The sequence below is a fragment of the Typha angustifolia genome, chromosome 2 (assembly GCF_048772165.1).
Source record: "Typha angustifolia cultivar Huaian chromosome 2, ASM4877216v1, whole genome shotgun sequence".
NCBI lineage: Eukaryota > Viridiplantae > Streptophyta > Magnoliopsida > Poales > Typhaceae > Typha > Typha angustifolia.
This window is the reverse complement of record NC_133240.1, coordinates 5,295,377-5,349,221: the sequence shown is the minus strand read 5'-3', so window position 1 is coordinate 5,349,221 and position 53,845 is coordinate 5,295,377. Positions and strand designations below refer to the sequence as shown.

General features: G+C 36.7%; 4 protein-coding genes across 4 annotated transcripts in view; 2 read left to right on the top strand and 2 right to left on the bottom strand.

Moving 5' to 3' along the window:
* Positions 1 to 558: 558 nt before the first annotated feature.
* LOC140772871 (SNARE-interacting protein KEULE-like) lies at positions 559 to 32,420 on the bottom strand. Its single transcript, XM_073115100.1, has 21 exons — positions 32,254 to 32,420; positions 27,367 to 27,425; positions 24,948 to 25,029; positions 24,695 to 24,773; positions 17,821 to 17,871; positions 17,605 to 17,701; positions 17,431 to 17,463; positions 17,146 to 17,274; positions 16,488 to 16,679; positions 15,888 to 15,971; positions 15,711 to 15,809; positions 15,554 to 15,630; positions 9,362 to 9,458; positions 7,705 to 7,830; positions 7,514 to 7,609; positions 3,099 to 3,215; positions 2,947 to 3,024; positions 1,711 to 1,907; positions 1,453 to 1,543; positions 1,288 to 1,377; positions 559 to 884 (listed from the first exon to the last, which is right to left on the bottom strand). Exons 1-21 carry the CDS (start codon positions 32,327 to 32,329, stop codon positions 831 to 833), a joined length of 2,004 nt encoding a protein of 667 aa, XP_072971201.1. The 5' UTR covers positions 32,330 to 32,420; the 3' UTR covers positions 559 to 830.
* Positions 32,421 to 42,291: 9,871 nt separating this feature from the next.
* Positions 42,292 to 44,827, top strand: LOC140771700 (uncharacterized). Its single transcript, XM_073113318.1, has 2 exons — positions 42,292 to 44,397; positions 44,504 to 44,827. The coding sequence occupies exon 1, from the start codon at positions 42,615 to 42,617 to the stop codon at positions 44,271 to 44,273; it is 1,659 nt and encodes a 552-aa protein (XP_072969419.1). The 5' UTR covers positions 42,292 to 42,614; the 3' UTR covers positions 44,274 to 44,397; positions 44,504 to 44,827.
* A 3,327-nt stretch (positions 44,828 to 48,154) lies between these two features.
* Positions 48,155 to 48,940, top strand: LOC140770123 (uncharacterized protein At4g22758-like). Its single transcript, XM_073111136.1, has 2 exons — positions 48,155 to 48,601; positions 48,705 to 48,940. The coding sequence occupies exons 1-2, from the start codon at positions 48,319 to 48,321 to the stop codon at positions 48,776 to 48,778; spliced, it is 357 nt and encodes a 118-aa protein (XP_072967237.1). The 5' UTR covers positions 48,155 to 48,318; the 3' UTR covers positions 48,779 to 48,940.
* A 752-nt stretch (positions 48,941 to 49,692) lies between these two features.
* The window catches only part of LOC140770115 (enolase-like), a 6,023-nt gene continuing 1,870 nt past the window's right edge, over positions 49,693 to 53,845 (bottom strand). Inside the window, exons 3-17 of the mRNA XM_073111122.1 lie at positions 53,737 to 53,801; positions 53,084 to 53,131; positions 52,876 to 52,962; positions 52,703 to 52,783; positions 52,513 to 52,614; positions 52,352 to 52,432; positions 52,187 to 52,261; positions 51,506 to 51,568; positions 51,336 to 51,416; positions 51,019 to 51,213; positions 50,890 to 50,940; positions 50,668 to 50,756; positions 50,546 to 50,597; positions 50,344 to 50,400; positions 49,693 to 50,005 (exon numbers count right to left, since the gene is read on the bottom strand). Of these exons, the coding sequence (XP_072967223.1) occupies positions 49,925 to 50,005; positions 50,344 to 50,400; positions 50,546 to 50,597; positions 50,668 to 50,756; positions 50,890 to 50,940; positions 51,019 to 51,213; positions 51,336 to 51,416; positions 51,506 to 51,568; positions 52,187 to 52,261; positions 52,352 to 52,432; positions 52,513 to 52,614; positions 52,703 to 52,783; positions 52,876 to 52,962; positions 53,084 to 53,131; positions 53,737 to 53,801 (1,208 nt within the window). The 3' untranslated portion in view covers positions 49,693 to 49,924. The remainder of the gene's footprint in view (positions 50,006 to 50,343; positions 50,401 to 50,545; positions 50,598 to 50,667; positions 50,757 to 50,889; positions 50,941 to 51,018; positions 51,214 to 51,335; positions 51,417 to 51,505; positions 51,569 to 52,186; positions 52,262 to 52,351; positions 52,433 to 52,512; positions 52,615 to 52,702; positions 52,784 to 52,875; positions 52,963 to 53,083; positions 53,132 to 53,736; positions 53,802 to 53,845) is intronic.

Here is a 53,845-nt window from a genome sequence, read left to right as displayed (position 1 = left end):
CTTTTACATTCAATATATTAATTCTTAAATATGAGAATTAAGATTCCACCTTAGACATGCCTTACATATCTATTCTTACATATTGACTAGAATATAAGGGTGTTAATGTTTATGAAAAATAATAGCATATATGCTTCAATATATGTGAAAAATATGAGATGAAAAATTATGTATATTAAAGAGCATGATATACACATTGTAGCATGCGGAATACTTTTCTTACTCTAGTTAATACAGTCATCTTAACTATTCAAGTGAACAAAGCTCGATTCAATCTAAATCAGAATATGAGATGAAAAATTATGTATATTAAAGAGCATGATATACACATTGTAGCATGTGAAATACTTTTCTTTCTATAGTTAATACAGTCATCTTGACTATTCAAGTGAACAAAGCTCGATTCAATCTAAATCAGAATATTGTACTAGAACTAATCAATGATGTTGAGTGCATCAGAACATGTAAAAAAAGGAAGAAGAATGTTTCAGTGAGTTTAAGGTACATTAAACTTCATGGACATGATACTGTCACTATACCTTACTGCCAATCAGAATTTACCGGAAACCTGCACTTCTGTAACATGTATTCAGAAGATAAATGATTTGCATGGCATTTCTTGTGGACAATGTTTACAATATTAACAATTGACAATAATTAAAGCTACACACTTGATGCTAATGATGCACAAAGCTTAGTTTACCTAATACCTCAACTTTCAATCAAGTAGCTCCAATTACAGAAAAATCTTAAGAAACTAGAATGATTAACATGGCCGACCTGTAATGAAAACCAACAGGTGACAATCGTTTCTTCAATGCGGTGAAAAATTAAATATGAAGTTTATCCACTGAAAGTTCCTTAGAAGCCAGCATCTTCAGTTTCTGCACATGCATCAGTGATTAAAAACTGTTAGGCAAAATTCTTCCACGAGATCCCTTCCAATTTTCATACTTCAAATGATTACATATAAAGGTGGGGCTTGATTTTATGGACAAAAATTAAGCAATGATCCCTTGTTAAAGTTACTCAAGAAGTTTCAGCTTACAGAATATCTGGACAGAAGTTTGAGAATATTGACAACACACACACACACACAACCACACACACACTGCAAAGTTTAATTCAACTATATGTCTAGAAGGCTAAAATAGACAACTACTATAAATTACTGAAGAGGAATTGAGTTATCAATATCAGAAGACTAGTGATCAGTCATAAACCCTTAACATGAATTACATTTCCGATGAGAAATTGATATTGTTCACAAGTGAATTTTGCACTCACTGTGATATACTGCGGAGGATCATCAAGGCTTGAAGATCCTAGGATGACTTCCCTCTTTAGTTTTGATGTCAGCTTGTGCACCACACGTAACTGATCAAATCACAAGAAAACTCCATAGATAAACTGAATAGAGAATGGCACTTAAATAGCATGAACATTCTCTACCTCAGATCGAGTTGCTCCACCAATCATAAACACAAAAATACGCTGGCCCATCCTTTTGAAATCGCTAGATGCATGTCGCAATACGGAATCACTGTAGAAGTGTCATAAATCAGCATTAAAAATTAGAATACCACGGAAAGAGCATTGAACACTTTTGAAAACTTGGGAGGAAATATGTTCTTGCAGTCTAAGTCAAAGAGAGAAATGCTATCATCAAGGATGGAAATGCTATCATATAAGATATATATCCCCTAGTACCTTGAATAACCATCGTCAGATCTCTGAGCCTTAGCCCAGGTGGCAGTCCTCCTGGATCTCATCGAGTGGGCATGCTGACCTTGAGTTGCCCTGGATGGTGCACTCTGTGAGGTTCCATGAACTGTAGGACTTGGGTCATTCATGCATGGGTACTCTTGTTGTGATAGTTCACCTTTACTGAGTTTCTCAACCAGCTCCTGCAATCAAACAAGAATCAACTACTGAGTAATTTCAAGAGCTTAGCTACAAAGATTATTGTGTATGAAACTTGATTGCAGAAATCTTCCATACTGTACTGCAAACATCATAGGCAATCTCATAATCCATGTAATCCAGTTCCCATGTTAAGGAAACTCTCTAGTTTTTCTACATATTTTGTACGCATAGATAACTAAACCATCATAGTTGGTGATTTATACAGCTGAAAAAGATACTGAGTAATCCCCTTTATAGCTTTTGCAAAGTATATCAATTGGAGTATGATATACTTTGCAAAACATTCATAGAGGATGAGTAGACTTTCCATAGAGTACAAAATATTAAGGGATGCCATCTATAGCTCACAAGTGGAAGATTTAAATTTTACTTGCAAAAATGACTTGGTGCGGTTCAAACTGACCTCCTAACAAATACCATTTTAGGTCACAAATCACTCTAAAATCTTAAGCTGATAGAAAACAGTGGTTTAAATCTTTCTTACTCTAACAGTTATAAAACTCTACTAGAAAAACCACATGGAGTTAGTCTACAAGATAATAAGTTGTTATAAAAAAATATGACAAATGGATATTATGCTTGTTGACAAATATGAGAAATACAAAGGTTGGATATTTGTATATAAGAACAACAAAGAGAATATCAAAGAGGTCATATAGGGAAGCACATGGAATAGTAGGTATAAAACTTGCTCTAGAAAGCAAGATAGATACTTCATACAAGTTTTGCCAAAAAGATCATTGACCACAATAAAGAGATACTTTGGCGGATAAGGATGTTATCGTTAAAGAAAGAAAATATTTCATAAGCAAACTATTAAAAGATTTTGTGCAGGTTGCTATCGGGGAGTGGGTAGTAATCTTGGTTTTGCTAGTTTCGTAATGAAGCTGAGCCTTCGAGCTACTGTTCAAGAAAAAACAGGAACGGAAGCATATACAAAGGGAAGAATAAATAAACAACTTGAAGCAATTTTTCATCAATATGATTAGATATTATATTCTAGTGCAAGCAATAGCATACCTCTATAATGGGATAAAAACGTGATAATGCCCACGTCTCCTCCTCATTGTTTCGTTCCTTTCTAGCTGCATGTTTCTTCTGATAGAATTATTACAAAAAGTCAGCTCAAATCAAGAAAAGGAAGAAAATCTAGGCAAATCATTATTATTTACCTTCTGAGAATCAAATTTCAAAGAGAAACCGCTTCCTGATGTCTTCTTTCCATCTAAGCCTCCTAAGTATCTCATGTTATTTACTGCATTCATATCATCAGGAGATAGTTTTGCCAGCTGGAAAGCAAAATGACTAGTCATTCATACTTTTTTACAAGTTATGGGTGCACAATTAGGAATGATAAACAACGTTTGTTCAATCTGAACCCTAAATTAGATATGATTATACTGATTTATCCTTACCACGTGCCAATATTGAATTCTAAGAAAATAAAAGATCTCATGAACATTATAATAATAAATATCAACTTTTGAAGTGGCAATAGCTATTCAATTAAAATACAAATCACCTTAGAATACAAATATTAACTTTTTTATTTGTCTGCAAATTTCCTGATTATTGAGCATGACATTAGTCCGCCTCGTCAAAAGTATGCTCAATTGTTCGCGGATCCTGAACTGTGTTGTTAATATATCTGTAAAGGCTTATTTATCTTTCTTATTGAACTCATCCTAGGACCTCTGTATTGTAAATTTATGGAATAAATCTTAACAAAATTCTCAAGAAAGCTTGTCTTACACCAAAACATACTGATTTCCTTGCAGCATATATCTCTGTCTAGGTCATCTTTTAAAAGGACTTCAATATTTTTTAGAATTTCAAAGTAAATCACAGGTACCATTTTGAGGGAAAATTTTATTTTAAAGTGTTTTCAGAAGGTATGTGTAAGAACCAAATAAAAAAATAAAAATAAAATAAAAATCTCTTGAAGCGCACGTGCGCTCCCTTCTCTCTCTCCCTTACTAGCACACAATGGAGCAGCCGCAAGTTTTTCGGCCGAATCCAAATCTGTTTTGGATTCGGATTCTTCTCTATAAATCAACCCGAAAATCCTCTCTGGGGGAGGAACCACAGCCCCCTTCTTCCTTCTTTCCACCTCCATCTCCTTCTTTCTTCTTTGCTGTCAAGGTCATGATGTGGGATTAAACCGCCGGAGCAATTGTAGACCACCACGCAACTCGTCGGTAACCCCTCTCTTATCCCTCATAATTAATTTAAGTTTAATAAGTTAGAATAAAAATACCTATTTCTGTGGCGAAGCGACTTCAGGTCGCTACCGCTCATGTGCCGGAGTGTCGTGCTGTTGGCCTCGTGTCGTAGGCATGCTTCCTTGGAGCCCTCGTGGCTCAGATCACCACCGCTCATGAGTTAGGAGCGTTGGTCGTTGGCAGCGGCCTCTCCACCTTGTGTGGTTGCCATAGCCACGATCGTGGTGGGGAGCTTAGGGTGTGGCCAGTGACCGCCGATGGCGGCGATCACCGATGGACTCTCTCTTCCTTATTGATCCTCTCGAGGAAGAAGGGTGGGATGGGGCTCGAGTTAGACCGAGCCAACCCCTCCCCTTTCTTATTTTTAGTTGCGGGCTAACCCGCAGCCCAGTCCATTATTAAAGTTTTGTTAGGCCTTGGCCTAGCTCATTTAATCGAAACCTTGTGGGCTATGGGCCAGCCGTAGCCCAGCCTAATCTGATGGGCTTAAACCAACCTATTTTAGCTATTTAATTAGCTTTAAATTTTAGAAATCATGATATTAGTTAAATTAAAATATGTTATTTATTTATTATTAAATATGGTGATTTTTCTTAACCCATGGACTAGAGATTTTAGTCGGTTCAGTTAGACACGAGTGAGTAGGTTCACTTAAGTATTTATTTTATTTATTCGTCTTGTATTTTGTGCTTTTTTATTATCAGATCATGTATAAATCATTGTGCAAATACATTATTATATTTTTTTGTACATTATTATCTTTTGTGTGCAAAATATAAGACCCACTGCATTGCTTTACTTAGTGCATATAGTCATTTATATAATCGATAATATTAATGGAAAAATATATTTAATACGTGGTAGGATTTTGAGAATAGGCACATGCTAGATATTTTTCGTGCATCTCCCTGTGGTGACTCAAGACTAACTTGAAGTCTAAGGGATAGTCCTATATAGTCCCAGACTAGATTCGAAATCTCCTTGAGGTGACTCTAATATTTCTTTATGGTTAGTGAAAAAGACAGGGCCAGTTTATCACACAGTGACACCCCATGGTGACACTAACTGGATTACTATAAAGAAAAGACTCGAGTGCATATTGAGGTGACTTATAATTGATATGGATCCTTAGGAACAGTCCCAAGTTGAGATATATTACATTATTATTAATATCGAAAGAAATTCAGCATATGGACATGAACCATGTTATGAGATATGATTTGCTCTGTCATTACTTGTACTGTTATTACTATTGTTATCATAAGCAAGCTTAGTAAGATTCTTATTTTATAATATTGGATTTGTATTTATTTAAAGTTGTGTTATGGATTCGGATTTATTTAGTTTTTGAGTGAATTTCACTCACTGTGCTATATTTGTTGGCTCATGGGTTCCCTCTTCTAATATTTCAGGTGCTGATCCATATGGTGACCAAGTGAGATGTACCGAGACCTCACCTCCACTTAGAATTTTACTATTTTATCAATTGATTGCATTAGGCATTTTATTCTAAACCATCTGTTATTTTGTTTGATTGGTGACATATTATTGATGACATTGGTGTTTCTTTATTATTGGGTTATAATTATTGGAGTTAGTTGTTCATAATTTAAAATCTTATTATTTTGAGACTTCAAAAAATATTAGTTAAGGCTTCGTATATCTCAAGTACATTGAGGTACATGACCGATCATAATTCCAATATTGGGTCGTGACAGTATGCATGCTATTTAGTGCTCAAAATTTGGATACATTTAAAGAGTCCATAGATAGAAAAGTGAAAATTGGTTTCATGTCAATCTCTGACTAAAGGGTGTGCTCTGCTATCTAGAGCAAAATCATTTTTCATTCATGAAGGCTCTTCCATTTCTGCTGCAAGCTTCAATGAATTGACACTGATCTGAATGACCCTGGAGTGTAAACCATACACTACTAGCCGGCTTGACCGTAATTTCAAACCAAGCATTCTCTTTCAAGATTTTTTCATGGCTAAATATAGGAAGCTCAGAAGTACTTCCACGGGGTCGATGCCAGGATATATGATTAGTCATAAATGCACAGCGATTCTATCACGAGGCTTTATCCAATTAAGGTGTGCTCTAGTGATTTCGTGTTGGGAAAAGTCTGATGATGGTCTTTGGACAGAAGTGATGACAAAATGCAGAACATTTCACATGCAATGCATAACCATCTGTCACTTACCAGCTACCAGAATATAAGCACACAAATTGGAGATGAATACTTTATCAACATTCAGTAAAGCATAATTACAGTCATATTTAAAAGTAAAGCAATCAGCATAAAACTAAACAAGGAAACAACAAATATATGCTCAAAATTGTATACGATTCAAACAACAACTAGCCACAGTCACATATATAAAACTAAACCAATCAGAAGAAAACAAAACAAGAAAACAACAAATATATGATTCAAAGAACGAATATGTTGATTGATTCTCTAGTACAACATAACTATTTCAAATAATTGGAACTATTAGAAAGATCTTGACATGAAATCTGGCTTGTGATCTGTTGATTATTCAAAGAAAGTTTTCAGTTTCCAGTGATGTTCTCATCTAGTAAAGTTGCATTTCTGGTTCAGGTGTGCTTCAATTTGTGACTTCATATATTGAAATGATTGAATTGTTTCATATATGTTAAACTTATTGTAAATTTATTCATTATCTGTAGGTCTAAGTGTCTAACTTGCAGAGAGTCAACTCCAACAAGAAGTCCATACTTCCATACTTTTCTTCTAGAAGACTCTCAGAATAAGGATGCTACTTGTTTAAAATATATGCTTTTAATGCTTAAAATTGTAAATTGTGAGATGTAAAGTTCTTTAAAGTCGATAAGAAAACCATTTCTGGGAGTTTGTTACTATAGAGTTTATGAAGCAATTAAGAACTAAAAGATAAAACAAGGAACCCAGCATCTGAAGTATAATAAATTAAATAAATAATTCAAGTTCTTTCAATTGGTGATAATAGACAGGCTCAATGGAACTCAACTATACCCAAAGCTTAAGCTTTTAGATAATTGACCAATAATGAATATCTTGCCTTAATCGTATGTGGACAAGATGTGTGGCCCCTCCGAATCATCCAAGTGCAGATAATGGAAAAAACCAAAATCTTAAGCTATTAAGTAATGGACAAATAATGTATATCATGCCTTAATGCTGTCTATAAGCATATATGATGCAAAATGTCACCACAATATAAGTTACAAGAATATATATTTTAAGTATATTCGTCGTTAATATTTGCATAGGAATCAATATGAACAAAATAATAAATTTCTGATTCTAACAGCACTTCTAATCACAATATTCACAATTAGATATCCTATACTGCTACCTACCTGCATCAACTTTTCCCCTTTGTCACTTTCAAATTTCTCTGGATATATTAATGAATAGATCATCAGTAACCTCAATTTATTTTCTGGACTGGCATCCTGTGCACAAAGTGAATGAAAAATATAATAACATTAATGATATGCAATTAATAGCAACGAGTATCACTACATATTTCATTAAGTCTTCACATAACCTGCTTTGTCCTAAGGAAATTGATAACTTCTTTTGCTCCTGCATCACCAAAAACAAGATCTTGCTCCAGCTGTCCAATATTACGAAGTCCTGTTTCTCTAATTATATTGTTAACTTTTCCTGCAATCTGTATGAATGTTTGCTCATTAGAGAGAAAATTTTCTGCGCATGCATATTCTTCTTTGAGGTACAATCTTGTTGGATGGAAATTTCATCGATGGATTTTAGTAAAGCTAGAAGCATGATAACTATAAGTGCTATGTGAGCTTACACATAGAACCTTCTTCTTCGGTGTTGGAAAGAATAAATGCAGGTTAAGCACTACCATGTTGCCTGAATTCTTAATCAGCATAATCAATTTTACAGGTTTGAAGGATTTACTTTTTGTGGCACAACTGTATGTGCATGCTGATGAGAAGTCTTCAAAAAATATTTAGTATTTACTTAGAATGATTGGATTCATAAGAAAGGGGCTTAGGATTTAGGAACATATGCATTTTACTCACACTTTAAGAATGTAATACCTGGAAGAAGAATGCCATCATTTTAAATCCCTAAAGCTAGATTTGACAGAAAATATCTAAGATCACATATATGTATTTACATATCTGTCGTATTGGCTATATCAACTGCTTGTGTCAAATTAGGCTATTTTTTTATTAAATAAAATTTAAATATTATTTTAAAAAATAGAAATTTTTTTCTAAAGATTCAGAAAAAATGACAAGAAAATAAAAAAATAAAATTACTCACATATAAAACCTAAAAATTTAAAAAAATGTATTAACTTAAAAGAATAAAACTCTATCTCTCTTCCTCCCCCCTCTCTTTTATTGCCACAAGCCAAATTTTCTTTTTTTTATTTATGATTTTACGTTTTTTTCTTATTTCTCTCTCCCTTCTCTTCCCCCTCTCTTCTTCCCTTTCCCTCTTACTGTCTCTTCCTATAATTTTTTTCCTCTATTTCTTCTCTCTCCCTTCTCTTCCCCTCTCTCTCTCTCTCTTGCCTTCTCTACTTCCTTTTCCCTCTTACTATCACAGCCCACCTCACTCTCTTTTTTTTAACTCAATTAATTCTCTTTCCTTCTCTTTCCTTCTCTCTTTATCTCCTTCTCTACTTCCCTCTCCCTCTTACTACCACAAGACACCTCTCTCTCCTTTTTTCAACTCCATTTCTTCTCTCTCTTCCTTCTCTTCCCCTCTCTCTTCTTCCCTCTCTCTCTTACTACCACAGCCCACCTCTCTCTCTCTTTCTTCCTCTCTCTTTCCCTTCTGCACTCGTATTGAAAAAATCGGCTGATACAGCTGATCCCGACCCGATACAGATCAGATATCGGCCAATTTGGCCAAAACTGGGTTCCATGTTATACTTTTACATTTACGGTCCATAAATTTATGAGAAAGGGGCTTAGGAACATATAAATTTTATGCATGCAAATGACAAATTTCTAGTATGAAATAAAAAAGGAAGAAAAGAGAAAGGCTGGGAAGTTAGTCAGAATAGGTACAAGAAGATATTTACATGTACAATTGTAACAACAACCATATTTCCTCACATCATTGAGGCCAACATTTGGCTGTAGTCAATGGCTTCTTGATTAAAAAAAAGAAGCAATAATAACATACAAGAATGAAATTAACAGAAATCACAAACTAACCTCTACATGGAGAGAAAGCTTCTCAACTTGGTCACTATATTGTGGTAATGCTTGAACCACTTTTTGCAAATCCCTTGTTGAGATCTCATTACCATCTCTTAAGAAGAAACAAAAATAAATAAATAAATACATAAAAAGAGCATATAAGAGGGTTCTTTGTTTATTTTTCACATAGTAAAGACTGATAGTGCACTTAAGCATTTTATGTATGAAATATAATAACAATACTATGAAAGTATGCAACTAATTAAGATCTAGGACCTTCTATCAGAAAAAAAAAATCAAGATATAGAACCAACAGAAAAATTGTTGCATTCTATGCCCTAGAGTGCAGAACACACTATTACTATATTGGCACACTATTATGTAGGTATCTAGGAATTTTTACATCTTAAAATATGCTTTAATTACTAAATGAAAGGCTTTTTATGTATAGAAAGAGGAATGAGTCATGGAAGGCAGGAAAGTGTAGTGAAGCGAAACGTACATTCATGTTTGAACCAAATTAGAGGATAAAATTGTGAAATTCGAGGTAGATCAATACCTAGAAGGCAGATCCACTTGAAGTCATACGACAATTAGAATTTACTTTGATGATTTTCTTCAGTTCATTTTTCAAATTTGTTTTTTATATAGGAGCAAGGTTTGGGAAAATTCCTAATTTTGTATTTATGGCCGCAGTTTCAACCAATAAATTACAATGATGGGAAACAACCCATGTAGAGTAGATATACTTGGATTCTAGTTTAGACTCTAATTTGATGATTATCCTACTTTCCATACTTAGAATCAGGGTAGAAGATTTGAAAAAAATCCTAGTTTTGTATATATTAGTGAAGTTCCAACCTATACATGCAATTGCATTAACAACAATTTCTATGTAGATCTACTTAGTATTACAATAATAAACCCGATTTTATGCTTTTTCTACTTTTGCCTTAATTTTGCAGTGGCATTGGGAGGTATCTTCGGCAATCTCCATGAGAAACAGCAAGCAATCCTTGATTTAATTGTGATTTTACATGTGGACTCATCTGCCCTATATACAGGCTTACAGCATCATGAACAACAAATAGTAAATAAAATAGATGTTGCAGCACAATTAAGGAACTAAACTACTGATGTGTTGGGTAGTGAACACAAAAGTTTGTAAAATCAACAAACAACCAAAAAAGATAAATAAAATGAAAACGGTACCCTTGTTATGAAGATCTTGTTGGATATTTTATAATAATAAAATAATTATGAAAGGGTGCTTCGTGTAATGTCCTTTCGTTTAAAATGGAGGAATGTTATCATCTACAACTTTGTTGGTGAAACTCATACAATGAAAATGTGTGATGCCCTTTCATTTGAAACAGAGATATGCCTTTGGTGGAAAATACAGGCATGTGAGTAAATGCATACTTTGTTCTAAAAGTGCTTAGGTGCCCCTCCATCTTCTATAAAAAGAGTGTCATAAATGAACTATAAAATAGGAAATGTGGTGAATACGTTTCTTAATAGTTGATTTTTTTTTTGTTATTTGGTTTCTATTGTGGGTTGAGAGACTTCGTTCTGAAGTGCATCCATTTAAAATGTTGAATGTGTTGGGAGCTCTATCTAGAGATAGGATAGCCACAAGTCCATTTGCACCCACAGTAGGAAATTCACTCTCTTAAAAGAAGCTTTTAGCATCTTACCGAACCAGCTACTAATAATTCGTTTCTGTATCTATCTTATTCCTTATCTCCTTTCAGTTTCATACAAAATCTCCCCAACAACTCTAAGATAGTGATTCTTTCTCATGGAGTCTAGTTGATGATAAAGTACTCTCGCTGATATTGAGAAGATGATGGTAAAGGCAACAAGTCTCGAGAATCCAAAAAGGTAGAAGGTAGAGAAATCTGCATCACTAATTTGGGTAACATCTGACTTTGCTTTACATTGATGCATGCAGTGAAATATTGCATAGTATAATAATAATGCCTAACTTTAACATGGTGCATATTCTTTTGTGCTTAATGCTGTACTGACCTATAATATCTCTTGACCTTATTATTTAATATGAAAATCTAGAAGAGTATGATATAAACATATCACTATTATATCTTAGAAGTATTGGCATTGACCATTGACAACTGCTCCTTTTACTGTTGGACTTTACTGAATTACAACTGTTAGACTGGATCTTGAGTGCTTTTTAAATCATAGAGTAATAGAGTACATCCCATCAAGAAATTAATAGTTTCAATGAACTTCTACACTTGTCTATTGATTGTTTCAACATACTCTTGTCTGTATCCTTGACAAATGTCATAAGGATAAGAAGTATTGCACTACTTCCAATAGAAGTAATTACGTGGTGTATTACTCTTGCTCGCTGTGGCAAACCAAGGTGTAGTTCTTAAGTTGTATAGACTTTAGAGTCAAGGATGGCCGTGCCGACCGGCACTTGCCGTGCCAATAGAGACACAACACTTGGCACAGGGTGTGCTAGTGGCACACCCCCAGCCGAGCCGTGCTGATCAGCACGTGTGCTGTGCCGATCTGTGCCGGTCCAACACGGCCACGTGTTGGTCATGTGCCAATGTAGAGATACTTTTTTAAAAAAATTTCTATTTTCATCAATCTTTATCAAATTAACTTTACTTATTTTCTTAACAAACATGATATTTATCAAATCAACTTTACTTATTTTCTTAACAAACATGATATGGCATGTGGAACCTATTTTTTTAATTTTTTCTTATTTCCATCAATTAACTTTTGTCATTTGTCATTTTTGAAATGATAATTTATTTGTCATTTTTTAAGATTAAAATGACAACTCATTTGCCAGACCTAGACAACCATAAAACCGAATTTATCAGAGACAGAAAAAAGGAAAGGGACCATCTCAAGCTCAATATAATTACAGTCAAATGAGGGAAGGACTTGAGTCTATAGATAGTAGGACATCAGGAAAGGTGCGCCCACAGGATGATATAAGTTCATCATCATTACCATCATATCAATCATACCTACCAGAGTCACAACACATTTATTATACTCTATATTTACAATCTGCATATGCTTATGGTGTGCCTGTGCCGGTGCCCGTCGTTCCCGTGCATATTCAATATTCATATCATATCATCGAAGAATTATAAAATTCTTCTTTGTATGAAGATTATGTGAGACGTTATAACGAGCAATATTATCAGTAGATGAGTTTTGAAGAATATCGACAGTATTTAACGCAACATTTTCGTGTTATTCTTGTGCTACCAAATGAAGCCTTTGATCGTCCTCATCATTCTACGTTCAACTAGTTTTAATTATTGAACTATTATCAATTATATATTGAATGATCAATTATGTATTGAATGTTATTATATGTTCAATTATATTATGGAGTATTCAATCATATTATGGAGTGTTTAATCATTAATATTAATTTTAATGAATGTATTCAATTATATTATGTGTTGAATAATATTTATATTCAACTGTTATTTTATCTTTAATAAAATAGGTTATTTACAAAAATAATCTAAAGATAAAACATTGTAATGTAGATTTTAAATTTTAATACATATATTTAGACAAAAAAATCAAATATTGACATACCAAAGACTAAAAAATATCTCTAAATATTCTAAATAATTTATTAAAAGCATTACAAATGTGTGCCACTGGCACAGGGGGCGTGCCAATCGGCACGCCCTGTGCCGTGCCGATAGTGGCATGGCAAGGCACGTGCCACTGGCACGACCATCACTGGTTTAGACTTTGGATGTTTGCCACTAGTTGGTTGAATTTATCCGTATGCTAATGACTGCATTAATAAAGATTAAAGTTGTGATTTCTTATATAATAACAAGAGAAGTTGACCCACCCAGAAAGCTAGGTTTTCTTAGTATAAGAAGAATCCAATAATGGAGTGGATGCAGATTGCTAAAAATCAAAAAGGCCCAATGCCTAATGAGGAGGGAGATTCTCCTCACTCTTATAAATTTATTACTAAAGAGACTGGAGTAATAGATATTGAAAGATGGGCTATAAAGCACACAAGAGGGTTTCAAGGCTATTGGAGAATTGGAGAAGACAATGTAGACATAGATTGAATACCAAGAGGACTCAAATCAGGAATTTGATCATCTCATGTTAAGTCAAGCTCATCAAAGCTAGAGAGGAGTCAAACCTCTAGGGGAGCTAGTGAAGGTCATTTGGGTATTGGATGGGCTAATGGTCAAGCTAGATCACCTTCATGATCGATTACTAGTCGTTGAGCTAGATCATCTTCACGACTAGTTACTAGTCGAGCAAGTTCATTTTCATGACCATTTACTAGTCAAGCTAAATCATCTTCATGACCATTTACTGGTCGAGGTGGATCATCTTCACAACCGGTTGATCCCTTAGAGGGCATAGATACAACTAATGATGATGAGATTAGAGATAGTAATGATGGTAATGGTGGTGGTGGTGTTGAACTGTTGATGATGATGATACTTAATCTGAGGTTGGTGGCGATGATGATGGGAATAATAGGGTGAGACATGTGTCTCTATGAAAAAACCTTCTCAGATAGGCATTGTTTGACGTTATTTTTATAGAGGAGGAAAACTTCACAAATGCTACCTATGATCAAAATTATGGGGCTAGACTTAGAAAAACATGAAGAGACTTTATCAGAGGCAAAAGAAAGAAAAAGAATTATCTCAAACTCAACATAAGGAAGAACTTGAATCTATAGTTAGTAGGATATTAGGAGATGTGCACTCCGAAGAAAATAAATTAATCATCATCATCATTGTTGTTATATCAATCATACCCATCAGAGCCACAATATTATTATTATGCTCTATATCTATAACCTGCATATGGCTATGTTGTGCTTGCGCCAATTATTCTTATGCATGTTCAATATGCATATAATGTCATGTGGGAATTGAAAACTCCATATTTGTATGAAGAGCATATGAGATATTACAACGAGTAATACTATTAGTAGATGAGGTTTAAGGATTATCGACAATATTTGATGCAATAACTTTATGTTATTTTTTGTGCCGACAAATGAAGTATTTGATCATCCTATTGTTCTAAGTTCAACTATGTTTTGGTTTAAATTTGAACTATTGTCAACTAATAAATGTATTTAATTATATTATGTGTTGAATAATCTTTCTACCTGACTATTTATATTGTTACTAAAATAGGTTATTTACAAAAAATAATCTAAGGATAAAATACTCTAATGCATGCTTTAATACATACCCTATAATATATTTTATAGGTGTGTCAATGTGTGCCGATCTATCTACATGTTGACCGGAATGCCCGTGCCGGTCTGTCTACATGTCATCAACTTTTAAACCTTTCATCACGGCAATCCTTGCTTCATACTGTTTAGAAGTTGATGGCTAATAGGATTTAGAGGGTTCATCTTGGGGGTTTATATAGGAAATCAATTATGATCTATAAGAATTTTAGAATAATAATGAAAAGAGAAAAAGTAATTCAACTTAAATTTTGGGTCCACTTGATGGCTGCCTAGGATTCTTCAAAATTTTGTAGAACTCTTCATTTTTAGAAGAAAAATAAACTAGATGGATAAATTATATTAATTCACCACTACTCTAAAAGTAAATAGAGAAGGACGATTTTTACATTTTGTATTCTAATATTTTTCCTTACTTTTGGGCATATGGTATTTAATGGGCTAAAGAAGTAGACTTGACTTAAATAGACAAAGGTTTTCTTTATATATTTCAAATGATGGATAGGCCTAATAAGATTTGAACTAAGGATCTCTACTCTGATAATATATTAACTTACCAATTGTTATAGAAACTTAAGCTAATAGAGAATGACATTTTTTTCTAACAATCAATAAACTATAAGTCCTCCGGAAGGTATAAGAAAAACAATGGAGAGTATTTTTTTCTAAACAAGTAACAATTGATCTAAGGCATGAACTAAGAGTGCAAAAATAGTAGAAGAAACTTGTAAAACACTATTTCTCTAGGTTAATAAATTAAATATAAGGATCATAAACCAAGTTAATTCTTTAATTTTCAATCTCAAGGATCATATCATCAAGAAACCACATAAAAGAAATACACACTATTTGTACCTTTGATTTGTCAAAGTGCATGAAACATCCGTCTGGTATGTGCATATGATGAATTTATTGAAAAAATATATATATTATCCACCACCTACCTTGACATATGATGAATTTGTGCTGCTTTATTCTTTGAAATAAAGTTGGTCATCTTCTCATGTAACCTTTCACTGGCCTGCCGTTCCAATCAACTATTAAGTAGCATTTATAGAAGTCATGTACTTAAGAAAATTAAAATTAGATCATGAAACTCACATCAGCTATATGTGCATGCCGAAGCTCTAACCAAATGGGATCATGATCTTCCAGAAGGGCCTCCTTTGTTTCAGTTGCTGATCCTGATAGGCTTGGCACCTTCAGATTAGGTAGATAATTTAAGAACTTTTGCACCACCTCAAAAGGGAAAGTATGTATGAAGAAAATTAGATATACCTGATGTACATACTTGTTTCCGTCCATGTTTAGTAAGTCATGGCACATGGCATCATATGTCCATTCATGAATGACAGGTGCAATCTCTCAACAAAACAAAAAAGTTGGGAGACTATTGTCAAGTGACACAAGAATAAGTTTTATAAAAAGACAAGTAGCTCGAGCTATGAGTTTTTGACCAATCAACTATCCTTAGTTAAAAAAAGACTATTTTTCTATGATTTTCAAAAAACTTACCAATGTACTATAGTTATTGCCATGTGAGTGCCACATCAATGAGGTAAAATTGTTGTCTTAGAAAATGATTTAAGAAATCACTTTCCAATACAACTAGTATATATTTTAAAATAGAGTTGCTTTTGATGAAAGCATTTTATTGTTGTAAAGAAGTTCTCCTAAATTAATAGAAGTCATTGATGGAGGGAGCAACTTCATACACCGGTTTCTCCAATGAAAGAAATTCTATATAGCTGCTACATGGCAAAACTGTAATACTTTGGAAAATAATTTGAAGACTATAGTAGAACGGTAATAATTTTGGGAGGATTAGAAAATTGATCAGAAAAGCTCTCGAACTTATATCATGATATGAAATTTTACCTGGTCTACTGATCGGTCCACGATGAGTAATTCACATGTTTCTTTCTGGGGAAAGTCAGGAATTGTAGACTTGTACTTGGAAAGACAATGCCAAACACAAGCAGCAAGCTTTGTAGGAACTAAGTCACGCAGAGTGGTCACTGAGGATGAATCAAAAGTTTTGGCAGCATGATAGCGTACATAAGGAAATTCCTGAAAAGCATGCAGATTGATTCAGATGATAACAACATATATATATATATATATATATATATAAGTCCAAGTTGGTGAAATATCAAGACTAGCGCATTGCATGCCAGACTTCTTCAATATCAGGTGCGAATGCAATATGAATGCAAAGATAGTGGTCCACATTTTTTTTATTACAAGGGAATGAGAGGTACGGTGAACAACATATAATCCCAACTAGTTGTGTTTGAATACAAAATATAAAATTACCAAGACATTCAGTATCACATATTTAACAATTATGAGGTCCATATAGATTTCAGAGAATAATTATGCATATGATGCATATATATTGTATCCTTAAAATATACCTACAGCTACTATTTTCCAGAAAGGCAAATGAATTGTTATGCAGATGACTGATCTGTATCTGAGAACAACTATTGCTGGCTGCATATATAGTCCAGTATAAATAAGATCTAACAAGTACCTTAAGGGAAGCAAATGCAGTAGCAACGCGAGTAGCCATTGTGTTCAAACACTCATTGAACTTCCGAGAATTTTCCACATTCTCTCCATATAATTCTTCCAAGGCCATTTCATGGTCAGTGACGAAGCCCTATGTATTCGATGCACAGTAGGAAGAACATAAACATTAAAATCACAGCTGGAATCTCGAATAGTAAATGATGAACATCCAATTATTACGTGACAGTCTGCAGTAATTGCATCATTTTGCTTTGCATACAACTATTGTCAGAAATGTTTGAAATACCTGATTGTCAATAGCAAAGAATTCCAAATTCATCTGCAATATGTTAGACAAAAGGAAGTAATAAAAAGAGTGACCACAGATAGAAGAAAATCAAGTGGCAAACTTATCTTTGAAAATTAAACATAAGTTATGATACCTAAATGCTGCAAATTAAGAAAGAATGAGATAATTAACCTCACTTAATGCACCTATACGAGGTACAACACTAGTATCATTCTTTATGTAAGCCACTAGTTCCTTGGGTATTGGTGAACTGAAAAATACGTATGCCCTGCGACAATACATTATAGATGGAACAAAGTATATAAAGAGAGATAGATAATACCTAAATGGATGGAAGCATCTACCAATGATTATTGTATGATGGACATGAAAATTGAAGAAACATACTTCCTATATAAAGGGCATCTTCCGGACATGTCAGATAGGAACATTATGACACTGCAGGTTACCACAATTGTGTCAGAAGTCTATTGAAGAATCAAGACAATAACACAGTAACACATATCAATTGTCTTATATATGTTGCAAATTGCAATGCAATGGCCAATCCAGTCTTTCAATGAATAGACTTCTGTAGAAAAGACAATAGAATTATGCTGCTCAAGACAGTCAGTGACACATAACGAAGCAGGATGTTTACCATGTAAATGCACTTCTACTACATTAAATATCATTTATTTGGAGCCAACTAATCTGAAGAGATGTCAACAAACTAAGGCAAGGAAAGAATAAGGAAAACTCTACTTTCATGGATAACTTTTCACTGTCATTATTTTGTTATCGTTTCAAAAGCATAAAAAATGCCAGGTGTCCATTCATTTTCTGGAGAAGCCTTGTTCAGTTACTCTTCATTTTAGTATAATCTGAACTTCTGAAGTTCTGAACCTCAGTCACCATGAAATTAGGTCCCTTTGGATATCAGACCAGAACCTAACCTTTTAATCAGACTTATAATTTGAAGTTTTGAACCTCATAGTCTCTCCCTAGTTCACATCCTACAGTTGCATTTAATGAATAAAAAGTTTATCTAGGCAAATTATAATCGAGCTAAACCATGGGCATTATTGGAGTTATTTGATTTGATTTATCTATTTAGATATATGGTGACTTTGTATAAATAGGGCTAATGCCCCTTTATCATTCAATGAGAAATATTAGAGTTAATAGAATTTCTATCATTTAAATTTATCTTATTTTATTGTGAACTTGTGTAAATAGGGCTGAGCCCTCTCTTTTAAATGGATGAAACATTTCACCAAAATTCTCTTTTCTTCTCCTCTCTCCAAATCCATTCTAGGTTTAGATTTCTTATTGTTTCATGGTATCAGAGCTCTCCGATCACTAAATTTTTTTTTTCAACTGCCCTTGGACTTTACCACTCCAATTGAGCATCAAAATCTTTTTTTTTCTTCCTCACCAGAGACTCCATTTCATCACTGCCCATCGTCGCTGCCCGCCGTCGTTGCCCATCGCACCTTCCAGTCGAGGGGGTCACTGCTCGTTGCGCCTCCCTCCTGGTCGAGGGCGTCACTGTTGGAGGGCAGCTCCTTTTTCACCAGTCGCCTTCCTCGAGCTCGGGATCGACCAATTTTTTTTTCGCTACCACCAGTGAGCTCTCTCAGCCGCCTTCTTCCTTTGGTCGAGGGCGTCGCTGTTAGAGGTTGTTGCCCGTCGCATCTTCCTTCCAGTCGAGGGCGTCGCCGTTGGAGGGTCACCGGTTGCTTTTCTCGAGCTCGGTTTCGACCAAATTTTTTTTTTTTTTTTTTTGCTGCCAAGTCTGATTTTGTAGCTCAAGCTCTCCTATCGGAGAGAAGGTGGTCTTCACTAGTCACCCTCCTCGAGCTCGGCTTCGACCAACAGCTGTAGCTGTCGTGAAGCCATCCTTCAACGGCAAGGTTACGGCTCCTCGTTCGGCCATCTCCTCTCACTCACTCCAGCTCAGTGAAGGCCACACAGTGAAGGCCATACTTGCTTCCTTTCATCCAAACAGTGAAATAAGGAAATCGTTTGATCAAAATTGAAGTTAATTTCTCCGCACTCCAAATGTTCGACGAAAGGCCTGAGTGAGAAAATTGTGAATCGCCCTCAAGTGTTTGACAATTTTTTCGTCCTTTTCAATGGCATCTTATGTCCCAGTCGGTCATGAGAGTGTATCACTAGTCGGATTTCTTCTTGTCACTCAACAAGACTGGATCACATGGGCCTCTTCTATTGAGATCGTCCTTCGCGGGCGACGTCTTCTTGGGCATATTGATGGCATGTCTACGGGGTGCGCTCCCCCTCGCACTATCATCCAGACTACTTCTGTAGCTTCTTCTGAGTCTACCACACTCAAGACTGTTCAGACAGAAGTTCCGTCTCCAGAGTATGATGAGTGGGCCTTGCGTGATATAGAGGTCTGCACCTACCTCATTCTACAGGTTGATCGATCATTTCGGTCTCAGCTCCAGACCTTGCCCTCTGCGCAGGCCATCTGGACCCATCTTAATTGTCGATTCGTGCAATCGAGTCTGATGCGTCGCTTTCAACTCCATCGCGACGCTCACGAGGCCAAATAGGGTCAGCTCACTATCCAGGATTTTTATGCCCATATGACTGACATTTGGCGTGAGCTCACGTCAATGGAGCCTACTTTTTGCCCTACTGACTCAGTGGCTGTTCAGCGACATCATGATGAGGATCACTTGATGGAGTTCCTGTCTGCCCTTCGTCCGGAATTTGGAGATCTCACTCGTCATTTGTTGCACCGCTCCACTCTCCCCAGTCTGGACAGTGCCATAGCTGAGCTACAAGCTGAGGAGCTTAGGCAGCATCTCTTGCCCTCTCAACATATTATACCTACACAGCCTTCTGTCACCATAGAGAGTGTGCTTGGTGCTACACCTGCCCCTATATCAGTCTAGCTTGACATTTCTACTGCTGCTTGTGTCACTCATGTGTCCGGACGAGAGCATCACTCATCGCGACCTATGTGCACTCATTGTGGCCGTCCTGGTCATCTTGCCGCTCGCTGCTATCGACTTCATCCTGAGCTTGTTCCCCGTTCTGCCAAAGAGGGATCAAATAAGGACAAGAGTTGTCACTTGTCTTCCTCGACTGCTGGTCCAAGCACCAGTCCATCTCTTCACTCCACTGATCCCATCTTCAGTAGTGCACAGCTTCAGCAGATCCAACAGCTCATTCATGGAGCTTTCAACTTCACTGGCGCCTCCACTTCTGTCTCTGCTGCCTCTAGTATGACTAAACCCTGGATTTTGACTCAGGTGCCTCACATCATATGACCGGTGACTCCTCTATTTTTACTAGCCTCACATCTGCCCCACTTGCTCTTCCTCATGTTCACACAGCTAATGAGATCCGTTATCCTATCTCTCACATTAGTCACATCACCCCATCCACGGATACTACTGGCCGTCTTACCTTATCTGATGTTTGGCTTGTTCCCGATCTAGCCATGAGTCTCATTTCTATGACTCAACTTTCTGACTCTGGTTACACTAGTTGCTCGGGGCTTCACTCAAGAATACGGGATAGACTATGAGGAGACCTTTGCTCCAGTGGCCCGGATAACTTATGTCCGCACTCTTCTTACCGTTGCTTCCAGTCGCCAGTGGCCTTTATATCAGATGGATGTGAAGAATGCGTTTCTTCATGGTCTTCTTGACGAGAGGGTATATATGGACCCTCCACCTGGTTTCCCTCTTCCTCCAGGTCACATTTGTCGTCTGCGACGAGCTATCTATGGGCTTAAGCAAGCCCCTCATGCTGTACTTATATGCATTCTTCGGTATCTACGTGGCACCATCACTTGCTCTCTTTTTATGCCATCGACTTCCATCTTGGCTCTGCGAGCTTATTCCGAAGCAGATTATGCTGGCGACAAATTTGATCGGAAGTCTACTACAGGCTTCTACATTTTCTTAGGAGACTCCCTGATTTCTTGGCGTAGCAAGAAGCAGAATGTGGTGTCTCTCTCCAGTACTAAGTTAGAGTATCGTACCATGTGTGCGACTACTAAGGAGGTTGTTTGGCTTCGTCGTCTCCTTAGTAATATGGGTGTTTCTTTACACCTTCAACCCCTCTTCATGTCGACAATGATAGTGCTAAAAAAGTTAGCTGAAAATCCTATATTCCATGAGAGGACAAAGCACATTAAAGTCGACATTCACTATACTCACCAGGAGTACAGAGCTGGCATCATTTCGCTCCATCGCCTCAGAACTGGGGAGCAGATTGCCGACTTCTTCACAAAGCCTCTTTCCCTTCCACGCTTTGAACATTTAGTTAGCAAACTCTTGGTTTATGATCCACCTTGAGTTTGAGGGAGGGTATTAGAGTTATTAGAATTTCTATCATTTAAATTTATCTTATTTTATTGTGAACTTGTGTAAATAGGGCTGAGCCCTCTCTTTCAAATGGATGAAACATTTCACCAAAATTCTCTTTTCTTCTCCTCTCTCCAAACCCATTCTAGGTTTGAATTTCTTATTGTTTCAAGAAACACATTCACTAAAATCCTCTCTTCTCCTCTTCTCCTCTTCTCCTTTCTCTTCTCTCCAAACCTATTTTAGGTTTGAATCTTATATTGTTACATGGTATTAGAGCCTCCCGATCATTAGGGACATTTATTAAGATTGGATCTCTCTGCCAATAATCTCTCTCTATCTCACTGCTAAAAAAAATCTCTCTTTGGATTTTTTTTTCTTTCCTTCACCCTCTTCAAGCTCGACAGTTTTGCAGCAGCCTCTCCCTCTCGCTTCGCCATCTTGTCTACAGCAGCCACCACTGTTGCTGCAGCAGTAGCCACCACAGTCAGCGGCAGCAGCAGCAGTCAGCCACAACTGTGCTTCTCCCTTTGCGCGAGCTCCTCTCCTTACCATCACCACAATCGCAGTCTCTTCCAGCAGCACTATTTTCAGCGAGCGCCCACCAAGTGTTCGACGAAAGTTAGAGTGTCCACGACCCTCTTTTTTTGCACAGCAACCCATTTTTCAACTAGTGTCTATCAAGTGTTCAACGGAAGTTCACTTGTCCTCAGCTCTTTCATTCAGCAGCACTATTCAAAGTTTCTGCTCACTAGGTGTTCGACAAAAGTTTAGTGTGTTAAATGCAACAGCAGCACAGTAGCAGAATTGGTTTCCAGCAAGTGTCCACATAATGTTCGATGAAATGTCAGTGTGTCGAGCTCTTATTCTTTAGCAGTTCTGTTTTCAGCAATTGCTCACCAAATGTTCGACGAAAGTCCACTATGTCGAGCCCTCAAGTTTTCAGCAGACTTGTCCAAATTTGATATCTATTTGGTAGCGTGTCAAGGTTAACAGCACTGTTCACCGGGTGTTTGACGAAGGCCTAAGTCAGAAAAAAAATTTCGAAACACCCTCAAGGTGTTTGATAGGTTGTTTCTTTTAATGGCACCTTGTGTTTTGGTCAGCCGTGAGAGCCTTAGCTTCACTGGTGCCTCTATTTGTGCCTCTACGTTTTGTAGTATGACAAAATCATATTACTGGTGAGTCGCTCATTTTCACTAGTCTCACCCCTACCCTCATCGCTCTTCCACATGTTCATACTACTGATAAGACTCATTAACCCATCTCTCACATTGGTTATATCACCCTGACCACGGATCCTACTAGTTGTTTTATTTTATTTGATGTTTAGCTTGTTCCTGGTTTTTCAATGAGCCTTATTTCTGTTACTCAACTTTTTAACTCTGGTTACATTGTGTCCTTCTCTTCTACTTCGTGTGTTGTGCAGGACATGTCAATAGGCCAAAGGATTGGGAACGGTAGTCGAATTCATGGGCTCTACTATCTAAACCAACTTCATCTTTCTTCACCTAGTCCCAGTGTTTGTCCTGTCACTCCCTTATCTCCTTCAGATCTGTGGCATCGACGTCTAGGTCATGTATCAAGTCAATATCTCAAGACATTATCCAAGTTTGAATTCTTAGGCAGTAATCATTTTTCTTGTTTGTCTCCTTGTACTAGCTATAGATTGGCAAAACATCGGGCTCTTTCTTTTCCTCTTAGTGAGAGTATCTCTGATTCACCTTTTGATCTTGTGCACTCTGATATTTGAGATCCTGCTCCCCTTTCTTCTGATCTTGGCTTTTTCTATTATGTATGTTTTACTAATAATTTCTCTCGTTTCATCTGGATTTACCTTATGTGTCAGCGTTCTGAGGTATGCCAAATTTATCATGATTTTTCTTCTATGGTTTGTACTCAGTTCGGTTGATCTATTAAGATCTTCTGATCTGATGGTACTCGGGAGTACCTTTTCTCTGAGTTTAGTTATATTCATGCTTCTATCGGCATTCTACCTTAGCAGTCGTGTCCCTATACCCTTCCTCAAAATGGTGTTGCCGAACAAAAGCATCGTCATCTTCTTGAGACCACTCGTGCTCTTCTCTTTGAAGCTTTTGTTCCTTGTTCTTATTGGGCTGAGACCCTTCTTACTGCTCTCGATCTAATCAATCGAACTGCATCTTCAGTTTTTTGTGGTGTGATCCTGTACGGGAGTCTCTATAGTACTTCACCATTTTATGGTCATCTTCGTGTCTTTGAGTACACCTGTTTTGTTCTTCTTCCTCTGGGTGAACGCAACAAGTTGTCCCCTCGTGTAGCTAAATGTGTCTTTCTAGGATATAGTCCTAAGTATAAAGGCTATCGTTGTTATGACACTTATGCTCATCGTTTAAGGATATCACACTATGTCACTTTTCTAGAATAGATACCTTTTCAACTCCGATATTTTGGCTCCCTCAGACTTATCTTTTCTAGATCTTCCTACATCTATCCTATCTTCCGTCCCCTCAGATGTCTCTGTCTCAGCCACACCATCTGCCTCCCACTTGCTTGATACTCTTCTACCCATTGACACTTACAGGCATAAACTATAATTTACCCTTTTACTAATACGTAGGGCTGCCTAGAATCAGCAATATATCCAGTTAATGTCCTGGACAGTTCAGTAAGCATTGGAACTAAACTTGTGCATGATAGAGAATCAGAAAACTTTGCTAGCTACACTCATACCAGTAATAAAGAACCATATTTTCTGAAAACTACATGGAAGGATGAATTCCTTCCAATAAGTCAGATTTATTGAGTGTAGTAACAATTAATTTTAATGTGTTAAATACTTCTAAAGGAACCTAATTTCTTGAATAATCAGATGGACATCAAGAAAAAGGAAAGCATACTTCCAAGCAAATAAAAGTTAACCAGCTATGAGGATCTCAATATAAACAAAGCTTTACTTTTCTTTCAGTGGTTGAAGAAAGTAAATTGCGTCCATTGAAGGTAGCGGCTGCCTTCTCTTGTAAAGATCTTCTACCACTGTAAGCAAAATATGGAACTAGCTCAACCACAATTAATATGAAGAAAATCACAATAGCTAAGGTCTCAAAAGCTTTCCTGTAAATGCTCTAAACTGAGAAATGCAGCTAGATTTCTGTTTAATGGCGGAAGAGCAACAACGTACTAAAGAAGATCAACTTTAGGCAAACTTACGTGAAACTCCTTCTTCAGTAATATCTGCCATCTTGCAAGAGCAAGACATGATTTTAACAGTAAACTTGTCCATGATGAGTACCTGCAGGCAAGAAGAATAATAAAAATTCCTTTGGAAAACTGAAAATTTGAAGATATTTTCTATAATTATTATGGACAAGACCTATAGGTGCCGAATTAAGACAGTGTCAGAACATTAATGATATCAAAAGGTATGATTGTTCAGTATCCCACTACTGATGCTCTAGAATATTTCTGTAGGAATTTGAACAAGTAGCTAAAAACTGTATTATAGGATTGTTTAATTACATTGCCAAAATAATGTTCTATCTAGGTCAAAGTATAAAATAAGTTGCATATGTAAATTGGAAAATGATGGAAACAAAAAATCCATAAGGTCCAGGATATAAACATTCAAATGTAAATACTTTCATGTAGTTATGTTGAAGATCAAGCTGCCCACTTAAAATTTCATAAGTATCATTCTCCTCCTCACAAAAAATCCCACTACTGATGCTCCAGAATATTTCTGTAGGAATTTGAACAAGTAGCTAAAAACTGTATTATAGGATTGTTTAATTACACTGCCATAATAATGTTCTATCTAGGTCAAAGTATAAAATAAGTTGTATATGTAAATTGGAAAATGATGGAAACAGAAAATCCATAAGGTCCAGGATATAAACATTCAAGGGTAAATACTTTCATGTAGTTATGTCGAAGATCAAGCTGCCCACTTAAAATTTCATTAGTATCATTCTCCTCACACAACTCCCCCCACCCCCACCCCCATCCCCACCCCCATGCTCCCAAGTCATGCAAATGAATGATGGTTGTGCAAATCCCGGACTGGTATGGGGCATGTTGACTGGCACGCCTTTGACACACAATGGCATTCCTCTGACACATTTTTAATATAATTTTTAAAGTATTTAAAATGTTTTTATGTCTTCGGCATGTCAATTTTTTATTTTTGATTTAAATATATGTATTAAAATCTATATTAGAGTCTTTATCTTTAAAATATTTTTGTAAATGACTTATTTTATTAAAATTATAGCAATTGTCAAATAAATAAAATTACTCAACACATAATACGATTGAATATATCCATTAAAACTAATATTAATGATTGATACTCCATACTATAATTGAAATAGAAAAAAGTTAAAAAAAATAGGTTTCACGTGACATATCATATTTGTCACATGATAAAAAAAAGGCTCCATAGAATAATTAGATTTACCACTCTAAAGGATTCATTTCTGATAAATAAATGATGGGTTATGTAGGTTATTATTAAATGAAATATTAAAGACAAAGACAACCTAATTATTAAACGGGTTACATAGGTCACTTATGTAACCTTTTAATAAATGATCATGTTAGGAGATCTGTTTTGATAATCTGTTAAGAGGCTCTTCATCCATGATAATCTGTTTTGAGATACATACTTCAAAGAGACATTTTCATTAGGAGTGTCAATCAGGTCAAGACTCATGATGGGTCAGATTCAACCTTGGTCAAGTCAGTTTAGGCCAAAGATAAGCCAACAAATATACAATCCATTTATTAAATGAATATTAAACACAAAGACAGCCTAGTTATTAAATGAGTTATGTAGGTTATTATTAAATGAAATATTAAAGACAAAGACAACCTAATTATTAAACGGGTTACATGGGTCACTTATGTAACCTTTTAATAAATGATCATGTTAGGAGATCAATATTTAACGGGCTAGATGGGTCAGATTTACACAAGTTAAATGGGTTATAATTAAGAGTTACATGGTTAAATAAGTACATGGGTTATTCGAGTCATAAACGTGTTGAGCCATAAAGTGGTTTAACACGACATAACCTGTTTAACTTTAACGATTGGGTTAAGTGGGTGGAAAATACAAACACGAATACAACTCGCTTAGTAATTAGGTTAGGCAAATCAATCCATCTACATTTGGTTAGGCTAAACCTAAACTCATTCAAAACCTTTGGGCTTATTAAGTTATTGTCATTCTAATTGTATATATGAGAATATTATATATGAAATCTGTTAAAGATATGAAAATAATTGCCAGTAAAATATCAAATTAAAATAATTTCTCATATATATTCTTCAGTATATCATGTTTATCTTTATATACATTGTGAACCTCTCACTCATGCTACTGAAAAATTACAAACCATCGTATTTATCCTTGCGTTCTACAAAATATTATCTTGACCAACAAAATATCGGGTGATCTATCAAAAATATTATTATAGAGATAGAAAATATCACATTTTATTTCTAAAAATGTCGTAAAACTTTGTCCGAAAATGAGCATAATTTTATAATAGTCTAAGAAAAAAAAGAACAAGAATAGAAACACCAAAAGGAAAAAGGAATGAAAATGCAACAATATTACAAGTCTTACCTTCCATATTGCTTTTGAGTCTTTAGATTTGGCTGACCGTAGCATTTCATGTAACAACCCTGAAAAATTCATTCAAAGAAGATACCAATTATGCAAGTAAATGCCACAAAGACTAGAGAGAATCAATTAATCAAAACACCACTAATCTAAAGAGAACAGGGATTACTACTGTCGTACAATAAAAATAAAACTAACTTAGCTTTCTTACATGTAATGGAACATAATATAATCAGGCCTTGTTAGGGTTTATACCATTGACATGTTTGACTCAACTTGACTCATTTTAATTAAACACGTTAGATAAAGCCGGGTAGGGTTGGCGGGTTGACCCGTTAACTCTTATATATACAAGACATAACTCTTAATCTCCCATTTATCCCACTAAAACTTTCTAAATCCCTAACTCTAGTTGTCTCCATTCTGTCGCACCCTCTTGTCTCTTCTTCCATTCCTCACACCGTCTCATGGTGGCTCCGCCGACTAGCCCTCCTCATGCATTGTGCTCCTTCTCACGCGTCAACTATTGGCTTGCATTATCATCCTTAGGTCGTGCTCTTTCTCACACTAATATCCTTAATCTTAGCTTTTTCTCTTCTATTTAGATCCATCACAACCCTCTACTATGCAATGACGGTCATCAACACCTTCCCTTGCACGACTACACTAGCATACATAGGTAGAACCCACTCCAACCTCATCCTAGCTCAAGATGGCACCATAGATTCCACTGCAATAGCAACTCTTCCCTCATTGATACTACTATACCTCCAAGGTGATCTCTTGACTATGCATTAGGGGGATATTCTCTCTCTAATGTTGTGTTTGGTAATGATGGTGGTGGTGGAGCACATCATTTTTCTTCAACGCATAGGGCCTCTTATGATGAAATCCCACATAGATCATTTGGTAGTGTGCGCTGCCACAAGTGTGGTGAGCAGTTTAGTAAAAGAGAGGTATTAGAATAGCACCATCTCTCCAAGCATGCAAGTATATAAGCTGTCCAGTCTTTTATATGTTAAGGATCTAGACTAGTATCGCTCTCTTAGCTATTTCTTTGCTAAAGATAAAATTTAGGGGAAGTGGTTAGGCCTAAATTCACTTCGCTCGTCCCCTCCATAATTTTATTTGTATGATTATCATCATATTTAACCATACTACAAGTCAAATTTAAAGATATTTATTAGACATAAGGTTGTAGAGGATTGGATAAGCTTCCAATGCATCTAAAATAATATCAATCATATTTATTATATTTAATCATAGCATAAATTAAATTTGAAGATACTCATTAAAAATAAAGTAATAAAAGATTAGATAAACTTTTCAATGCATCTAAAATAATATTGATAGAATTTCAAATGAAAAAGATATGTTAAAAACATACATCTATTCAAAATATTTGTCATATTTTGATAATCTAAAATATGATAGTATTGTTTTAAATGAGTTGGAAAGGTTATTTAATTTTCTACAACTTTATCTCTAATGAGGATTTTCAATTTGACCAGTAGGTTATTTAATTTATTACAAAATATAACAATTGTACTTTAATCTAGACCACCAAAGGATAAATTGATATAAATAAAACTATAGGGGGATGAAGTAAATTTTAGACCTAACCACAAGGGGTAAAATTTAATTTCCCCTTAAGTATATTTTAGTAATAGTTTTGTCTTTTTGTTAATCATACAATAATTTCTCTTTTAAGTATATATAATTTCCCCTTAAGTATATCTAAAATAATATCAATCTCTCTAAGCCATATGAATTGCTTTGATGAAATAATTTGGTATAATAATGTTCTTAAGTTTAATTTTCTCCTCATATGCTCTGTCAAACTAATAAATTTTGACATTAGACTGGCATAAATTATTTTCATCTTTTTTGACAACACAAATTTAGTCTGATTGGATAGAGCTTGAAGAAGACTTCAAAAGTTGGCAAATGTTGATTACGGTTGTATTTTGTTAACTAATTTGTTAGATTTGGGACATACAATGCTCCTTACTTTTGTAGTACAAAAATATTCAATATGTATGTTGATTAGTGTTCGCTTCGTTGGGTGCCCTAGCCCGAGAGAGGAAATAGAGAGAGAGAGAGAGGGGAAGGCGACGTCATAGGCGTAGGCGTAGGCGAGCAGCGAGTGATAGCAACGGCAACTACGAAGGTAAAGGTGAGTATCCCTTACCTTTTCTCTCCTCTTATGGCATGTGCTGTGCCGGCTGATAGTCGATACGGTTTGTGCCTGTGGTACGGCCATCGTTGGAAAGGACTATCTACAATATATTCTCTTCTATGACAATTTTAGTGGATCTATCATCAAACCAAGTGTGTATTCTACTCCATGATTCAGTTGCTCAATCGAGTCCATAAAAAAAATTCAATAGTGCAAAATGCTGCCTCTCAACCAACTATGTCAAAGAATTCAACAATGTATCGCCGAAACTGACTCAAAACAAAACTAGGCAGAACAACCCATATATCGCTACAAATCCTATAAAGTATTATCATTGTGGAGTAGTAGGACACTATTAAAGTCAATGTCCTAAGCGACAACTGGTCAATCTCACTATCTGTAATGGTTTGATTAAAGAAGAGCAATATGAAAATAGTCAAGAAGACAAAAATAAGGGTCATTTAACATATGAGTAATTATTATATACTCCATAGCAAGATCCTCCCAAGTAATGTCATAACAATTTCAAGACAAGATGTACTATCTAAAATAGGTTTGTGACATTATCATTGGTAGGGTAGCAGAGAAAATCTTGTCTCACAATATGGTTAACAAACTGAAACAATCCCCTCAAGATCATATAAATCCTTATTCTATTCGATAGATTAATAGCATCAGCAAAGAAAAACTAATGAAACAATGTCTTATCATTTTCTCTATCAGCCAACTATACAAGGATCAAGTTCTCTTTGATGCGGTCGACATGGATGTTGGTCATACACTCTTTGGTCGCCCTTGGTCATGTGATATCTAAGGTTCCAAGTATCGACTGTTTGAAAAAAATGATACATATCAGCTGTATCGGTAGTATCAGCCATCTATATCGGCCTGTATTTTAAAATAATTTTTAAATATAGAAAAATTATAAATTTTTTTGAAAAAATAATTATAAGATATGGATATAAACTATTCATATATAAAATCTAAAAACTAAAAAATAAATACTATTTTCAATTTCTACCTCTCCCTCTTTCTACCACTCACTCTCTCTCCTTCTCTCACACAAATAAAAAAAATTCTTACCTTCTCTCTCACTAATTCTCTCTCTTATCAAACTCTCTCTCTTACCAAACTCTCCCACTAACTCTCTAGCTTATTAAATCTCTCTTTTTCTCAAAAAAAAAAAAAAAAAAACTCTCTCCCTCTCCCTCACTGACTACTTCCTCTCTTCATCTCCAATTCCCTCCTCTCTCTCTCCCCCCTAAGCCGATGCTTCTCCAACATAATTCTGGCCTCCATCAACGTCTGGCAAAATCTTTCGATGCAGATCCGGCTCCATCAACCTCCATCTCTCTCTCTCTCTCTCTCTCTCTCTCTCTCTCTCTCTCTCTCTCTCTCTCTCTCCAACGAACTTTCCTTTTCTTTCTCTCTCTCTCTCTCTCTCAATCTCCTCTCTTTCTCCCTTTCTTTCTCCCAATTTCAGGTTGGGATCGAATGATACCCAAAACAGAACAGGTATTAGCCGATCTAGTCAATACCAAACCAAAACTAGTCATTGAATTGATCCCAATCCATTTTGGACAATCTCACTCAGGATTAGCAGAAACTAGCTTCCATGGTGATATTAACTCCATGCACACAGGTTCTGATAATACTTTTACTTTTTATGAAGATGGAGAGAAAATTATTCTTACATTTATGCACAAGAAGGAACACACACTAATCATGCACAAAGTGATGGAAGTTTCCTTTTAGTTAATGACACAGAGCATGAGTTGCAAGAGAGAAGTCTTAACTATGATGGATGAAAAAGTTGGCTCAATTTCAACATAAGAACTACTTGCGATAATTCCATTACTCAATAAAGTTACCTATGGAGCAAGGCAAACAAGATAATCTTGATCTTATTATTGGTGCAAGTTCACCAAATCTACCAAAATAATAGGATATATTCCTTGCCCAAGCTGAGTCTTCATACATAAACATGAAGAGCAGATCAATGAGAGTCTTTGGGCAGTCACCAAATCATCCAATGGATATTATTCCTTTACTACCAGGCGCAGGTAAATATCAGACTGAAAGTTTTCAAAGAAGGTGACTTCGTGATGGCACGTACCCGAAAAGAACAAATTCCAATAAAAAGCTACAAGAAGTTGAATCCTAAAAAGATTGGACTCTTTCACATTTTGCACAAGATCAATGATAATTCCTACGAAATTAACCTTCCAGACAGCTATAGAATTTCAAAGAAATTCAACGGGCTTGACTTATTTGTGTATTACAAGTATCTCAAACGAGACAATATAAAGGGTAAATGGTCAAATACTTGACAGCTTTAATAAAGAAAACTATGGTTAATTTTAATGGAAAACTATTAAAATTAAAAATTCAGAGAGAACTTTGGAATATGATCTGACTGACCTAACTATAAGGGGTAAGATGTATTATACCTTTTCTTTTTTTCTCAATCCGCCAGGGATTTCAGAATGTAGTACTAAATAATCCGTCAATACTAAATTGATCCGATCAATGCTTTATCTACCAGTAGCTCCTCAAATTCCTCCATAAGAAAAGAAGAACAAGAAGAATAGCGGAATGAACAAAACAACAAGCATCTTAAACCTAATTTCCACTCCTTTCTCGATTGACATCACGAAATCTTAGCGTCGAAAAGACAAAGAGAAGAGAGAAGGGAAGAAGGAAGAACTCACGGTCACGACTGATCTGGCGGAAAGTTTTGTACTCGTCGCCGCCACCAAAAGAGAAATCCGAGCCCGAACCCGACATTGCGCTGCGCGATGCCAAGCTTTTTTCCTTCGGTTCTTCTCTTGGGAGAAGGTTTGATGCGGCTTCTTGGGACGGTGGATTAGAGAGCGGGACGAAGCTATTTTTATTTTATTTTTATTTCTTCTCTTATGAGAATTTCTTTTCGCTTTTCTGGCTTTTGGGCTGCAAAGCAGAGCGAGACAATAGGGGGAAATGGACACGTGTGGGGCCGACGGGATGAAATGACCGGTATTTGCCACCCGTTTCCAACGGTTTTAAGGAAAGGGGAAATGACAGAAATACCCATCGTCGCATTTGTATTAATATCAGAAGCCTGTTTTGTTTTGCATGTACACCCCTTGAAATCTCTTATTTATTTGCATATCCTCTAAAGGTTTTTTTTTTCCTTTTTAGTTAATTGTACTTTATTCTGACGTGATTTAGCTCGATTCTACAAAATAGTCACAACCGCTATCTTTTTCATCATATTTAATCAAACACTGAACGAATTTAAAAATTCACATTAGTTATGTAAACGATAAACCTCTAGAAACATATGATTTTTTGTACATAACCCTTTAAATGCCTTTTAACAATCAATGGCCAACCAGAGTATAATAGAAGTGATTTAAATTGAAACTGTTATTTCACATGTTCAAAAGTTAAAAGGCATTTAAATGCCTTTTAATTGAAACTGTTTTAACAATCAAATGCCTTTAAATGCCCATTCCCGACTCCGAGCCCCAATAGCCGTCGCCCTCATCTTTCCAGTCCCCACTCTTTCATTATGCATTTGCTTGCGTAACTTTGTTCTAATTCTAATAAGTTTTTACTGTTTAGGGTGAGAGAACTTTTGTCGATCATTTCAGTGGGAGAACTTTTCTTTAATATTGGTTATGGCATCACTTAAAAACTTTGATAAAATGTTCTAAACAGAATTGGTTTTGATCTTCATCCATCAAAGAGCAAAAGAGCTTTTTACCATAAAAGTTACCTCAACATCTAAGTGAAAGCTTCAAATGAATTGAAATATTTTTTCGTAATATTAAACAGGTTAAACAGGTCGTGTTAACGTATCGTGTTAATCCGATCCATTTATTAAACGGGTTAGGTGAGTCGTGTCATGTTACCCATTCAATAATCGGGAGTGTTCGGGTCAAGGTGAACCCGACCCAACCTGAATCCGCATTTTTAGATCCCGAACCCCTTTATGTGAGACTCTATAGACCCTGTCGATGAGTTGACGTTTGATTGATAGATGTGAGAGATACGTGGTTTATCTTTTATGATCAGACTGTGAGTAGTCTTATCTCCTAGACGCCTTTTTCAAATTAGGATATATTATATATTTATGTATATGCATGTTTGGCCTCCAATATGATAATATGACTTTATCTAGAAATGATTACAGCCGAGCATAATTTATCATGCATGTAATTAGGCTGATCTTGGATATGAGTATAATGATAATAATAGAGATGATTAAAGATAACTATACTGTTATAATTGTATGTCCAGTCGATCTGTAGTATGAGTATGCATGTGATAGATTAGCATGGGCATGCATGTGTTGACTACATGGTTGGAAACTATATTGCATCATTTTTCTATTAATTCCTGTTCCACCTAAATTTCTATTATACATTGACTTGTTATCGTACTGAATATATGTATATGATTTGTTATTCAAAAGAAAAGCATGAAATGTGATTAATAGGATAGTTGATAAAAAGCGTAAGGATACCTAAGTGAGCATGAGAGTTAGGACGCGCTTGGTGGATGATTGATCACTCGACATAGTCTCGATCGTGAGCCTTACATCCAAGATCATTAGTCTGTGTCCGCAGCAAACATTTAGACATATGCCGTTTGCTAAGGCATATGTGACGAGTTATCCTCACGTGTTTCTATCAACTAGAAGGGTGCCCAGTCTGGATGGATATTGATACCCTTAACGGATGGCAGGGTATTGTTATATTTGATATACTCCTTGCAGATGGCAAAGTATGCTCTAAGCCTTCGGACATAATGTTGAGACTGAGTACCGGGTGTTGACTGTGTACATTGGTCTAGTATGATGATGACATATAAAGATGACATTAATGACTGAGATGTTAAGAAATGCATATGATTTCATTATATCTGATTACCTGATTATCGATTGGTCAATATACATCATATATGATTGCATTTGATATCATACAATGGTCATGATTGGCATGCATCATATGTCATATTTGAGAGAAAGTTATGATGATAGTATGATATGGAGATTTGTTTATTCATTGTCGAGGATTATATATTTTTATTAGTTATGACATATTATCTACTTTTTATTTATGTATTATTGAGAAACATTTATATACTTATTCATGACATGATGCTCTTTCTGATTTATATTATCCAGTACATGATTTACTCTTTGTTTGGCATCACTGATTTGAGGTAAAGTCTTTTTACTGAGCATTTTGCTCATGACTCTCTCTTTATTTCTTTTCTAACCCTCCCAGATATTATGGTATGTGATAGCGACTTGAGATATTCTAAGGAGATATTTTAGAACAAAGATGAGGTGAGCTATAGACGTGAGATGGTATAGAAGATAGTTTAACTAGATATTGAGTTGTACCATTATTTGATATTTGTACTTCATTGTATAGATGATAATTTGTATAATACAGGTCAAATTATAGTATACTCATGTATTAATGATTCTAGTTATATCTTGATGGTTTGTCATGGCCTATGTGGGCTCTGCTAAATTATGTAACTGTCTAGTATGGTTGTTGTAGACTTGGATATTTATATGTTAACAGGCTTATTTGGTTGATAGTATGATTGATCTCTGAGATGAATTATACTGAGTATAGGTGTATCTGTGCTTGACGAGCCCCACTCGTCCTGTCGCGTGCACCGCGCGTGCCATGTGGACATGTAGGCGTGCACATGCTCATGCTGGGCAGGGACATTATAATCTAAATCTCTTCAAGTCCACAAACAACATCAACTTTCTCCAATATAAAGATCTCTTGTTTAACTTTGTCAAGTGGTAGCTTGATGTTGCCAATCTCAGATTTACTCCAATCCTTTAGGGCGTGTTTGACAACGACGAGCTTATGGGCTAGTGCTTGCATGGGGCCACCATTACATCTCTTAGTCCATACCAACTCGATGGTAGTTTTGCACTCATCGTACTCAAGCCAAACACACTTGAATCTAAAAGGTCTTACCATTCGCTACAATCCATCTTCACACTTGAGTAGGAGAGGGGCGTGATCTGATGCCGATTGATTGATATACAGTTCTTAACTTGCTCACACCAACACAGGTTAGCCAACACCCATCGAGTCAAACCCATATCCTAGCTGCACCCGACTTGTTGTTACACAATGTGTACGGAACTCCTTCAAAGCTTGGGTCCCAAAGTCCAACTTCATCAATGAAGGCTTGAAAAGCCCTTGCCTTAGGCCCAAGTACTATCAGCTCCGCATACTTCTTCTTCTCCACCACTAAGAAAGCATTGAAGTCGCACTATAGCCCATGGGGTGTCAACTGGGGCAATAGTGAGCAGCTCCTTCCATAGCTTCCATAGCTCTATTTGCTCTTCAAGTTGGTTACTAGCATAAACAACTAACAAAAGCCTAGTCCGACTTTCAAATGGGGAGATAACTACAGAAGCCACAAATCAAAATATGGAAACCACATCCACCTAGCCAATGTTAGCCCTCCAAAGAATGATCAATCCTCCAGATGACCCAATTGCTAGTGTAATAACCCAAGGTTAATAATAATAATAATAATAATAATAATTTCCTGCACTACATGGCACGACAGCTTGTGCCATGCAGTGGCTGCGGAGATGGGCACCACGCGCCCCAAGCATTGGCCCGGCCAACCTGGCCGAGCCAGTTGGCGCAGTGGGCCCCCGCAGCCTCCCTCCCCACCGCCTCTCTCCCTTTTCTTCCTCTCTCTCTCTCTCTCTCTTTTTCAAGTTCTTTCTCACCTTTCTCTCTTTCTCTCTCTCTCAAACACACACTCTCTCTCTACCCACTATCGCCGCCACCTCCACTAGCACCGGTGAGCTTCCCTCCTTCTCTTTCTCTCTCTCTCTCTCTCTCTCTCTCTCTCTCTCTCTCTCTCTCTTTCTCTTTCTACCTCTCTCTCTCTATCTCTCTTTCTCTCTTTGTCGGCTTCCTCTCGGGACCGCTAGAGGATTGAGCCATCGGCGAGAGGCCGGTCGCTGAGTGGCCACCAGCGGCCGCACCCCTCCCCCATGGCCCAACCCTCTTGTTTCTTTTTTTTTTCTTCTTCTTCTTCTCTTTCTTCTTCCTCTCCTCCTCCTCCTTCCCTTCTCTCCTCTGACTGCACCCTGTAAGGGGTGCTGGGCTCGGCCCAACGCTTTGCTGTGCATGGTGCTGGGCTGAGCCCAGCACTATATATAATTATATATATATATATATGCACAATTAGTTTAGCTTAGTTAATTTAATGTATTTAGGTTATACAAATTAAATATAATTATATCATAGTTAGTATATAGTTCTAATTATATCATGTTTAGCAAAATACCTACAATATAAAATTACTATTTTAATCCTAAGTAGGTAATAGTAATTATTAGGGTTATGTACGTATATTCTTACATAATTAATTGCAGTAACTTAATTCTTATTTTCTTAATTATCAAAGAGAATAATAGACAGATAAAATGTATTTTAAATACACTATTAAATAATATAATTATGATTAATAAATAACAAAAACAAATATAGAAATGAAGAGTACATAATTACAATAAGAAACTATCATTTTGTCGGGTTAATTTTAATTAATAGAAAGACTGACATATTTGTTTTAAATAATTTCAGATCTCGACCCCCCTGTTCAAGATCCCGTGGACTTAGCTATCGAGGCGTGATCGTTATCGTAGCAGCGTGAACGAGTGGTGGTTTGGTATTTGTAGTGGAGTGAGTAGTCTTATCCCCTAGATCCCCTTCTTAAATTAGGATATATTATATATTATGTACATGCATGTTTTGGCCTCCGGCATGATTATATGACTTAATCTAGAGATGACTACAGTCGAGCATATCTTTTTCATGTATTTGATTAGGCTGATCTTGGATATGAGTATGATGATGATAAATAGAGATGATTATATTGTTGTAAAGTTATGTTCAGTTGATCTGTAGCATGAGTGTGCATATGATAGACTAGTAGGAATATGCATATGTTAGATATATGGTTGGAGTTTGCATTACATCATTTTTCTCTTGATTCATATTCCACCTAAATTCCTGTTATGCATTGACTTGCTACCGTACTGGATATATGCATATGATCTGTCATTTAGAAGGAAAGCATGAAATGTGATTAATAGAATAGTTGATAGAAAGTGTGAGGATACCCGAGTGGGCACGAGGGTTAGGACACGCTTGGTGGATGATTGATCGCTCGACATAGTCGCGATCCTATTGGCCTTACGTCCGAGGTCATTAGTCTGTGTGCGCAGCAGACATTCAGACACATATCGTTCGTCAGGGCATATGTGGCGAGTTATCCTCACGAGATTTCTATCAGCTAAAAGGGTGCCCAGTCTGGATGGATGTTGATACCCTTAGCGGATGGCGGGGTATGGTTATATTTGAGATATTTTTTACGGATGGCAGAGTATGCTCTGAGCCTTTGAGCATGATGTTGAGGCCGGGTACCGGGTGTTAACTGTGCACAATGGTCTAGTATGATGATATTATACCGAGATGGCACTGATGATCGTGATGTTGAGAAATACATATGATTTCATTATTATCTGACATACCTGATTATTGAGTGGTCAATATACATCATATATGATTGCATTTGATATCATAGCATTGTCATGGTCGGCATGCATCATATATTATATTTGAGAGAGAGTTATGATGATCATATGACGTGGTGATCTGTTTATTCATTGTTGATGATTATGTATTCTTATCAGTTATAACATGTTATCTATATTTCATTATGTATTATTGATGACATATTCACTTACTCATTCATGACATGATACTCTTTCTGATTCATATTATCCAGTACTTGATTTACTCTCTGTTTGGCATCACTGATTCGAGGTAAGGTCTATTCACTGAGCATTTAGCTCATGACTCTCTTGTTTTTTCCTTTCCAAAAATCCAGGTGAACGAGAGGAGCAAGATACTCCCTTAGAGGTCTTACCGGTGAGTGAGGAGTAGAGTGTGGTTAGTGTTATATGCCAGACGAGTTATCTTATCTGATATACTAGTGGACATCCTCCAAAGTGTATCTGTATCCTTGTCTTATATTTTAACAAGTGACATTGTACTTGTATAATTATGTATATACTACCGTTGTGTATATATAGTTATGAAAAGCTCTTGATGATGTGTTGTGGCCTGTGTAGGGCCCATGTAGGGTTATTTGTATGCTGATGACAGTTAGACTTGAGTTATTCTTAGTTTAGATGTTGTGGATAAAATTATGATATTGCTACAGGTTTATTTGATTGTTAGTATATAACCAAATGATCAGGTGCTACGCACGTGCCGTGTGGGCTCATGCCATGCACGTATTTAGAGTTTGGGTGTTACAGCTAGATCACAAAAATGCATCCTCTTCCAAGAGCTCTAGCCACGACCTTACTCTTTCTCCAATTCACATGGGTCTCTAGTAGGCAAAGTAAATCCAACTTGTATTATCTTATCACGACACTAATCCAATGCCTCATTTTTGAGTGTGCCACAATAGTTTCATATGATTGCATTAACCATGATAACATTAAGCTGGAGGTGATGGGGGTATTTATTCATTTCTCTCCCATTTGAGAACTGGTGAGCCATCCTCAAGGTACTCGTCAACCATCCATGCCCACCAGACGATGAGAACCATCACCCTCAAACACCACAAGCGCTTGCTCTATGTTTGCAACCTAGCTTGTGACATTCAAATTGGATTCACCTACCTCCAAGCAGATTGCCTTTTTTAGTTGAGTCACCGGTTACATATGAATATTTGGCGAATCTGCTTGCCCTTTGGATGGTAGTTTAGAACTAGCTGATGCAAGTCCTTCCAAAACCACCTCTGTAGGATAGACTTCAGTTGAAAAAAAAACCCTAAGTTTAGGGTTTTTCATCGTTTGAACAAAAGCAGACTTGATAGGATGTTCTGATACACTTAGTTAGGATCTTTTCTTATTGTATTAGTTATTTATTTTTATTAAAATAAAATTCTTGTAGGTCGCATTCGAACGCAGGTGGGGTCGCGTTCAAACGCCTTTGTGAATGCTTATATCAGGTTCGCAAATACTTAGGATCTTTTCTTATTGCATTAGTTATTTATTTTTATTAAAATAAAATTCTTGTAGGTCGCATTCGAACGCAGGTGGGGTCGCGTTCAAACGCCTTTGTGAATGCTTACATCAGGTTCGTAAATACAGAGAACGCATAATGTGCATTCAAACGCGATCGAGCGAGTTCGAATGCTTGCATCGCGTTCGCACATACAGAGAACGTCTTTTGTCCGTTCGAACGCGATCAGGCGCGTTCGAATGTGATCGATGGGAATCCTCTAGAATTAGAGTTACTTATTGTTATTAGGACTTGTTGGCTAGCATTCATAAGTATGTGGATGGCAGCTAAATTCATTATGGAATTGGATTATTGATTTCTTGCCTCCTATCTTCTCTCTAGACTCTCTCCCTTCTTCCTCTTTACCATCCTTTCACCTCTACCATTGGCAAGGTTTCTCCTAACTTATAATCTCTCTCGTCTGTCAAGTCACTCATCTTCTTTGGAATCTCGACCACTTCGTTCCCTTCGTCTACATCCCTTACCCACATCCACCTTCATCTCCATACACATCCATAACCCTAACATCCACTCCACCCGTCATCACCACCATCACTCACGTTATTTCATATTTTTTGTCCTAGTTTTAGTTCGAATCTGCAAAGGGCGTAAATATGAAAGTTGTAAATCAAGAAGTTACGAATCTAATACACTTGGTTTCGTAATTTTATGAATATATGAGAATACTTGATGAATATTTTTCCACGATTGTGTAGACTGCTTTCTACAATAAATTCAGATCTTAAAGGAATTATTCCGTAACCTATCTTTTGATACCATAACACATCATGTTCACATCCATCACCAATGTGAACTTGAATCCCACCCACTGAGGCAACTCTTTTTGTGATAGGTGAAGAGCACGCTTTTGCTAGCTGGTGGAAAATTTGCCAAGCAGCCTCCACTAGCTTGAGCATCACCGTCCTCTGCATCCTTGGAACCCATCATATCCTCTTTTATATTCCTAGAAAAACCAGTCCCATCGTGTCTTCGATGCGTGTATTGCTAACGTATAAAGGCCTTCTTATCTCCTTCTCCCTTTCATTTAGTTCTTTTGTATCATCCTTCAAAGCTCTAGAAGATATGCTAGCCTTCTCGACCATCACACTCCTTCCTTTCTTAGCTTTCGACAACCTTTTTCTTGTTAAGGAGTTGTTGACTTTCCCAGCCACCTTTTGCATGGGAACAGCCCATGCATCTGATCTCTTGTAATGTACAGTTTTGGTAGCCACCCTCGTTAGTTGAACCGTTAGCAGGTTGTCGTCCATGCTATGTTTGCTTTGGGATACTTGCTCGCACCGCCTCCCATTCGGCTATCTCCGGCTGATCATGTTATCATCGTAGTTGTGCCTTATATAGCCGTTGCACCTTCATCCAGGGGCTGAAAGTTGAATGCTCTACCTCCGTCACACTCCTCATCTGCTCCTTCACACCGTCCCCACCTTCACTTTCACTATTTTCCTCTTCTAAATTCTGCTTGTTCATGTCTCCCTTTTCCAAACAACTATCTGCATTATGACCAACTCTCCCACACCTAAAATGTTGGCTTTGGGACCTAACCACACAAATTGTTTAAGTGACTTGCTCAAGTCTATCTCCACACATCGACCCTAGCATATCATCTTCGAGAATGATCCATTATGATTTTGTCAACCCTCAACGACCTACAAAGTACGCAGTGACTAGTATTAGAGTTTCAAGTTCCTAGTACTCGGGTGGGGGGTGCGGTAGCTAGATCCACACCAACGCAATCTAGAAGGTTTCAGGCGATGGTCTAAAGTCATTTCTCCACTTAATTAGATTGAGCACCCTCCTATCTAGTGTACACGGACCGTTAGTTAGCACATAGAGTAAATTTTCTTCCTTCTCAAGGCATAAAAAACCTTAGTCTTTCTAGGCTTGTGTGCATGGGTTCGGGCTCAATTCAAGCCCAAATTGTATATTTTTATTATTTAGTGCAATATCTTTAATCCTATTGCCAATCTAGTTAAGGTATTAGATGTGGTCTTTAGGAAACCGATTATTTGAGTAATATGTATATTTAATAATCCTTTTAAAGTTAGGGTGTGACTATTATTATTATGGTTAACTAAAAAAAGCAATGCATTTATAGAATTTACTCATACTCATATCAGCTACATGTGTCATTTGTCATTTATTTGGTTCTAGATTGGATTGGTCCTCTTACTTATGTTCCGAGCATTTTCATATTTGATAGATCCATTTTTATGCGAGAAGGACCACAAGTCTTGAGAGCCGGATAGGTGATGAGCAATTTGGGACAAGTAAATCTTTCATAATCTAGGAATAGTGCAAACATTATAGGGTTAGTTTATTTATAATTTTTTAATATTGATATCATGATAAATGAGAAGCGATTTTTAGACAAGTAAATCTTTTATAATCTAGAAATAGTATAGACACTATAGTGATAATTTATTTATTATTTTATGACATCTATATCATACATATGCATATATTTATTTATTAGACAACATAATTATACTTTATTATTTCATTTGTGATTGTATTCTTGGGTTCATCGATTGTTTATAATGAGTATGTTTATATATATCATTTAAGCAACGAATAGCATATAGCTGGAATCATTATGTAACCTCTGTTCCCTGTACCTCTTTATACGAGAAACTGTTTGATTTCCCATGGAGGAAGACTATTGATGTGGTTCTTTTAAGTGGTTATGTCTTGCTCCTCAAGTTCTATTTTAATTTATTTGCATCAAGTTAAACTGTAAGCAAGATGCCGGGGTGATGGAGAAGACTCCGGCGAGCCACTCGCCGCCGACAGGATTGAAGTTTCCACCTGATACTTCTCTCCTTTTCTTCTAAGGAGAGAATTTTTATTTTTTTTTAAGAAAAACAAAAGAAACAAAGAGAGAGAGAGAGAGAGAGAGAGAGAGAGAGCGCTCTAATACACTCTGAATGCTTCTCTCCACCGTAATCAAACGTCTAGTCTCCTCCAAATGCTGCTCTACTTCCCACCTCCACCATCCTCTTCTCGATAACTCCTCGAATGCCATCTCTTCCTCATCCTCTACGTGGACCCTCGCAATCCGCTCCTCCGCCGACCTCGGCCGTCCCCGCGTAGCCCTCTCCCTCTACACCTCCCTCCTCCGCTCTGGTGAGCGCCCCGACCCCTTCGCCATTGCCGCTGCGCTCAAATCCATCTCCCGCCTCCCCATATCCTCCTCCTCTTCCCTCGCCCCAGCCTTCCACGCCCACCTCATCAAGCTAGGCCTCCGCTCCCATATCTATCCCCACACTGCCCTTGCCGACCTCTACTCCCGCCTCCCCAGCTCTTCCACATCCGTTCGCAAGTTGCTTGACGAAATGCCAATCCGAAACGTCGTTTCCTGGAATTCCATCCTCGCCTCTCAACTTCGATCTGGCAACATGACGGCTGCACGTAAATTGTTCGAGGAAATGCCCATTAGAGACATTGTTTCATGGAATTCAATGGTCGCAGGGCTTGCCAAAGCCGGGGACTTGGATGGCGCCACATTGCTATTTGAAAGCATGCCGGAGAAGAATTCTGCCTCTTGGAACGGGTTGATTTGTGGGTACGTCCGTCGTGGGGATATGGTGAAGGCAAGGGAGTTGTTTGATCAGATGCCTGAGAGAAGCACTGCATCGTGGATAACTATGATTTCAGGTTACACAAAATGTGGGGATGTGAAATCTGCTTCTGAGCTATTTGAGCTGATGGAAAGGAAGGATCTTTACGCATGGAATGCAATCATTGCTTGCTATGCACAGAATGGTTGTGCTAGAGAAGCAATTCAGTTGTTCAATCGAATGCAGAAGCCTTATGTGGGTATAAGTCCTAATGAGAAGACCTTTTCGTGTGTGCTCTCAGCTTGTTCGCAGTTGGGGAACTTGAGATTTGGGTTGTGGGTCGAAAATTATATGCGCTTTTTGGGGATTCAATTGGATGATCATTTGAGTACTGCTTTGCTTGATCTGTATTTGAAATGTGGAGGAATGGATAAGGCTTTCGAGTTGTTTGAAGGTTTGCAGAGGAGAGATGTAGTCTCATACAGTGCAATGATCTTGGGTTGCGGCATAAATGGGAGGTTGCACAAAGCAATTGAACTTTTTAAGGAGATGTTGGATTCAAAGGTTGCGCCAAATGCTGTGACCTTTGTTGGACTACTGACAGCATATAACCATGCAGGTTTAGTGGATGAAGCACAGACTTGCTTTGCTTCCATGTCGACCAAACACAAAATTGTTCCCCTGATGGATCATTATACCATCATGGTAGATATTCTTGGTCGGAGCGGAAGGCTGGAAGAAGCATATCAGTTGATCAAAAAGATGCCAATGCAGCCGCATGTTAGTGTCTGGGGTGCATTACTTCTTGCTTGTAGATTGCATAACAGCGTAGAGCTTGGAGAAATCGCTGCTAGGAATTGCTTTGAGCTTGAGCCTAAAGAGACTGGATATCATGTTCTCTTGGCTAACATATATGCTGAAGCTGGAAGATGGGATAAAGCCAAGAAACTGAGGAAGGTGATGGTGGAAAGGGGTTTAACTAAAATGCCTGGATGTAGTTGGGTGCAGCCTGGTCAGATCTTCTAAACAGACTATGGTTGTTCTTTAGACATTTCTCGATGATGGCTTATTGCCACTCTCTTACTCTCATGACTCATGAGGAATTTGCGAAGTACTTACCAAATAAGCTATGTTCAATTGCTAGTTTCAGGTATGGATCTCTTTTTCTTTTTCGTGACTATATGGATCTAACCACTTGCCTTTACTTAGTACCTAACTGTTACGATTTGTGAAGGCTGATAATTTACCGTATGCAGGGATTGTACTTGAACACTTCTCATTCCTATCAGTAGATGGAGCATTATGAGTTATAACCGTTGGCATCAACTGAGACTGTTCCGATCTTCCATTATTACCTGCTAGGCGTTATTCGTCGCTTAGAACTCTGACATATCTACATTCTTTTCATGGCCAAGTAAAGCTTCCATATGTGATTACTTATGCTATTGTAATCTATTGACATGCCAGTTACACTAAAAGATCCTACCATATCATTTTTGTATATGAATTGTCTTATGTAAGATTAGCTATATGTATGGTTGTTAATCATTATAATGATTATTGGATATGATAATTGCTATATTTACTTTTCATTGGTGCATGAATTTCTGAAAATGTAAGATATAGAAGTTTTCAGTTAGCTCATATTGAACCTTAGCAAACTAATAAACGAGTTGGTCTTGATAGAGCTAGGGTTTGATTAAGCTTGGCTAGAAATTAATTTCGAGCCCTAAAATTATGTTCAGGCTTCCCTCGATTCGAGCTCGAGCTTTAGATGATCCCAATTTAGGCCTCTTTCAAACAGAGTTCAATTCATGCCAAACACAACAAAACCCAACTAAAATTGGGTTTTTTCCTTTGGAGCTTTACCGCAGCATTGGCTTTTTCCTTTGGAGCTTTGCCGCAGCACTCTCCCCTTAAAGCTTGCCATAAAATTTTCCATTGATCCTTCCTTGTCTTCTCCATTCCCTTTTTCATCTTCTCTCATTCGCTCCCTCGTTTAGGTGGTGTGTGCTTGGTAGAGAAGGGTGTCGAGTGTGCCCTGGTGATTTGGTCTTGTTGTCCAGGTTACTTTCTTCTACTGAATATTGATTCAGAAGGGGAAATTCCAGCGAAGTTTGCGCCTTTGTTGAAGGACATTGCCATGGATGAAGTGGTCCTATCGAGAGAGGAGAACAAGATCCAAGTAGGAATCCAACGTAGTGTTTAGTGGGGGAGTTAATAACTGACAAGTCATACAATGGCATGGGGATGAAGAATGCATTTTTGAAGGCTTAGAACCCATGTTATGTAGTTCACTGAGATTGGTAGATGAATTTATGTCATCTATTTTGAGGAGGAAGTGTTAATTTTTGTGATCGGCAAATTTGTGAGAAAGCAAAGTCTTTCGTAATAAAAATTTTAGTAACACAATCTCTTCCCATCTGACAATCAAAATTGGAGTCATTTTAGTTTGAAGAACAATGTTGTAGGAATTATGTTTGAAAGAGATTTTATTCTGTTTGAATAGATTTTTCTTAACAGCAAATTTATCTAATATTGGAAGTCCATAAGAAACAAAATTTTCCCAATATGTAACTTTATTCAACGTTAAAAATTTGTTCGAATTGATTTTTCTTGAAAGCAAATTTTATCCAACATTGGAAGTCAATTCAAATAAGATTCACTTGGAACATAGATAATTCCATTCGAACGGAGCACAGAAAATTCCTCTCTTTGTCCATGTCATCTCCAAATTAGGGCTTTTTTGAAGCATACCTGTTGGGACTATTAAAAGGAAATTTTGAGAAAATATGGACAAATTTTGAGTGGCTATTGAAAATATTTGGGAGAACAAAAACAGAGAGTTATAATGGTGAGATTATAATAAATTTTGATGGAGCTTTATTATATTTAAGATTGTGTTCGCTACTATCTCAAGAGTCACAAAGGCCGCAGGTCTTCAACCTTGAAGATTACTAAGATTAGGTAACAAGTACGGAAAGTAGTATATTAAGGGGAGTTAAGTAATTATAGTGGGCCCCACCATGAAAATATAGCCCGGCTCCATTTGTCATTTCAACTTTTAAAAAATATCAAAATTGCTCAATAATTATTATATTCAATAATTTTAATTCTATTTGTATCTTTTATTAAATAATTTAGTTAGTTAAACTGAGTATATAATTAGTTTTACTAATCAACTTTTAACAAAAATAATACCATCGGAAAGGTCTCATCGAGACCTTTAAAATGAGTCTAATATTAAATTATTTTTTTATTATTTATAAAATAAATCTAATATTAAATTATTTTTGAATTAATTTAAATTTTAAATTTTTTTATTATTTATAAAAATGAGTCTAATAAATTATGTATCCTAAAATATAATTACTCAAAATTATTCCCAATGTAAATATTAAAAATTAAAATACTTATTTCGATATTTATTTCGTATAATATAATTTCGATGCGTTTAATTAAAAAATTAGTAATTTAAAATTACTTCTGAAACTATTGAATATTAGTTTTATTTTAAAAATCTCGATAAGAGTTTTCTAACAATATATTTTTTATTAAAAAATAATAACGCTAAGATGATCTATTAAATAATTTAAAATAGTGCACTGAGCTCTTGCTCCATTTTTAGCTCCATATTTGGAGCCCAAAAATATGGAGCCAACCATTGGAGATGCTAGAGATCTATATTTTAGACTAATCAGTGGTTAAGATTAATTCTAGAAAATATTATATAATTCTAATGGATGAGAGTGATACGAGAGAACCAAAGATTATTCACTACTTATAAAATTGTGAGTCACATGAGAGAGAAATAAGTAAAAGTACTAATTTACCCTTACAAAGTAAACTAGTGCTTGATATTTTCGATTAATTTTATTAAATATTAATATAATTTTAGCAGTCGGATGAGAGAGAAATTAGAGGTTAGAATTGAATTATTTGTCAATAACTTGAACCAGCTTAAATTAATAATAATAATAATAATAATAATAATACAAAATTAAAGGGAAAAAAATCTTGTGCCCGCCTCACTGGTTAGTAAATATTTCCAGCGAGGCAGTGAATCGAAAGGCTACAGTCTACCGTCGGCAAAGATTATACCGTGATTTTGATATTTTTGGAACTACTTAGTAAATTTCCAGAGACTGTTGACGTGGCCCATTTGTTGCAGCGCTTTGAGATGTGTGGTCGACCTCATCACGAGATTAAGACGACACGACTCTGCCACCACCACCAATTTTTTTCAATCATTCAATAGTCTAAGGACTAGATACGTGCCTAACAAAAAGGTAATTCTCACTAAATATGTCGCTAAATTAACGCTCTAAATTAATTGTCGCCGAAATATTTTGCTGAGTTATCATTTAAGAGCATGAAGTCTAAGGCTGCCTAGCTTAGACTTCAAACCACATGCGCTGTCGTCTATTACTCTGAGTTAAATATTGCTGAGACATTACTTTAAGCTATTACACAATCGAGCTGCTTCTCCAAGCCAACTACATCATTGAATTATTAACCGAGTCAAATCTTTAAACCAAGCCATTACTGACCATCAAATAATTTTATCTATAATAATTATTTAGAATTAGAGTTAGATAAATTCAGCCGCCAAGTCGATACTTGCAACCCTATTAGCAGCGGAGAGAGAGAGAGAGAGAGAGTGGAGGACTATATGCAAATCTGGTTGCTGGAATTTCTCTCAAAGATACCTAGACCACTTTTGGGCGAGCCACCAGCTACCACGTAGCGAATGGATTAAGTTCCAGCAGACGGGCTTTCTGGATGAGTCACCTTAAGGGGCCCTCAGTAATGATACCATTTTCACCATAATCGTGGTACGGGTTGTAATTATCATGAGACTCTGTGTCTAATCACCGAGAATTCCCATTTCCTGGAAGCTTCCTCTTTGTCTCTCTCTGCCTTCACCTCTTCAATTCGCCTTTGCTCTCCTCCTCCCTTGCCATGCCAAACCCTAGATTCTGTTCCCGTTCCCATACCGTAACCCTCAGGGTGACGCTAACTCTCAATATCCCAACGACGGGGGCCGCTTCTGTCCTCCGGTGGCGCCGCCATGAGCTCGCGGGCGGCCGCGGCCCCGATCAAGTGGCCGGTGCATGCGGCGGCGGAGGCTAGCGGCGGTTACGGAGGATCCAAGAAGTTGACGAGGGTTTTGGTGAATGTGACGGTGGAGAGGAGCCTGGGGCCAGTGCACGTGGTTGTGGCGCCGGAGAGCACGGTGTCGGAGGTGGTGAAGGCGGCGGCGATGGCGTATGTGAAGGAGGGGAGGAGGCCTTTGCTGCCGACGACGGATCCCAAGGGGTTCGAGCTCCATTACTCGCAGTATAGCCTCGAGAGTACGGTCTCTTTCCCCTGCTTCCTCCTCCTCCTCCTTCCTCTCCTCCTCTCCTCCTCCTCTCGATCACCTTCTCATGTTGCTAAGTAATTGCCTCTCCATAGGTTTGAACCCTGAGGAGAAGCTCATCAACTTGGGATCCCGAAACTTCTTCCTCTGCTTGCGTCGAGTAGCTTGAATTAATTACTACTCAATATTAGAGACATCCGCATTCAAGGTGGTCTTTAAACCTACTTGCTGCTCTCCGTTCTCTCATTTTCTACTGTATGCTTTTTAAAGCATCACCAGGGGAACTAGAAATCTTTTCTTCAATTAAAGTGTACAACTGCAATTCTATGAAGTTTAGTTAATATCGTTTGTTCTCTAAGTATTACGAGCAATGGAATTGTTGGGAGAGAATCTAGGAAGCAAATATCCATCACTTGCAATCAAATCAAAGGTTTGAATAAAAGAATTAAAAGAATTGTAACCAACTTTTAGGAGCATGTTTTCATAAATTCGTCGTCTATTTTGGCGTATGCTTCTCATGTAAATGTAATCCTTCGATTATGCCAATACTGTACACTGTTGCTGATTAAACCCTACGAAAGAACTCCGTGCAAGTAAATTTTTTCTTTTTTTTTTTTGTGTTCCAAGTTTACCTTCAATCGTAGCGGCGGTTATTTGAATGAAAATTTAATGTTTATATAATTTGTAACTATGGAATTTTTATATTTTATTTTATAATTTTATTATAAAAATTATGGTTTTGTATTTGATTGTCCTTGCATTCCCGTGGCAAAATAAATGAAATTAGATTTCTCCTTTTTCACCGCCCTAATGGCAAATTTAGAAAACAAAATAGAAAAAAGTTCTGACCTGCAAGAGAGAATCAAAATAGGCCTAGCTAGATATAGTAACTCAACTTTTAAACTGGCTTCAGATTATTTTAATTGAGTTTGAGTCATAAACAGGTTAGCGAGCATAATTTAATTATTAATCGAGTCAGCACATCCAATGATATACTAACACTCTAGACCGAATCCGTAAGCTAAGAATTAGAACAACGAAAAGACATAATATAGAAGACGTTCTTCAGTTTGGCCAGGGAAGTGGATTTAATTCATAATTTACTCATCATGGCATGTCTAGAGGAAAACTCATTACAAAAACATGGTACAAAAAACAAAAGCAGCCGCCTCCAACAAACATTGGCATCTTTGTCTTGCAGATAAAGACTGCTACGAGAGAAATTCTCTTTTATTTAGTTCTTCTCAAAACACAGGATTCCAGGGAAAAGAAAGGCTGCAAAGCACAGTAAGTTTAACTGCAGAACTAGCACAGTCTAGTATGGCTCTACAGGTGCCCTGAAGTTGGCTCCAGCGTAGATTGCAGCATCACCCAGCTCTTCTTCAATCCTAAGAAGCTGCATCCAGTCAAAATGAAAAAGATTCAATACAGACCACTCTTTTGTCCAAATATTGTCATAATTTAACTGGTTAATTGGCACTACTGAACAGTATAAACATGCTCCAAGAAATTGCTGGTTCTTTCCTTATGAAAATTTGGGAAAACTCCTAGACAATACTTGGAATAAGAACCACAAGGACTAAGGAGGATCAAGGGTGAAGCATCCAAAAAGAATGTTTCAAGAATGCCAAAAGTAAAGGATGTCTAGAGTAGTACAAGCCACCACCGATGCCAATTTTAGATCAAGACAAACATATTTTTTCTTTACAACTGAGCAAGTGAATAAGTGCTTGCCTGGTTATACTTGGCCAGACGTTCTGAGCGGCATGGAGCACCAGTTTTGATTTGCCCCTGTTTCAGAAATTAGTTCGCACATCAGTTTCTAGTGAATTTAGAATTTGACGGTATCTTTACACACACACAGACATACTTACATACATATATATATATTCCAAAGGAAAAAAATACCTATTGGTAGTGAAGGAAAGAAACTTACAGTTGCCAAACCAACTGCGAGGTCAGCAATAAAGGTATCCTCTGTTTCGCCACTGGATCAGAAGCAGAAGTCAGCAGCAATGATAGAGAATTCTAAAATGTAACAAGCATCACTTGTCCTACCTTCTGTGGCTAGTCATGACACCCCAGCCAGCACGTTTGGACATTTTAACAGCTTCAATACTCTCTGTCACAGAGCCTATCTGATTCACCTGCTCCACAAGAAGAATCATTATGTTTATGACTTGAGAATTGGAAATATTGTCAAGGAAGCATGACAAGAAACTTGGATTGCATCTGTTAAAAAGACATTATATATTTAACACAAGAACAATTCAATATTACCTTCAAAAGAAGTGCATTGCATGTCTTTTCATTGATTGCCTTGGCAACCCGCTGCAGAAGCCAATGATTAAACAATATCAGCTTTCTGATAATAGAACAACTTTACCAACTTTGCAGATATATGTTTACCGTGGGATTTGTGACAAGAAGGTCATCACCAACAATCTGCACTTGCTGCCCAATCTCATCAGTTAGCTTAGCATAGTGTGTCCAATCATCCTGGTCAAATGGATCTTCTATGGATACAATGGGGTAGTCAGACACAAAGGACTTATAGACATCTTTCAGCCTTTCTCCTGATATTTTCTGCGAGCCATCATTGTTCTGAAAAAGACCAGAATATTCAGTTTGCTATCTGATGCTCTGGACATAAGAACTTCAAATGAAGACAAATGCCAACTCCCAAATCAGCAGAATAGGAGGGAAATAATGAATGGAAAGCTTACCTCCTCCTTGAAGTTAAGATCATAAGTCTGATCCTTGTCATTATAGAACTCTGAAGCAGCAACATCCATCCCAATCACGACCTGCCATTAGATAAGCAATTGTGGCAGACCAATAAGTCAACATTATTTTAGGGTAAAACAACAGTCAACTTGAAAGAAAGAGCAAATACTTTGCCAGTGTATCCAGCTTTTTCTATAGCTGTCTTTAACAGTTCAAGGCCTTCTTTGTTCTCCTGTAGTTTCATAAGAAGAAAATATAAATAAATCAAATTAATGTGCACAATATGAAGAGGCATAAAAGGATTTCTTGCAAAACAATTAACCAAACTCTGAGATTTATGTGGCTATGTGCCTACAAGAGAGGACATTTTTTTTTTGCAGGAATATCAAAAGCTTAAAAAATAACATGTTATAAGCAGACAATTTAGAAGTTATAGTTACTTCTGTATGTCTTCTAAAACATTTAATGAGAATAAATGTCACACAAAAATAAACTAGGAAGTCACTGTTATCATACAACAAAAAAGCTTCCGAAGATATAAATATGGAGAACTTACAGAAAATACACTATGTCAAATCTATAATCAAATAAAATCTTAAAGTAATCAGCTCAGATCCAATCATTTGTACAGTTTCCTGCTTAATATCTGCAACCACTTTTGCCTTAGGCATCAGTAATGCTACAGAATGACATACTACACTAATTAATGTGCTTACTATAGACAAATCTAGAAATAAAGTACTCTACGAGTGCCTATGTAACCCAAACTAATCAGCCTAATGATGCTAGTGTAATCATATATAATCATATATAGAAGAAAGATGTTCAGTTCATTGGTTATAATATCAACCTGAATGTTAGGTGCAAAACCTCCTTCATCCCCAACATTAGTAGCATCTTGCCCGTATTTCTTCTTAATCACAGACTGGATAACAAAAAAGAAAAAGAAGCTGTTCATATGATGCTCTAAGGAACAAATGAAGAAAAAAAATTATGAGCTGAATGTATCATCTACCTTCAAATTGTGATATACTTCCACACCCATCTTCATGGCCTCTTTAAATGAGGAGGCCCCAACAGGAAGGATCATGAACTCCTGTACAAGCAATACAATGAGCATAAAATATACCCACTCAGGTAATATACTCTATGAAAGATGATCAGATAGAGCATTACCTGCATAGCAAGCTTATTTCCTGCATGTGATCCACCATTGATGACATTGAATGCAGGTACAGGCAACACTAGGGTCTTGTTTCCAGCGAGATTTGCAATATGCTGCAGAAGAAAAGATAAAAGGTAAGCAACTACTGCAAATAGAAAATAGTTGGAGATAACGATGTTACTTGTTCTGAAAAATGAAAACCTGGTAAAGTGGAATCTTCTTCACACCAGCTCCCGCTTTGCATACAGCAAGTGACACAGCCAATATAGCATTTGCACCAAGCTAAATTTAAAGAAAAACAAAATAAAACAAAGTCAACCATAATGCAATCTAGGAATGTGAAAACTCAAAATGTTCATGAGATATCATGATACCTTTTGCTTGCACCAACCCCACTCATTAGAGGTTCCATCAAGCTGCTGCACCATGAAATTATCAATGTCAACCTGCTCTGTTGGATCCTGTGACATGAATTTTGGATAGTCCATTAGCCATAGCTAGCATATGTTCTGCAACTCATTTCCATGGATGAACTTTTATCTCCTTAATGTAAAGGACAATGTTAGATCATGAAAAACATACCTTCCCAATGAGTGCTGGTCCTATGATGGTGTTCACATTATTTACAGCCTAAAAACAGAAACAGTTTGATCAGCTTAAACTTATAAGAGTTGATGTGATGTTATAACTAGGAGAGATCTAGATAAGGAAAAAAAATGTTTATGCATGTATATACATAACTAAGGTATATTGTCAATGTGAGTATATAATGGATTCAAAAATAAACCAAAAAGATATCATACTAAAATTGAAACTTTTAGTCCATGAAATATTTTTATTGTGGAAAACATGTTCAATCTCAATCAATACAAGCATCTCGGACTTCCCATATATCAGTTGTGAAACAAGCCAAAAGCTTGTTGGTATAGGTCACTAGGACACAAAAGAAAGGAGGATGTGCTCTTACAGCCAAAAAGCTTACCATTTTTGGCAAGACACTTAAAGATCATAATTGCATTAATTGCTATAAAAAAATTATACTGCACATACAGACCCTCCAAGAGTATACAACCTAACCACAATATGGTAAACAATCAAATACCTATGCTAATGTCATACCATTTCCAAAAGAAATAGCTGGTCCACAATAATTCCTCTTCATGACAATGCTATGCCACATATCATCATAAATATTCAGTTATCACATAGCAAATGTCAAGATAGCATCAACTAACCTTAAAGACTCCTTTGCCAAGGTAGTCAGACCCTCCATCTCTTAGTTCCAGTGCTTCATATATCCCTTTACAGTGAAGAGAAAATGTATCAATTCATGTAAGTGTTAAT

Bases quoted from the DNA above. Each gene is read 5' to 3' on its own strand.
- LOC140772871 (XM_073115100.1), bottom strand. From the start codon at position 32,329: ATGTCGGGTTCGGGCTCGGATTTCTCTTTTGGTGGCGGCGACGAGTAC. The intron at 9,459-15,553 runs GTAGGTGGTGGA...TTTCTTCTTAAG, and splicing joins CAAATTCATCATATGTCAAG to AGATGGTAATGAGATCTCAA. The intron at 7,610-7,704 runs GTTATGTGAAGA...CTTTGTGCACAG, and splicing joins ATTTCCTTAGGACAAAGCAG to GATGCCAGTCCAGAAAATAA.
- LOC140771700 (XM_073113318.1), top strand. From the start codon at position 42,615: ATGCTTCTCTCCACCGTAATCAAACGTCTAGTCTCCTCCAAATGCTGC.
- LOC140770123 (XM_073111136.1), top strand. From the start codon at position 48,319: ATGAGCTCGCGGGCGGCCGCGGCCCCGATCAAGTGGCCGGTGCATGCG. The intron at 48,602-48,704 runs GTACGGTCTCTT...GCCTCTCCATAG, and splicing joins CTCGCAGTATAGCCTCGAGA to GTTTGAACCCTGAGGAGAAG.